The sequence below is a fragment of the Capronia epimyces genome (assembly GCF_000585565.1).
Source record: "Capronia epimyces CBS 606.96 chromosome Unknown aczIQ-supercont1.5, whole genome shotgun sequence".
Lineage (NCBI taxonomy): Eukaryota > Fungi > Ascomycota > Eurotiomycetes > Chaetothyriales > Herpotrichiellaceae > Capronia > Capronia epimyces.
In genome coordinates, this window is record NW_006912908.1 from 503,560 (window position 1) to 569,772 (window position 66,213).

The 66,213-nt window shown below is 51.9% G+C and overlaps 26 protein-coding genes across 26 annotated transcripts; 16 read left to right on the forward strand and 10 right to left on the reverse strand.

The window, feature by feature from the left end:
* Positions 1–4,546: 4,546 nt before the first annotated feature.
* On the forward strand, positions 4,547–5,380 carry A1O3_06121 (serine/threonine protein kinase; the record flags this gene model as incomplete). The annotated part of the gene is made up of 1 exon (XM_007736241.1): positions 4,547–5,380. The coding sequence occupies one exon, from the start codon at positions 4,547–4,549 to the stop codon at positions 5,378–5,380; it is 834 nt and encodes a 277-aa protein (XP_007734431.1).
* Positions 5,381–6,686: 1,306 nt separating this feature from the next.
* On the forward strand, positions 6,687–8,387 carry A1O3_06122 (uncharacterized protein; the record flags this gene model as incomplete). Its single annotated transcript, XM_007736242.1, has 2 exons — positions 6,687–7,127; positions 7,266–8,387. The coding sequence occupies 2 exons, from the start codon at positions 6,687–6,689 to the stop codon at positions 8,385–8,387; spliced, it is 1,563 nt and encodes a 520-aa protein (XP_007734432.1).
* Positions 8,388–10,845: 2,458 nt separating this feature from the next.
* A1O3_06123 (uncharacterized protein) lies at positions 10,846–11,541 on the reverse strand (the record flags this gene model as incomplete). The annotated part of the gene is made up of 2 exons (XM_007736243.1): positions 10,846–11,235; positions 11,395–11,541. 2 exons carry the CDS (start codon positions 11,539–11,541, stop codon positions 10,846–10,848), a joined length of 537 nt encoding a protein of 178 aa, XP_007734433.1.
* Positions 11,542–12,684: 1,143 nt separating this feature from the next.
* On the reverse strand, positions 12,685–13,314 carry A1O3_06124 (uncharacterized protein; the record flags this gene model as incomplete). The annotated part of the gene is made up of 1 exon (XM_007736244.1): positions 12,685–13,314. The coding sequence occupies one exon, from the start codon at positions 13,312–13,314 to the stop codon at positions 12,685–12,687; it is 630 nt and encodes a 209-aa protein (XP_007734434.1).
* A 1,106-nt stretch (positions 13,315–14,420) lies between these two features.
* On the forward strand, positions 14,421–15,695 carry A1O3_06125 (uncharacterized protein; the record flags this gene model as incomplete). Its single annotated transcript, XM_007736245.1, has 1 exon — positions 14,421–15,695. The coding sequence occupies one exon, from the start codon at positions 14,421–14,423 to the stop codon at positions 15,693–15,695; it is 1,275 nt and encodes a 424-aa protein (XP_007734435.1).
* A 2,705-nt stretch (positions 15,696–18,400) lies between these two features.
* On the forward strand, positions 18,401–18,691 carry A1O3_06126 (uncharacterized protein; the record flags this gene model as incomplete). Its single annotated transcript, XM_007736246.1, has 1 exon — positions 18,401–18,691. One exon carries the CDS (start codon positions 18,401–18,403, stop codon positions 18,689–18,691), a length of 291 nt encoding a protein of 96 aa, XP_007734436.1.
* A 2,733-nt stretch (positions 18,692–21,424) lies between these two features.
* Positions 21,425–21,862, forward strand: A1O3_06127 (uncharacterized protein; the record flags this gene model as incomplete). The annotated part of the gene is made up of 1 exon (XM_007736247.1): positions 21,425–21,862. One exon carries the CDS (start codon positions 21,425–21,427, stop codon positions 21,860–21,862), a length of 438 nt encoding a protein of 145 aa, XP_007734437.1.
* A 398-nt stretch (positions 21,863–22,260) lies between these two features.
* A1O3_06128 (uncharacterized protein) lies at positions 22,261–23,346 on the forward strand (the record flags this gene model as incomplete). The annotated part of the gene is made up of 1 exon (XM_007736248.1): positions 22,261–23,346. One exon carries the CDS (start codon positions 22,261–22,263, stop codon positions 23,344–23,346), a length of 1,086 nt encoding a protein of 361 aa, XP_007734438.1.
* A 366-nt stretch (positions 23,347–23,712) lies between these two features.
* Positions 23,713–24,458, forward strand: A1O3_06129 (serine/threonine protein kinase; the record flags this gene model as incomplete). The annotated part of the gene is made up of 2 exons (XM_007736249.1): positions 23,713–24,179; positions 24,221–24,458. 2 exons carry the CDS (start codon positions 23,713–23,715, stop codon positions 24,456–24,458), a joined length of 705 nt encoding a protein of 234 aa, XP_007734439.1.
* Positions 24,459–26,272: 1,814 nt separating this feature from the next.
* Positions 26,273–27,145, forward strand: A1O3_06130 (serine/threonine protein kinase; the record flags this gene model as incomplete). Its single annotated transcript, XM_007736250.1, has 1 exon — positions 26,273–27,145. One exon carries the CDS (start codon positions 26,273–26,275, stop codon positions 27,143–27,145), a length of 873 nt encoding a protein of 290 aa, XP_007734440.1.
* Positions 27,146–27,872: 727 nt separating this feature from the next.
* Positions 27,873–28,863, forward strand: A1O3_06131 (serine/threonine protein kinase; the record flags this gene model as incomplete). The annotated part of the gene is made up of 2 exons (XM_007736251.1): positions 27,873–28,045; positions 28,182–28,863. The coding sequence occupies 2 exons, from the start codon at positions 27,873–27,875 to the stop codon at positions 28,861–28,863; spliced, it is 855 nt and encodes a 284-aa protein (XP_007734441.1).
* An 828-nt stretch (positions 28,864–29,691) lies between these two features.
* On the reverse strand, positions 29,692–30,498 carry A1O3_06132 (uncharacterized protein; the record flags this gene model as incomplete). The annotated part of the gene is made up of 1 exon (XM_007736252.1): positions 29,692–30,498. The coding sequence occupies one exon, from the start codon at positions 30,496–30,498 to the stop codon at positions 29,692–29,694; it is 807 nt and encodes a 268-aa protein (XP_007734442.1).
* A 3,034-nt stretch (positions 30,499–33,532) lies between these two features.
* Positions 33,533–34,282, forward strand: A1O3_06133 (uncharacterized protein; the record flags this gene model as incomplete). Its single annotated transcript, XM_007736253.1, has 1 exon — positions 33,533–34,282. The coding sequence occupies one exon, from the start codon at positions 33,533–33,535 to the stop codon at positions 34,280–34,282; it is 750 nt and encodes a 249-aa protein (XP_007734443.1).
* A 509-nt stretch (positions 34,283–34,791) lies between these two features.
* A1O3_06134 (uncharacterized protein) lies at positions 34,792–35,640 on the reverse strand (the record flags this gene model as incomplete). Its single annotated transcript, XM_007736254.1, has 1 exon — positions 34,792–35,640. The coding sequence occupies one exon, from the start codon at positions 35,638–35,640 to the stop codon at positions 34,792–34,794; it is 849 nt and encodes a 282-aa protein (XP_007734444.1).
* Positions 35,641–37,504: 1,864 nt separating this feature from the next.
* On the reverse strand, positions 37,505–38,233 carry A1O3_06135 (serine/threonine protein kinase; the record flags this gene model as incomplete). Its single annotated transcript, XM_007736255.1, has 1 exon — positions 37,505–38,233. The coding sequence occupies one exon, from the start codon at positions 38,231–38,233 to the stop codon at positions 37,505–37,507; it is 729 nt and encodes a 242-aa protein (XP_007734445.1).
* Positions 38,234–38,833: 600 nt separating this feature from the next.
* On the reverse strand, positions 38,834–40,317 carry A1O3_06136 (uncharacterized protein; the record flags this gene model as incomplete). The annotated part of the gene is made up of 2 exons (XM_007736256.1): positions 38,834–39,919; positions 39,982–40,317. 2 exons carry the CDS (start codon positions 40,315–40,317, stop codon positions 38,834–38,836), a joined length of 1,422 nt encoding a protein of 473 aa, XP_007734446.1.
* Positions 40,318–41,037: 720 nt separating this feature from the next.
* A1O3_06137 (uncharacterized protein) lies at positions 41,038–41,651 on the forward strand (the record flags this gene model as incomplete). The annotated part of the gene is made up of 2 exons (XM_007736257.1): positions 41,038–41,082; positions 41,133–41,651. The coding sequence occupies 2 exons, from the start codon at positions 41,038–41,040 to the stop codon at positions 41,649–41,651; spliced, it is 564 nt and encodes a 187-aa protein (XP_007734447.1).
* Positions 41,652–43,243: 1,592 nt separating this feature from the next.
* Positions 43,244–43,856, reverse strand: A1O3_06138 (uncharacterized protein; the record flags this gene model as incomplete). The annotated part of the gene is made up of 2 exons (XM_007736258.1): positions 43,244–43,560; positions 43,625–43,856. The coding sequence occupies 2 exons, from the start codon at positions 43,854–43,856 to the stop codon at positions 43,244–43,246; spliced, it is 549 nt and encodes a 182-aa protein (XP_007734448.1).
* Positions 43,857–44,608: 752 nt separating this feature from the next.
* On the forward strand, positions 44,609–45,133 carry A1O3_06139 (uncharacterized protein; the record flags this gene model as incomplete). The annotated part of the gene is made up of 1 exon (XM_007736259.1): positions 44,609–45,133. The coding sequence occupies one exon, from the start codon at positions 44,609–44,611 to the stop codon at positions 45,131–45,133; it is 525 nt and encodes a 174-aa protein (XP_007734449.1).
* A 493-nt stretch (positions 45,134–45,626) lies between these two features.
* On the reverse strand, positions 45,627–47,347 carry A1O3_06140 (ATP-dependent RNA helicase DBP5; the record flags this gene model as incomplete). The annotated part of the gene is made up of 4 exons (XM_007736260.1): positions 45,627–46,121; positions 46,173–46,410; positions 46,461–46,958; positions 47,007–47,347. 4 exons carry the CDS (start codon positions 47,345–47,347, stop codon positions 45,627–45,629), a joined length of 1,572 nt encoding a protein of 523 aa, XP_007734450.1.
* A 762-nt stretch (positions 47,348–48,109) lies between these two features.
* On the forward strand, positions 48,110–50,467 carry A1O3_06141 (uncharacterized protein; the record flags this gene model as incomplete). The annotated part of the gene is made up of 4 exons (XM_007736261.1): positions 48,110–48,151; positions 48,210–48,236; positions 48,297–50,025; positions 50,076–50,467. 4 exons carry the CDS (start codon positions 48,110–48,112, stop codon positions 50,465–50,467), a joined length of 2,190 nt encoding a protein of 729 aa, XP_007734451.1.
* A 2,082-nt stretch (positions 50,468–52,549) lies between these two features.
* On the forward strand, positions 52,550–53,044 carry A1O3_06142 (uncharacterized protein; the record flags this gene model as incomplete). The annotated part of the gene is made up of 2 exons (XM_007736262.1): positions 52,550–52,969; positions 53,024–53,044. The coding sequence occupies 2 exons, from the start codon at positions 52,550–52,552 to the stop codon at positions 53,042–53,044; spliced, it is 441 nt and encodes a 146-aa protein (XP_007734452.1).
* Positions 53,045–53,455: 411 nt separating this feature from the next.
* A1O3_06143 (uncharacterized protein) lies at positions 53,456–54,778 on the reverse strand (the record flags this gene model as incomplete). Its single annotated transcript, XM_007736263.1, has 1 exon — positions 53,456–54,778. One exon carries the CDS (start codon positions 54,776–54,778, stop codon positions 53,456–53,458), a length of 1,323 nt encoding a protein of 440 aa, XP_007734453.1.
* A 1,540-nt stretch (positions 54,779–56,318) lies between these two features.
* A1O3_06144 (uncharacterized protein) lies at positions 56,319–57,083 on the reverse strand (the record flags this gene model as incomplete). Its single annotated transcript, XM_007736264.1, has 2 exons — positions 56,319–56,546; positions 56,661–57,083. The coding sequence occupies 2 exons, from the start codon at positions 57,081–57,083 to the stop codon at positions 56,319–56,321; spliced, it is 651 nt and encodes a 216-aa protein (XP_007734454.1).
* Positions 57,084–62,010: 4,927 nt separating this feature from the next.
* On the forward strand, positions 62,011–63,328 carry A1O3_06145 (uncharacterized protein; the record flags this gene model as incomplete). The annotated part of the gene is made up of 5 exons (XM_007736265.1): positions 62,011–62,054; positions 62,107–62,219; positions 62,342–62,711; positions 62,789–63,044; positions 63,146–63,328. 5 exons carry the CDS (start codon positions 62,011–62,013, stop codon positions 63,326–63,328), a joined length of 966 nt encoding a protein of 321 aa, XP_007734455.1.
* A 915-nt stretch (positions 63,329–64,243) lies between these two features.
* On the forward strand, positions 64,244–66,070 carry A1O3_06146 (CMGC/SRPK protein kinase; the record flags this gene model as incomplete). Its single annotated transcript, XM_007736266.1, has 5 exons — positions 64,244–64,419; positions 64,508–64,854; positions 64,944–65,251; positions 65,493–65,655; positions 65,892–66,070. The coding sequence occupies 5 exons, from the start codon at positions 64,244–64,246 to the stop codon at positions 66,068–66,070; spliced, it is 1,173 nt and encodes a 390-aa protein (XP_007734456.1).
* Between the last annotated feature and the right edge of the window lie 143 nt (positions 66,071–66,213).

Below are 66,213 nucleotides of genomic sequence, written 5' to 3' on the forward strand. Positions count from 1 at the left end.
CCTTTGATTCTTTCTCAAGGCAAATGTCGAACTGACGAGGCTTTGATAGGGTTGGTCATGGATGAAGATGGACGTCCAGATACAGGTCGACGATGTATTGTCACTGGTTGAACAGCACGGGTCCAGGATGCGGCAAAGGCGGGAAGCACAAGCACGCCTGGATACCGTGTGCAAGGCTCACGCAAAATGTTGGATAGAGAGATGCCAGATTCCCACCATGGCTGAGCCGAGTTGAAGACAGTAGTCTGCCAATTCCAATTCCTCAATTGAAGCGAGCGCCCGCCTACCGGGTTTGACAGCTCAGACCCCGACGGAATGTCTCACGCCGCCATGTCGTCATGTCGACGCGAAGTTTGGGCACCTGGAGAAGCCACTCTGGGAACACGTTTCTCATGGAAGCACCGTCCTTTGATCCCGTACATGTCAATGGATGATGCTAGGTCATTCAGCCATCTACCCCGGGTCTCAGTCATGCATGGACTTGGAGTAATGTGCCCCGAGAGTCAATTGAGTCTAGAGTCTGAAGAATGTATCCGAACTGAAAGGGGGCTCGCTCTCCTGTGACAGATACTGTGGTCCGAAAAGCGTTTTTGAGGGTAGAGTCCCTCTGCGTGCGGAATAGCTTAATCAGCGTCCGGCACTGTCGGTCGAGCCAGAGATGTTAGATGATCCCTGGGAATTCGATGACTTGATCTTGGAGGATAGTGATATCAAGGACCGAGTAATAGGGTAGCAGTCCACATGTTCCCAGTTGAGAGTTCCAAGTGCGTGATATACTGTAACCAAGATGGAATTCGTAGCGAGTCTCCACGGAAAGATGGACAATCGTCTTGTTCGTCTCAATGGAACATGGGGAGACGGCCGACGAGCTACCTCGGCGCAAAGCTGTTCGACGTGAAGCAAGCCGAGATTGACCAAGGCTGTTTCATCACGAAGTCGTGGCGTGAAGTGGCGGGTCAAGTTGGCCAGTGGTTCCGGAAGCAAAGACTCCGTCGTTGGAAACAAATTCTTTCGTTTCTTGCGATCCCCTTATCCAAATTCCCAGGGCCAGGCAATACCTCTGAAATGCTCGGGTATCCGGCAACGTGGTCGCAAGAAAAGGCAGACTCTGGCGAGCCTGGATGGGATGCCACTGTGACAGTTGATTGAGATGCCGAGAGCCGGCGAATCTGGGCGCAGTGGAACAGCATCGAAGGGTCTTACGCACCCAACCCGAGCAGCCGACAGAATTGATTGACTCAATCGAGGTTCTCTTGGAAGGTATGGTTTTTGCTTGCCGTTCCATGGCATGACCATTCCTCGGTGCGGAGATCAAGGATGATCTTGAGCGGCGTGGTGATTGTGTCACTCATAACATTCAAGTGTGAGATCTCTCGGGCGGCATCTGACCGGAGAAGGTGGTGGATATCGCAAAGCTCAACGCATCTCCGGGACACTCAAGACCATTGGGACGTTGATGACCCGGAGGTAGTGCGCCATAGAGTAAGCGCCAGTCCAGCAGGTCCATAGATCAGCCATATAGGTCAAGAAACAACCATATCTACCTGTCCGTGCCCCCTAGCTTTCTCGATATCATCCTTCTTTATCAGGGGCACAGTGACCATACACTAGATGGGCCGTTTCGTGCAGGATTCGACTCCAGGAATGGGTGACAACGGCCAGCATGAGGTCGTCTAAAGCGGGACAGAGGCAGGTCTGTTTCCATGTCATCGATGTGCTCGCCTCCAAGCATCAGAATTAGGACCAGCACACTGCGGGAAGAAATCGTAGGTTCCCCAATCACCGTTTTGAAACGTCGCTTCGGTTTCCCTTGTCATTCGGAGCGAACACCGTTTACCTCGGACTGCCTTTCCGCGAGGGGAGTTCCTTAGGATATATATCTAATCAACGCGTCCAGAGGATTTGATCACTTCACGGGGCCGCAGATTAGTATGGTAAATAAACTCAATAAGAATGAGGACGAAAAGACATGGGTCATTTCAAGAATCAAAATCGGTATATATGGGGGTCCTGGCGAGTCGGCAAACTGTAGTTCTTTTTGGGCAATCGATGAAATCATCGTCGCTTTCGAACAGTGTCGAAGAGGATGAGAGCTGATTCTGCATGCACAAGCTGCAGACTCTGAGCCTGTAGGCCGACTGTGGCACTGATGGTCGTCGGTGGGTTGCCGGTAGAGGCACTTGACAACTTAACTTCTTTGCTCATATGCTAAACGACATGAAGGTGTGTTCAACCTGGGCGTCTGATGGGACTGGGAGACCAGAAGCTCCCAATCTGGGCTTCCTCCTCCTCTTGCAGCGTTATGGTACCATCAATGAACCGTGGCCATGAAGCCTCAATCCAAACTCGCCGCAATTGGCCTGTTGAAGACAAGCTCCGGGGATTCTGGAGGTCTTCTTGTTGGAGGCTGAACGAACCGTAGCGTAGATGCGTGCGTAGGCCGGACTTGATGGGAAGTGGTCCCACAACGGAGTTCGGTCTGAGTGGCATAGACTGCTAGGAGGTAGGCTGCGGCGGGGGCCCGAAGATATTGGATGAACTGTAACTCGGGGACGATGCCATCTAGAATTGCCTCGGCAACGCAAAGACGCCGATTGATAGCAATCTTCGAGAGTAATGCGAACCCAGTGGGACTTATAGGCCTTGTATCTCATTTTGCTAGATCCTCGTCAGCTCTTCTGAAGAGAATCTGATGTGGTGAAGTATGATGGATGCGCTCAAATCGATCAGGTGAACTTTCGATTTGGATCTTGAGCCTGAACGAGCACGCTGGATGCCGCGAGGTCTCGGAGAGCAATTCGGGCACGATGCAAGACAAGGCCATGAGCTTTGCGCGGGCTTGGTCTGCAATATTGAAGCTCACTGAGACCTGCCACAACACAACGGCCGGCCATAAATACACTCAAACAAGACGCCTCGGAGGTTCGGGTCGGGGGCCGCAGCAGGTCTGTCCCATACCTTCTTCAATTTCAACAGGGTGTATGTGCGACTTCTTATCCAGATATATCTCTACGGCAGCGGACAGATTGAAATTGGGTTCACCGCAGTCGGCGGGAGTAACGGAGCGGTTGAGGCCTTGTTGGAGGAGGGAGTGATTTGTAGGGCAGTCGATGAGAACAGGGTCGTGGAAGTAATCCGTATTTCCGGTCCATTCCCTTCAATCGGGACATGGTCAAGCCGGGATGATCGAACATGGACTTGCTCGAGTCAACGGTTGACAATGCTCTTGTCTGGCTAGAAGGCATGGATGGAACTCACCATCGTCAAGGCACGCCGTATTCGTTCTCGCCAATGCGGCCCTTTGAATTCATGGGCGGCCCTTCTTCCCGTTCCAGTGTAGCCTTAGAAGAAGGGTTCAGAGCGGGATTTGAAGCTGAAGATAGTCATGTTCATGTTACTCCAGGAGGAGGAAAGGAGGAACAAAGAGAAGATCGGACAGTCGCATGTGCAGGTTGCCTGCGGCTTTCGAGTTTGGCACCCAAGTTCGTCCTGCTATGACGTAATGGAACTGTGGCTCACGTGTGGCTTGGCGGCTTGAGGACCTTAGGCGTAAGGCTTAGGAGGCCTTAGGGGCTAAGGCGGCCTGGGGGCCTCCTAAACCTAAGCCCCTAAGCCTCCTCGTCAGTGCCCGTGGCAATAGCTTATAGGCCGAGGGAAGCGGGATGACAAGTGGCATGCAATGTGTTCAACAGCGATATGACGCCCAAGGATTGGAGCCATCGATGTTGGGCTCGAGGAATGTCCACGAGCAGGGTCCTCGAGCAGGGTCCTCGAGCAGGGTCCTCGAGCAGGGGATTGCAAAATGTCTAGCCAACCTTCCCGAATTCAAAACATGGTACTCCGTACTACTCCCCTAAGGCAGGTTGGGAATGCGATCCTCCGAGAGATCATAGCAACACCCTTTTCGTTTCGGCATCTGTACTTACTCTCTACTACCCGCGCTCGAAATCATGTGTACCTTCGGCATCTCAGATAAGGAATATGACGAGTGCCTCCAACGGCCAGACAAGCATAAGGAGCGCAAGCTGCTATGTTAAAGATGCCCCGCCTCAAGCGCCAAAGGAAAACGCTGCGAAGGAAGCGGGTTCGTTCATGACGCATCACGGGATGTGATTCTTTCACACCGACTGAGACGTCGATGCCCGTATTGCCGCGATACAGCAGTGGCAGTGGTAATTGCGAAGCAAGACATCGTGGGTTGGTCGACGCCTCGTCAAAAATACCATCAGCTCACGCCCTCAAAGGTTGATGTTACTAGATAGCCAATCACTACTTCGAGACATCGACTCCAGAGAAGGACCGCCAACAGTTGAACGGCTGGTAAACACGTTTTGGACGGAAATGGTGGAGGAGTTGAGCTAATTATTACTGTATCGTTCGAAGGAGATATCGCCAGAAGCCTGAACAGGTGCCTGAGGTTCATAAGTGCAATCGGTTCATTCGAGTCATGTGATAGTCACGTGATAATCGTCGATGGGCACCTAATAGGAGTCAATCAACGACCCTTCCCGAATCTCTCTCGTTCTCCCTTCTTTCCCATCCCATCATGTGCTACACATTCATGCTGAAGAAGATACACGTGAATCACCGCAGCCTTCCGCCAACTTCTGCCATTGAGGCACTGGATTGTCTCGACGTTGGAAAATCAGGCATTGTATACGCCCTCGATGCACGACGAGTGGTGAAAAGATACGAGGGCGACAACGATGATGAGATTGATGCCGAGCGAGAAGTTTATGACCGCCTAGGCCCCCATCCCAATATTGCGGGATTTCTAGGGGCTCTGGATGATGGTTCTATTGTGCTCGAGCGCGGACAAGTATTGCGCGATCGACTCTCTGAGCAGACGAGGACTCGCCCTATTCCCTTGCGCACTAAATATCGCTGGATTAAACAGGCGGCTACGGGGTTACAATACCTCCATGACTGCAACATTATTCAGGCGGATGTGGGATGTCGGAATATGATCATCGCTCACGGCAATTTAAAACTCATTGATTTCGAAGGCTGCAGCATTGATGGGAACCCGCCGACTTCCTCGTACGAGTGGTTTAGCTACAAGCCATCCACGCCCCGCGCCACCGTGCAGACTGATATATTTGCTCTCGGTTGTGCAATCTACGAGATTATCACTGGCAAGCCCCCATATCACGACTTAAAGGGCCTGAAAGACGCACGAGAGCGCGTCGAGCGTCTGTACGATAGCAATCAATTTCCGGACGTGGCCGATCTGCCTATGGGATCCTTGATGCTGGATTGCTGGCACGGGAAATTCAGCTCTATGCGTGAGGTTGTCGAGAGGATTGAACTGCCCAGGCAGTCCACCACCAGGTCACGACATGTCATGAACTGGTGCAGAATGATGACTGTGCGATGCTAGCTCAAGTGGCGGTTGCAACTCTATGAAGATGGCCCCTGAGCGATGGTCAAAGACACGGTCTGTTGAAGATGTGGAAGGAATCGTGGGCTAGGGTACATGGTCACAATGATCCAGGGGTTAGGCGTCACACCGGAGGCCTTAGGTCAAAAGCGATATCTCTATCACAAAGAGGTTCAGCTGGCGCTACTACTACAGAGTTAAATGGGAGGATCATACGCCTCCATCAACAGCACGATTGAGAAAATGCACACCAAAACGTCTTCCGGCGGATCTACTCCATTTCACAGTCTGGACAGCAGCGTGACAGGCGATCTTAGTTTCTCGGTTTTGAGATACTGCTGTTATCGGTGGGCGCGAAGAGTTGATCGATGCCGCCATCCTCACCGGGGCAAGAGGACCAGGTCTGGATGACATTGTTGAGGTCGTAGACCTCACCGACATCGATGAAGTGTGTTCAGCAAAGATTTACGCCGCGGGACCAAGTACTAGGGCGTCCTGAGTTCCGGCGTTCACATCTACACGCCTTTAACCAAGATACAGATGAGCCAGCAGGTCCGGTGATACCAATGACAGTATAACCGGACGTTGCCCAATCGGAGAGATACTATCCCAGGTACCATGTATGTGCGAGGAAGGCGAAAGGCGAAAGGCGGTAACTGACGGTCGCTGGTGAAGAAGACCCACCCTTTCAAGACTTCGTATGGCTGAGCAGCATCTGTGTCAAGAGTGTGAGAGGGCCTCCAGCTATCTCGCCCCCAAGCGAAGTACTTGATCGAACAGTGCGCGGTACATGTGCGCCTGGGGAGGCGATGGTGTCGAATTCTGGAGAATTGAATGCAAGCAACAATACACCGCCACGGAGACAAACGTTACAGTAGCTGTGTTGCAGACTGGTCTTACTTCCGATGGCTCCTCGGCCTATAAGACTCATGGTATTAGATCAAGACCTGGTTGCTGAGATGATCTGTAAGTCTGGGGAAATAGATGGTGATGGTGCGACGCCAGTAGGGCGCTTAATCACTGGACAAGTAAGCGCGGCCGAATTGCCCTCACCGGGGTGGGAAGCTCCCAAAGTTGTTACCTTATAATAGTTGTCCTCGCCGTGTCTGGCTTTGAGAGTCTGGCCGACGAGTTGGACACGTACGACCGTTCCTGACGGAGGGAATTATCGGAACTGGTGAGGGGCGACAGGGGCTTACTGTGGCGTACATCTATATATAGGCTGGCCCCTGAGCCTTCGCTTTATTCTACAGAGGTACGGGCCTTTTCATCGCCTTACTTACGCATCAGAGCTTCATCACATACAATGGCGCTTCTGTACCATGGTCGACAAATCTCGATCAAGTCGGCGGGACAGGATGAAAGTAACCTGGTTGTTTTCATCCGACATGAACATGCCACTGAGAGCTTCCGGCATCTCCTTTGGACCCAAAAAGAGTCAATTGCGGCCTTGGTTCGACACAATCTTCACTTGCGCGAGCATGACGGTTGTATAGTTCTCCCACCCGAGTCCTGGATCCAAGGCGCCTTCAATATTTGTGTTCTTGTCCACATCACCGTTGCTGGACGCTCGACCAACCTCGTCTTCCGTTGCCCGATGCCTCACAAGCTCGCTGAAATCCAGTATGCTGGCACCATTGACGAAAAGGTCCGGTGCGAAGTCGCCGCCTATGTATGGATACAAGAGCACTGTCCCGATATTCGAATCCCGCGTCTCTATGCCTTTGATTTCGTCGATGGTAGTCAGGTTTGTTATCCAAGTCATCCCTCCCTTGCCAGCCTTCCCTTCATCCCTCCTTTACCGCCCATTCCTTCCCTATCTTCCTTCCTTGTTCTCACTCCGTATTGTGACAGTCTACCCAGATTCTCACCCGTAATGTAACAGTTTACCCACCTTGACCAAGCACCCTTTTATGCGCGGATTTATCGAAATTTCCGGCGATGGATACACCGCATCATAGGCCTTCCTCTTCTCTCCAACTACGCCCGTGACAGATCGGCCCCGGCCGTCGATACAGCGTATATGCTCCTTGAATATATCGGTCCCGAGACCGGGGAGATGCTTTCCATCACGTGGGCCCAGTACACGAAAGATGATCAGCGCAGGGTCCGCCTCTTCCAAGGCATGTCGCGCATTATGCTTTCTCTGGCACGCCTCCCACAACCATGCATTGGTTCCTTCCGATTCAATCCGAGCGATTCGACCATCACACTGACCAACCGGCCTCTCATGTGTACCCCGATGATTTTCGAGCACAGCGGCACTCGGCGAACAATCCAACCTCACGAGACATATCGGACCACGGACAGCTTTGTTTCGGATATGCTCACGCTCCATGACCACTACTTGCTTTCTAACCCTCATGCTGTTCGGAACAAGGACGATGCCCATGAACGGATTGCAATCCGGACGATGCTCCGAGCTGTCTCGCACCATTTCATAACGTCCCGTCGACGAAACGGTCCTTTCCTCCTCCAGCTGACCGACTTCCATCAAAGTAATATCTTCGTCGACGACGACTGGAATGTCACTTGCTTGATCGATCTAGAGTGGATCTGCGCCCTCCCAGCAGAAATGCTGTCCGTCCCGTACTGGATTACGAACTGCAGTATTGATAATATCATCGACGAACGCTACGATCCATTCGACGAGGTGCGACAGCTTTTCTTGCGAGCCATGGACGAGGAGTTACGAGTCATGGACGAAGAGGCTAGCCATTTCCGGCTTCAACATGATATTCCGGTCACGAAGACAATGAGAGACTCTTGGTTGTTGAAAGGAGTGTGGTTTTGGGCCTGTCTACGATCGTTGAATGCCTGGCCCTTCATCCTCGAGGATCACCTTCTTCCCAAATTCGCTGCCGGCAAAGATTTCGTGGCTGATCTGAAGCCGTTAGCGACCTTGTGGCGAGAGGATGTCGAGCGAATTGTGGAAACCAAACTGGTAGATGAGGGAAGGTACCAACAAGAGCTCCGTAGCCTTCTTGAAGATTCCATCGCACAGTAGGGGTTCCTACAATCGCTGTCGCCTTCTTGAAGATTCCATCGCACAGTAGGGCCCTTCTCCACCTCCACGTCGAGACTTGGGTGCATGTCTCGCATACGGATAGAGAAGCCAGGCTCGTGCGCCATCATGATGTGAATTATGTCCTCGAATTGGACGGGAACAACAGAATCCAAGTTGGGTGCAGCCACGCTTTCTCTTTGGCGGGAAGTCGACAGATATGAGTACAATGGCTCGCACAGGAGGGTTCTACAATTGCAATCGTACGCTAGGGGTCCTACAATTGCCGTCTAGTCCCTCCCTATTAGCCGAGAACTAGCTCCAGCACGCACTTGACCGCCGGTACTTGCCCAGGTGAGTCAAGAGTGCTACCGGGGAGGGCTCACCCGGATTGGGACGAGGGTGATGGCGGCCTCACTCCTCGTACGTGGTGTTTAGGTACCTAATGAGAGTGCCGGGGAACTCAAAGCAGCGGACCTCAAAGCAGCGGACCTCAAAATTATCGACCCAGAGAAGTCATCTTAACCGAACCTAGTACCTGACCGCCTTCTACTTACGACGGTACCAGGTCGAAACTAGAACCAGGGGCGAATTTATAGTTGAACCAGCGGCCGGGGGGCTCAGGCCTTGGAAGACATTCGTGACGACCAGGACTGTCCCAAAATATCAGAGCAACTTGGAACCCAAAGTTCAGCCTCAGGGATTCGGTTCCAAAGTGCAGCGTCAAATCTTTTCCCATGGCCCATCCGACGTAGATGATGGATGGCCTCACGAAAAGCATGTTGCCAAGACTGGACTGATGGTGGCCTGAATACTCCAGTCTATTTCCCGCCGACATGCGACAGGCGGGCAAGATGGCGACAATGCTTTCGACAATGCTTTCGACCGTCGTTGTCGTTGTCGTTGTCGCCGTCGGGAGTATGACCACATGTCCCAAAGCTGTAAGTGACCTTAAACCTCAAGCCGGTCAAGAACCGCCTCAGTGGTGCGTGATCAGGAAAAGGGGCAGACAGCCTACCGTTATCCGTCATCGTGTGCATGGAACGTAGGACTACTGTGGTCAGCCATATGGTCAGAGCCGCCGAAAACAGCCCGATCGTCAAAGCGAGAGATGGATCAAGCTTGGGTGATTGTTGTCTCCCTCGGATGCGATATTTCTCTGCAAGCAAGCGGGACATATTCAAGTGCACTTGCTTGGGTACTGCCATTGCAGATGCCACACCGACGGAGGATGACACGAGAGGAAATGAGATGTTGGAGGCATCTCCCGAATGTATGCTAGAAGTACCACCGGTAGCATAGGTACAAATCAGCAGCGTCACCGCCGCCACCCGGGTAAATTAAGGAGATTGACATTGCTGTCTGCAACTCCGGCGTGAGATTCACGAGGATTGAAGAGAAATTCACCTACCGCAATTGTACGCGACCAGCGATGCCACGGTCACCAGACTCCCAAGAGCGATCAGCACAAGGCGAGAGTTGGTCAACAATAGTTCTCGGGGCAGCCCTTCGAAAGTCCTCCATATCGCCCTGCCAAATTGCCGCAAGGTAACACAGACTTAGGACGAGAAGGATGTTAGACAGAATGGAGCCGATCATGGCTGTATGCGCCACCGACATCTTTCTGGTTGCCAAAGCTGCGATGGAAAAAATCAACTCTGTGTTCGTCCTTATTTGTGAGCTGACAACATCATGAGCGGGATGACCGACCTACACGAGGAGACAGAGCTCGACCGTCGGCATCTGCTAGTCTGCCTTCAAATTCCCCCATTGCCTTATTCTCATATCTTTGTCGCCAGTGCCACGAGGATTTTGCGCATAGTAATCGTTGAAGAATGTTTCAACCTCTCCAGACCCAGGCCAAGAGAGTTGCGTGGTGCCGTTCGGTCTCGGCTTAGAGGTTACTTTTAATACCGTCCGATCTCGTTAGGAGTTACTTCATTGAACTCTTCTGGCAGGACGGGATTCAATGGAAGATACCGTGCACCGTGGCGCAGTGGTTCTTATTCTTCATCCATTTCGCTCACCCTGCCACATGACACGGAAAAGGCTGCGCAAACAACCTGCCTTGTCGTAGCTTTCGAGGTCTTGCTTCAGTGCAGACTTCGAGCCATGGAGTGAGCACGGCACCCCAACTCTTTCACCCCTTCCCGCGCAGGAGGCAGCATTGGTCCTGAAAGATCTGGGGTGCCGTGCTCACTCCGTGGTTCGCAGACGCTTCTTGCGGTCGGTCAGAAATGCTGCTCAGAGGTTGCAGGTCTGCCGATCCCGCTGTCTCTGCGCGGTCCAGAAGTGTCACTGCCTCCCGGTCCACGGGGACTACCTGGCAGTCATACTTGTCGGGACACCGCTGATGCTCCTTCTGGCGGCAGAGTCCACGAAGGTCTCAATGAAAGCGATTTTGCCACCCAGAGGCTGACTGTCCTCGAGGCACCGAGCGACAAGGAGATCAATTGGGCCACTAACGCTTGCTCGGGCGACTCGAACTGCATCGCATGGGACGTGTGCTTGAGCAAGGGGCCGCACGTCCAACGGTCGTCGATGGTGTCGTGAAAGCGGCGAATCTCTTCTCGAGACGTTGCTTCTTGAGTGTGGTCGTGAGTGTGGTCGTGACGCTGTTGAGCTTGCGGTCCAAATCTTCATACCGGGAATAGCATGCATTGCCAGCGGCGGTATGCAGAGGGTGGAAGCCGAGGCTGCAAAGATATCGTTGATGCCGGTCACGCCGTTGGCGAAGTCGGGCTATCTTTGGGTGATTGGGCACCTCTTGCTTCTGCTCAGGCGTCAACTCCGTCGGTGCCCGCGTGTCCCAGGTCAGGGCCATGTGCGCGATGGCGCGGACAAGGTGGTCCTGGGACGGTGTGCCAAAGTAAATCGACTTGAAGCGCGATCGATCGTGGATACTTGTCGCCGTGGTGGCCCATCACCTTCTCTGCCTCCTCGGGGATGAGTTCTCCTACATGGTCAGAAGGAGATCGTCCTCGAGAGCCAAGAGTCGCCGGGCACTCACTGTGGATGTTCCGCCCTGAACCACGACGCAAGTCGTACAGTTCGCTTGCTGTTCCATTTCCACCAAGCGACAGAGGTGCACGTGTTCGTCGCGGTCACGGTACTTGTGGTAGGCGAAGGCCTTGCAGTCAGACATATGGTAGCCCATATCGGGTCATTCAACGTCTCTGAAAAAGGGCGTGCATAGGAGCGCGGCTTGAACCGCAAGCAAAGCACTTTTCGATGGGGAGGCGCCGTCAAGCTGAACACATCCGTCCCGACTCGAACCGCCGCCTGAACGCGTCGTGGGCTAAGGCCACGGCGAGCAGACCGTAGACGAGACAGAAAACCCGTGTCGGCTCCTCGTAGAAAATGAAACTCTTCCTATTTCCGCCGTTGTGTCAATACTGGAAGGTCGACCGAGGGAATGCCTTGAACGAAAGTGAAGCCTCTATCCAGGAGGTACGTACCGTCGGCCTTGTCCACCTTCGCGGCCAGCACCGTGCGACCCGGCGACCCGGGTCGTCGGGGAGCCTGACCTTCAAGATCTCGACATGCTTAAACCAGAGACCCGTGTTCGTGCCCTTCGCGCTGCCACTCTCCACCACCGCGCCAGGCCGACAGGACGTGATCGCACCGAGGAGGTGCAGTGTCCAGTCTTGCACCCGCACCAGACCGGGGAGAGGCTGGGGTCCTTCGACACAGTGTGCATACTCGAGCACGTAGAAGTCCTGCACGAACATCGCCCGCTTCCCCCTCTCTGACGTTTCCAGGTTGCACAACGGGGTCAAGGACGTCGGAGTCCACCAGCCAGTCCCGTCAGCAGAGAAACCATCCCGGCGGGTGGCCCCCGGACATCTCGAATGTCCAATTCCGTGCCGCTGTCCAGTCAGTGGCCCGTGTCATCGATATACCCGCAGCTCAGCCATTTCCAGTCCTCTTCATGGTGCTCTCTTTCTTCACCCGAGACCTTTGGGCGCGCCGTTCGAGGTAGGCCTTGACAATCTTGGGCTCGCAGGCCCGCAGCCATTCGATAAGAAATTGTCCCCATCTAGAATTCACCCCACCATTTCTGACGGATAGCTTCCATCCTTAGCTCAATAGGAAACGGTTCAAGGAACTCATCAAGATCATCCCTCCATCCTGTCCTCGCCGCACTACCATGCCATGCTGAGGTATACTCCCAATAATATGGATACCATCCAGATGTCTCCCAGTCAATTAGGCCCACAACTCGATCTCCTTTAATTACAATATTGAAAGGATTCAAATCGCCATGAGTAAAGACTGGTGGTGGCCATGACTTGTCTTGTCAAGCTTCCATCTCTCGAACATCCTGCCACTCGGGGTCGTTCTCTCGACCTTCGATTTGAGAAGGGTGGAAATTCGCTCGGAGCCAAAGGTGGAACTCTTGGGTAGTTTTAAACGGACCAAAACGGGGATTGGAGCGGGGGTTTCGAGGATCTCGTAATGATCCGCCAACGCAGTTCTCAACTCCCGTTCCTGGAGGCGGCTTTAGTGAGCGCATCTCTTGGATCATGCTCATCAATTGATCAAAGATTTTCTGGCGAGACTGTTCGGATAACTTCCGCCACGCCGTCGGTATGTCATTACCTCGAATCCTTCTCATGACAATAAAAGCGCGGTTCTTGTGGACGAAAGAGCAGTATACCCTGGGTACTGGGATAGATGTATTCTGGCCGATAAATTCGATAGTTGCTCCTTCAGTGAGGTGCACGTATGGACCCGTCTTGACTATCTTATTTCTTGTGATTGGGATACAGGAGCCCATCGGTGTGTAGAGTCTTGCCGTGGTTTTCAAAGCAAGTAGAGCTAGCCAGCGGCGGAAAACGGTGTTGCGGATGGCCAGGTTTTCAGTACCTTTATGCTGAATCTCCCTGTTTTTACTTTCAATCGAGAATTGATCGCACTCGGGTTCCATGATGCAACAATACGACAAGGTTGCTTGCTGTATAGGAATGTTATTTCGTGCTGGATCGGTTTCGCGATAGGACTTGGTCGACAGTAGGATTTCACGGGAACGCAGGGTAGGAGACCCCCCAGGGTAGCGGGTGCCGCGAAAGGAGTGAGATGATTCTGTCAGTCGGAAGAAGGCCGCCCGCGTTGTCAAGTTTAGGCGAGCGAGTGAAGGAGCCTGGTAGCGAACGACGACGGCGACGGCGACGGAAGCTGAAGTTGTCGAAGCTAGAAAGCAGCGAGGATGAAAGTCCCCCCCAGATCAATGGCGAAGGGAGCACGGCAGAACCGTCGTAAGTAGACGGCGGTCAGAAAGATGAGTCTAGGGACGCTTCTTTTGAGGTCCGTCGCAGTCTCATTAGACACCGCGCGATGAGGGGCGAGGGCGGCATCACCCTCGTCCCGATCCGGGGTGGGCCTTAGGCCTTAGGCCCAAGTCTCTCGTCATACCTTCCCACCAAGACTACAGCAAAGTTGCAGTTTGCGGTCGGTCTGAATGACGACCTCACAGTTCAGCGCTTATGAACTTGTTGGATTTGTGGTCAAGGCTGCTACACCTAACTTCTTTCCGATAATTTTCACCGTACACCCGCCCTCTGGCCAGTATCTGTCTCTGACCATCTCGACATGCCACCGCAGCTAGACGAACAAACAAAGGAGGGACACGAATAGGAGAAGCCAACACAAGAGCTTGGGGAAGAAGACAATAGCATACACAGGAATAGGATCGGTGAGAGAGGAAGGTTTCGACCGTCTTGAGACTGAAATGCCTGCCACCGAAACAGTCGATTGCTCAACATCAGTGGCTGTTCGGGACCTTCAACGTCTGTATACCTGTCTTCAGCAGCAACTGGAGTATGCGACGGGCACTGATTAGGTGCCCTTTTCCTCACCGGCAGGCGGCCGTCAACAGGGGCAGATTTGAGCGCGACACCGAGGATGCCTACCCACTACCCGCAAAATCCTCGAGAATAGTTCCGTCGGCTCATCGCCTTACCAGACGCCGCTCTCTCACGATACAGCGTCGCCCACCTTACTAACCGTCACACCACACTCGATGCTCGGGAAAGCATGTCGATGGAACACTTGAAAGCCTCTCAGCCGAATGGAAGCCTATCACAGAACGAAATCTCTTCACGACTGAACCACGACTCTACTGGTTTGGGTGGTGCAGATTCATCAAACGGTCTCGGCTCTCAGACACCTGTGAGATCAGAGGCAGCGACATTCAATCTCCGGGTTCTAAAAAAGCTGCAAAAGGCTTATGAAAGCGACCCTGAGGTAAATTTGCAGCTACTATTTCCCGAAAACTACTCCGATCGACTTGAAGCGAGAATCAAAGACAACGAGCAGAATGGTGATCCACCAGCACAGTCTTGGCCTGATCTAGAGCAGAGAGGACCTAATCAAACGCAAGATGCAACTGATCATGACATCCGCTCAAGGTTGGATCCCGACTATTCAGTTGAAGTCATGTATCCGTTGTCGCCTTCTACGAGAGATATTATTGCCTCCTATCAGCATATTGATGAAAAAGAGGACCTGCGCGAAGGTGTTATCAAGATGTTAGCCACAAGCGAAGTCATTCACAGAGGCCCAACACCTGCTTCGAGCGTGGTGTTCAGATGCAGCCCGAATGCAGTGGTAAAGGTGATCTGGAATGCCGAGGATTATACCGAGTACACGATGCTTCAGTTCCTCAGCGAGCAGGCTCCTGACGTTCCGGCACCAAAGCCTCTGGGAGTCTTGAAGATTGGTCGACTGTCCTTGATTTTTGAATCTTACATTCCCGGACAGCAGCTGAGTGAGGTTTGGTCGAATCTGACGCCGCAGCAAAAAAATTCACTGATGGCTGAGCTCGAGCTGATCCTCCGCAATTTGCGATCGATCAGTTGCCCACAGAACCAGCCCCTAGGTGGGGTTGCCGGCGAAGGCTGCAAAGATCTCCGACGACACGTCCGGCGGAACTCATCGCCTATTTACACCGTCGCTGAGCATGACAATTTCCTATTTTCGAAGGCCCTGTTCGGCAGCGAAACCTACCTCAACCTCTTACGCTCTCTTGCCACAGATGAGCCGGCGAAAATTTGTCTCTCTCACGGCGATATCCGACCAGACAATATAATAGTTCAACAGAAGGAGAACAGCTTCTTTACGATATCTGGGCTTGTTGATTGGGAATTTGGCGGCTATTATCCAAGCCATTATGAGTCTACGAAAGCCACAAACTGTCTTGGTACGGATGAGATGTCTGATTGGTATAGCTATTTGCCGCCTTGTATATCTCCCAGTCGACAAGCACAGAGATGGCTCCTCGATTATGTGATGGGTTGGCTGTTGGAATGATTGACGTGCGACCAAAGGCCAACTAAAAAACAATTACACAGTATGCACGGCGCCTCTTTTTCGGTTCTTTCCTTGCTTTCTTATATTCATTATCTTCGTCAAGCATGAAATCATCCTTTAGTTGTTCAATGATGTCTGATATACTCCTGACAATCCCAGCCTTGCCCTTTAACCAGAAGGCTGGTATAGGTACAGGCACACCTATATATACCCCCATGATATCCAGGTACAGCGTCTAAATCGTCCATAAGCTGATACTGCACGCTCTTCCTCTCGTTCTCTACGATGCGCAATGCCGTTTCGAGCTCGTCTCGCTGTGTTTCGTGTTTCGCATGATTGCAGCGTCTCCAACATCGTTGCCAACGCCATCTCCTTCTGCCTCATTTCGATCCTCGTTTCGTGAAGAGCATTCTGGTTGAAGGCTTCTGTCTCCCCGGCACGGTTGAGGTCTGATTGAAGTCGTCCGAGAGCAGCCTCTTGTGCCTTCGTTTGCTGGCGTAGGCCGATGAAGTCGGTGTTCGTCTTTTCCTAAACGGTGGCAATCTGATCTGACTGTACCATTGGATGTCCACAATTGTTGCTCGTACTTTTCTCTCTCCTGCCCACAATTGTTGCTCTTACTTCTCTCTCTCCTGCTCGCTGTTCTGGAGCTCGGTTCTCAAGGCTTCGATTTCGGATCCATTTTTGACGGCGCCATCTTGGGCATCTTGGAGATTGTGTCTGAAAGCGTCGTCGTCGAGGGGTTCCGCGCTTCGTTCTGCTGGAAGACTGAAGGGCTTCCTGGATTCTGCGCTCTCTGGCTCGCAACTAATCCTCACTCGTGGTCATCCGCTGGATCATTGTTTCTTGCGCATCCTGCGCGTCTTGCGCGTCGATTGCATGGTAGTGGATTCATGAGCGGACTCGAGAGCGATTCCGAGCGCTGGGCGGGTCAATTAGCTCGTCATTTCTAACATTCTCCAGGAGATGTTGAAGGTCGGAAAGATCATCGAGGGCCGGAGCGGCCAGGAGCTCCGAAAAGATAAATATCGATCCCCACGACACACCGAGATGTGGTGTCGAGGTAATGGAATGAATCTCACTGAAGAGCTCGTCCCACGTGACGCCTTCCACGCGACATCTTGAAACCGTCGTTGTCGGTGTACGAGGCATGGTGAGAAGTGAAGAAGGATGAGGGGGATATGGCAGTTAAGTACTCCATCCACCACTTGCGCTTGGCCGGTCCATCCCTGACATCGCTGCCTGCTCTGCCGGGGTGAGACACGTTAACGCGGGCGGGGATGATTCGCATATCTCGACTGGATAGGACATCCTGAGGCTGCGTCGTGGAGAATGGGTATGGTTATGGGTATGAACCATCATCGTGGCCTCTTGTGGCGGGCTTGTACTTGTTGTGGTTGACACTTCCAATGGAGTCGGATCTCTTGTCGTTCCTTGCGCTTCGTTGTAATATCGCTCCAAAGTCTTCTCCGAGGCTGGCTCCGAGAGGTTGTCCGACCCTCCTTCCCAGTTCTCTTCATCTTCCTCTTCGGCTTCGGCTTCGGCTTCGGATGAGATGTCCAGCGTGACAAGCGAATTTGACTGAGAAGTCGCGGTAGACTGCGCATTTACGACTAAAATTGGCGTAGGTTGGTCATCATTACCGCTGTCACCGTCATTGTCCTCGGTAGTTAGTTGTTCATGCTGCCCCATATGCTCCATCTCACCGTCGCCATGATAGAACCACTGTCATGAACACTCTTTTCTCCACCGTCCTCGAGCTATTGTAGGTGGCTGATCTGCGTGCTAAACCACTGCTCGAAGTATGTCGCCCTTCTAGACGGGTGGGCGTGTCGCCGAATCCTCGTCCTCTTCAGTAATTCTTTGTAGACATCGTCAACTCCTTCGTCGTCCTGAGCGTAAGGCACCTCTACGGCTTTGATCTGTCTGTGTGGTCTGCTTGAAGTACCGCCGGCGAGGTGGGGATCTGTAGAGCCAGACCCCGTCGAAGCGGCATCTCGCAGGTTCTGGAGGCGGCTGCTTCGTCGAACTTGCTGTGATGTGTCTTTGAGCTTGCTTGAAGGTGGCTTTTCTGTAGAGTATTAGCGAACACCAAAGACAGATGGACAAATGGAACACACTGCTGACTCGAGCCGCGGAAGAACGTGGTCTTCCTCGAGCACCCGTGGGAGTTCTGTGGCTAGCCATGTTGAACACAAGATGGATTGGGAGCTGGCTCGTTTCTGTAGCTGCCTGGGATGAAATGAACATCGATGCTCGTCATGCGTCACCGATGCAACGACACCCTTAGGACCACCACCCCCACCCCCGCCCTCCCCACCTCCCCACCTCCCCACGTTGAGCCAAGCAATTAAGAAGTTACCAAGACTCGGTTTGACACGAAGGCGCATATGCACTTGTTGCTGGAAAAATGAGGATTGACTGGAACCGCATCCCTTCGGCGAAATGAGAGTACGTCTGCCAAAATAGGTTGGTCTTGGACATCCAGTTCTGGTAATATAGGAACGTCCTCGTTTTGCAGCCCTATATCAAACATATATCATCACGTGGGTGGCTTTTGAGATGAAGCATGCGAAGCAGTGACTTGGCAACCGCCCCTCGAAAGCCAACATACATGTACCTGGTAAGTTCTACAAACATAAACACACATCTCCTTCAGAACAACAATCACCCGGCTGGAATACTATCCTACACCCGATGACATTATGCAGCACTCCAACCCGATGCGAATTGTCTTTCGATTTCCCGTGACATATGAGCTGGAAGAAGAAGCCATCGTGATGAGGTTTTTCACTCTATTTGGCCGAGACCCTCATGATGATTGCTTTTCCCATCTCATGGCTCCCAGCGAATCATCCACCAAGATGCATATCATCCTTGATATGTATTGTAAGACATTCCCTGAGGTCAACCTCGATACTATGGAGTATGAGGTTTTCAAGGTGAAGAAAAATAACGAGTTGTATGAAACCATTTCCTTAAGTAGCGTCAGCTAATTGTTGATCAGTCACTTTGAACGATTGAAAGATGAGGCGTGCGAATACGCTCGCCAGCGCTGCCGCCGTGTCATGTGGGGTACTGACCGGCACTAATCCGAAGATTTGCCTGGCGTTTCGCCTTTACAGGCAGGGCACCGTCCCGCAATGTTGGTGTCTTGAGGTTGAATAGTCAAGGGCAAATCTCTGAGCTGGCCGCTTGCAGGGACACAGGGTGCTTGGTAACGACGTGCCCGGGCTTCATCACATCGCAGATAATCTCCGCGTATGTTATGTCGAGATCTCCTTGAACAAGCACGATATCTTGTGCACGCAATTTCGCACATCTTGGTCTGGATCGAAAACACTTCCAAAGAATTGGTGAACAGATCATGTGTCTTGCAGGAGCGAGGCAGAAGCCAGTATATCAACCTTTTCATGGCGTTTGAGAACATCGTAATCGGGCCTCAGCACTGCTAGACCTCGAATCACACCTGGTTTGCCTGATCTGTTCGTGGAAAACGCCGCGGCTATACCCTCGGCTGAGATGGACTAGAGCGCATCAGCTAATGAGCGACAAGGGGAGAGCGGGGTTATAATACCTCAGCCATAGGATGGTTGGGCTTCAGGCATCGTAGGACTTGGTCTAAGATATACCGAATACCGCAGGCCCTATTTTCAGGAGTGCAAGATCTTTCGTATTCGCTCGGTCGACCTATGAGGTGAGCTCTTCCGACCGTGTCAACAATTTCGATGCCAACAATGCTAGTGCTGGGTTCATCATCTCCATATATATAGACAGTGCACAAGTTTATGGGCAGGATGCTCCATTCCCAGTAACAGTTGTCGACTGGGTCGGAGATGATTTCGGAGTCCACATTAAGCGGAGGTAGCCCGCGCCAGAATAGACGTTTGGACGGCCTGATCACGGGTAGAATTGCCGCCAATTTCACAGACGGTTGAGATGTTAGTGACATTTTGAGGTAGATAAGGCTCACTTACGTCAAAGTAGGCTTGTAATTCCTCCTCCGAATGATCGATCAGGTGGTAACAGAAGCAATCCGTACGAGAGCCCACAACTTCCTGTAAGCGAGTTCCAGGGCAGATCTCGAAGATACCGTTCCAGTCGTACACAATCCAGTAATCAGAGATCGAGAAATCCGTGAATTCCGCCGACCAGGTTTCAACATTACCAACAGAAATACCGCCAATGCTCAAACCATTCAGATATTTGTTTCCCGCAAAGTGTCGAAAGCTGATTTTCAGTAGCCTTGAAGAGCTGTCGAGCAGTCCTAGATCAAACACGTCATAAAGACGCGGGCGAAGGCTTCTTGAAAGAAATTCCAGGCGCGATGCCCCAAGGGTCTGGCCTCGTGGTGAGGCGAGAGCCATCCTTAGAACAGTGTGAAGCGATTTGAATATTGTCTCACGATTTATTATGACCTTCCAGATATCTGTAGATGATAAAGTTGACGCGACAGACCGTTCAATGGAGGGGCTCATATGCAGGCGTCGTGAGATTTGGAGGTCAACAAGCCCCCAAACGTCTTCTTTCTTGAATTGCATTCCAGACAATAGAGTGATGACATCCATGATGGATTCCATGCGATCTAGAAAGATCAAAAGGACATCATCTGGCCAGGTTCCAAATTGACTTAGAACGTTGGTACTAAATGGTGTCGGTCTGCAGGTTGCGTCGTAGTATCTGTTCAGGACAATCGAAAGATCGCTATATGAGATTTCTGGATCGAGATCTGATTCGATTTCAGGTCTTCCCATCGCAGAGTCGCACAAACAGCGCGCGAGGCGTTCGTCCGGAATTGCGACGTACTTAGTATTTTCTTGTGCCTTGCGAAGCAAGTTAAAGCACCTCTCGTGCATATCGAAGCCAACCCCCTGCGAGAGGGTTCGTTGAGCGTGTGAAGTAAAATGGTTCGGAGCGGGCACATTCGTCCAATTCTGAGGGTGAGCCTCGAAACGATCCACGGCCAGGCGACATACAGTACAAGCTATGACAGCATGCATGCTTTTAATTATATCATGAGGGTGTTTGGGTACGGTGCTACTAGCGAAGAGGCAACTTACAAGTGGTGTGTAGTCAACTTGAAGGGGTGTGTAGTAGCCTGGCTTGGCACCAGTTTGACTCGACTCGTTTGTGGTTGACCGTAGAAAGGGCGTAATATGCTGGATGCTTCGCAGCACAACAGATAAGCGCAAGTACTCCTCCGTACTTGCTGGCGTTGTTTTGGAGTACCGCAGGGAGACTCGGAGGCAAGTTCGCGGCTGATAAGGGACTGTAGCTAGACTTACCCCAGCCATACTGGACCGCCAACTCCCAGAGACAAAGGATTGAATGTTTCAGAGGAGTGAGACTGAAGACAGTCGTGGACTGTGTAAAGCCACAGTGGGGATGGATCCATCCTATATCCATATTACAAGCGCCAGGAAGTAGTCCAGTACTACGGACCGTACCGAGTCGCCAGTATACCCACTGCCCTAACGGAGTCTCCACGACATGACTAAAAGCTACCTCGCTCCTTAGGGAGATATCACCTCGCTCGACGCCTGCGAGACTTCTCCATCTCGTCAGCGTCAGGATCAAGTCCTATTATATCTATGTACGGATACTCCGCACTACTCAAGGATGCCGAGTTCACGTGATGGACTTAAGCTTGGCGGGATCAACATAGCGTCGAGTCTAAGCAAACTTCATTCTCCTTACTCCAGATATCTCTTATGGTGCTGTTGGAGAGAATGGCTGACAGTGTTGATGATGCTGATGCTGTACGAGCCAAGGCCCAGGTGACGGGAAATCTGTTTGCAAACAGTGTTTTCACCTGGTCCTCTTACGCGGCCCTCGCCAATGGAGAAGGTCTCTCGCCCGCTGCTTGCCTAGATCTTCCGGGGATGCTAGGTCATGGTCCAGCCTTTCTTGATTTTCGTCAAGGTTCGACTCTCTCTCAATCCAAGCCGATGCAGGTGAAATATGACGATGTCGGAAAAGCATGGGTGACGAAGAATGCTACTTGGAGAACAACCAACGGCGAATGCGATCTCCCCAACAAGGTTATACCACAAGATTTACTCCTTGGGATTCCTACCCCGTCATCTCTCTTTTCAGGGCAGATGATCGATTTCGGAACTGGCCTGGTGCGGAAACCATCGACCGGCCCACCCCTGGAAACTGCATAGCAATCTTGGTCCTTGCCTGGTGCTACGTCTTGTCAGCGAAACGGCTTGAAATGCAGCCGCCTAGTTCCCCAAGCCAAAAATTAGACTCGGTGAGGCTGAAGTGACCCGTGTTTCTTGACAGCCGAGCTCAATTCGGCACCAGTGACACGGCTACTGTCGCTGACGCTATCCACGTCAACCTGGAGGCGGTTAGCGATGATGCCGCACGTTGGTGGGCTGCCATTCTTGCGCCCCAGTCTGGCTGGAAAGCTGCAATTATCTCCTGGGAAACAGAATTTCTCTCCCCGTGGTCCGTTTATACTGAAGCTCAAGAACACTTCCTATTATGGAGGAACGACACACGATCGCCACGACTAAATTCTGATACCAATACCTATTTCCTTCCACCATCCTCTACCATGGCGCTACAATACCTGTCAGAGTTTTGCGCTCATCATGAAATATCCGGCCAATGCTCGGCTGCTTTGGCCACCGCTTTACTCATCCCGTACCAAGGACGCTTCGGCCGGCTTTCTCTCCCTATGCCATGTCTCGAGCATCATCCCAAACAGGCATCCTCGGCCTCTAAGTTCAGCATTCAGGAGCAGGCTCAGCTTCTCCCATTCTACATGTCCCTCAGCCTCAATCCCCTCGGCATGAGAGCCCTCATGGTTGGCCCCTTTTACGAAGCAAGCGTGACTTGCAACCTTGTTGATCCATGGATAGCAGGGGCTTTAGAGACGATTGATTCTATCATTCAAAGCGGCGACTATCCTAAACTTGTCACTGTGATGATCATACGGCAACCTAAGATCGCACCAATATGGCTTGGTGCTGTCATTCTAGGGATCGAAACTCGAATCCTTTCGCCGGTCCGCGCCGGCATGTTTGCGGTTGATATGTTATCTGCTGCATGGTCCCTAACCTCTCATTCGTTTATTGGCCCGAAACAACAAATTCCTTCCCACTCCGACTGTCAGAGAATCAGTCGCGCTTATGAGTGCCGATTGCTCTACATTGCACAACCTGGACGCGATAGAGCGCCTCTATGCCCATGGAAGCCATTTGGAAGCATAGATCCACAAGAGACGGATCTGGAGGTTCGGCGACATCTCTCTTGTCATGGCAAGCACTGTCTACAATATGAGAGCTGGGTCTGGGACTTGCAGAATGATGGAAAAAGCGCGGCTGATTATGGCTACATGTCCAACCATGGACTGATGGACTCCAATGAGACAACGTGTGCTCTACTAGTCGACCCTCAATGTCGGCAAGAGAGCTTCGAACTGGAAGTCATGTCCCAAGTGGCCAGCCGCAGTGTATTTGGCTGGCTGCGAAGAGAAGATGGATGTCCAAAGGAAGAAGTAGCCATCTGGAAGCATGACTGGTTTGACATCAGCGAGTCAGACGACGAAGAAATTGATGGACCTGATCAAAGTGACACACGAACATTCAACCTGGAAGCTATCTTGACTTGGCTCAAGGGTTTATCGGGAACCCTCTAGCTCTGCTCTTGGATTGAATCATTCCTCAGAAAACGTGCCCTGCCCTCCCTCACGCTGCAAAATTAACGAACCCCTGAAATCCATCAGTCACATGATCTGGTAACGTGACTGCCAGACCGCGCCACGGCTGCCTATATCACAAAGGCCACCGTAGCTCCTCACCTCCTCACCTTGGTCCCTCCCGTCAGGCACTACAGCTGCCGGAGCAATGCTCACGTCTGTCTTCGCGTCCATGTTTCTACCGACATAACTACACAGCTGGGATATATTTTTGCCCTTGCCCAATAAGCCAAATCTGGCAACTCCTGAAGCAGAAAATCAGGACCCAAGCTACGACGTACTGCCACCGACGGCCACGATCGTGTCATGGATTCAACTGTAATTGACGTTGACCCCACGTCTCAAAATTTGATCGCATGTGGAATCTTTACCTTGGTACATCGCCTGAACGAAAACTGCGTTCGGAAGGTTCCACGAGACAATGATGCCGACAATATCCAGGCCGTGCAGAATGAAGCAAACATCTATGCTATGCTAGGCGATGATGACCACTTTGCTATTTGTCTTTCTGCCAACCAGTCTGTGGAACACGTCGATCTCAAATGGGCTGCGAATGGAACGCTAGAAGATTACATCCAAAAGGAAGGATCGCGTCTCACAACCACTCGCCGATACGAAATGGGTTGTATAATAATTGAAGCTGTCCAGAAACTCCATCATCTAGGTGTGATTCACAGCGATTTGGCCCTGCGCCAGTACCTCCTCTCTGAGGACTACCGGCTGATTTTACAGCTCCGGGATATCCAGGGCATCCTCCGCTGGGAATGGAAAATGTAACTCACTACATGCCGAGAGATCCGGACGAGCCTAACAGTGTTCAATCTGACTTATTTGCTCTTGGGAGTACCCTCTACGAATTGATGGTGGGACAGACTCCATACCAGGGAAAGTCTGAAGACGAAATTCAGTTGCTGTACGAACAAGGAAAATTCCCTGGCACGAATTACATCCTTTGCGGCGACGTTATTTTGGGCTGTTGGACCAAACAATTCAATTCTGCCGACCAAGTTCTTGATTCCTACCGAAGATCCCCCACTCAAATACTAAACTGAGGCTGTGTTCAGACCACGAAACTCGAGTCATGGGTGCCATCTCACACGGCTCGCGCGAGCGGGTGTGAGCCCAGGGCGGTATCACCCTTATCCCATCCCAGCTGGTGGGGAGATCGGAGCAGGTTTTACTCATCTTGGCGGATATGCTCGGTTTGTCCATCGCCTTGTCCTGGCGAAGCCTGAGAGCACCGCATAGGCGAGCGTATTCTGGAGGGGAAGGGGAATGAGCTGGCGACATTTCCTTCGGCAACGAAGACTGGCGAACAAGGTCGAAGCGTGACCAGGAATCTTGTGACCAGCAAAGTCGAGACCCCTGCAGATTACTAGGCATTTGTCGACCTCTTGAGACAGGGCATCGACCTCAACAAAGCGCGACGCCTTGACAACAATACCTCACGGCAACTCGGTGTTGGTGACCAATTCCAGGACATCTGTCGAGATCTGAGTCGAGAACGGATCGACTGATGACGACCCAATTCGATGGTCAACATACTCCCAGCCTCAGCAGACCCGATGATTTCTTCCTGGGGGCCTCAACCCGTGGAGTTGTCTAATGGACTCATCGAGCTGCCGAGTCAGGTGGTCTTTTTGCTATACCGACAAAGTTCCATCTCACCGCCTGAGGCTCTTGAAGGTCATGGCTACGAATGAACTCCCTTCCAATAAACAACTGGCCCTTGACTCGAATTCAGAGGACATTTGAGGATCAGAATAGACGTGGCCACGAATGAAGTCCACTTCGATGAACAACTGGCCCCTGACATGAGTTCAGCTGACCTTTGGGACGTGTGCTTGGAACCGTATTGTAACGCTTCGAGTTCTGATAATTCCAAATGCATGGCCCAGGCCCTTGATGAGCTGGTGACGGCTGATTCAAACCACGAACAACCCCTAAGCAAAAGATCTTCTTGCCCAGGCAGAGCCACAGCCGAGCCTCCAAATAATGACTGGTACCACCCAACATTGTGGCTCCAGGCAGACATGTGGAGGTGAAAGGTTGAAAGGTTCCATGATATCTGTCAAGGGGTATGGGGAGAGCCCGGGCGTGCCTATGCATGCATGCCTGCCAGCTACAGTAGCCTTCTGGTTAAGGGGCAAGTCCCAAAGGCAGGACTGGGAATGCCTACTGTGCTCCGTACTCAGGACATCCATACCTAGTAGGCGCCCGTGGTCGTCGTAAGACTCGTCTGGCGCTGATCATCAATCCTGAAAGGCAGCCCTGGTAAAGGAAACCTTGGTTAAGGCAACGCTGGCAAAGGTAACTTTGGTACAGGCAACCTTGGTAAGGAGTGATCCAAACCCATCCCCATTCAATCTCTGAACCTACACCCTCTCTTTCTCAGTGAAAGAGGGCGGGTGTAGGCAACCCTGGCAAAGGCAACCTTGGTCAAGGCAACTCTGTTAAAGGCAACCAGTTGCCCGACGACGGTGAATGCGTAAAGATGCCTGAGCATCAGGCTTTAGCCACCTCACGTTTCATAAAGCCAGTGCCGCATAGGCCTGGGCCCTAAGGTTTGACAGGAGGGTGTCGCCTCCTATTGCTTCAGGATGTCAGACTAATCCTGTCCTATTGCTCGAGGATGCCGTTGCTTTTGAAAGAACAACCTTCGGGTCCTTCTTTTCTCGGTGTATAAAGCTACTGTACTATCCACTTCTCAGTTGTCTATAGCTAGTTTACCTTCCAGGCAATGGCATTTCTATACCTTCCACTTCTCTGATGGTCTATAGCTATTGCACTTTCCACTTCTCAGGCTGTCTATAGCTATTGCATTTTCCACTTCTCAGTTGTCTATAGCTACTCCACCTTCCACGCAATGGCATTTCTGTACCTGGACGGATCTCCCGTCTGTGACGAGATACTTAATATGGCAGGCTTCGGGATGGTGATTCGGAGGGGGGAATTTGCAATCAAGATACCACGGCTGCGGGAAGGCGTCGACGACTCTGAAGATGAGATTGCGAGACTTCGAATTCGACTTCGTGGAGTATTATCGGACCTGAAGGAAATCGACATGCGGGAATTCATAATCGAGCAGATCTACCGGGAGAAGTGGATCTTCCAAACATTGAGTGACTGCGAAGGCGTGGTTCCGTGTTTCGACCTCGACTCGCCTGACGTGTCGATTTGCATGCGTTACATGGGGAAAGGTAGTCTTCGCAGCTACTTGGAAAGCGAGAAGGAGAACGAGAACGACAACCACAACCACAACCCCAACCACAGCCACAACCACAGGCTGGATCAACACACGCGTGTCCGATGGCTCAAAAGCATGGCACATACTCTCTCCAACCTTCACCGTCGCCGTGTCATTGTCACCAACCTACGGTCGGACAACTTCCTCATCGACGACACCATGTCCATCTACTTGGCCAACTTTGGAGAATGCAGCGTGATGCCTCTAACCTGGGACATGAGTACTCCTAACCTGGATGGCGAGGGCGTCGCTACCGACATTGGACAATTTGGCGCCGTCATGTTCGAAGTCATCACCGGCCACCATTGTACATTCGACATGATGCAAGAGTCGAAGGAATCGTGGGATCTGTTTTCATGGCCACCGAGAGACAGTCTCCCTTCAACTGAGGGGGTGTGGCTAGGTCACATCATCGAGAAGTGTTGGACGCAAGGCGAGGGATTTTTTGCGTCTGCCGATGATCTCGTCGCGGCACTGGAGCAGGCTTGTTGAGTTGAAGTCAGCTTAGGCTGACTGAGGAAGACGGATAAGGTACGAGATGAGGAAGGACGGGTATATGAGATGAGGAAGGAAGGGTAGGGTAGGTACATGTCAGGACGAACTGGACCGACGCGGCCTGGTAAAGGTACAGTATCCTTGACCCGCGCCTTGGTCAGCTGGCCGATATTGTAGGGAGAAGACAAGCGTTTGGAGCTATATCGCCTCGAGTCCTTGATGTTACAGTAGCTTTAGCCCTGTATACAATCACAACCAGTGGTTTTGTGCAAGTGACCTACCTGTTTCTAGCTCTTGTTCCTGCTCCTATTGGATACTGGTCTTCAAGGCAGAAAGGAGAGTTAAACGTAGGCACCAACTTAGGCATTCCAGGCGCCGGGAAGTCTTGGGAATGAGTAAATCCCTGTAGAAGTCTAGGGGGGTTCTTGAGCCGACGGATGTGCATGCTGGCATGTTGTGCTGGCTCGCAGCTCTAATGCGGCAATATTCCCCATGCACCACGGTGGAAATTGGGGGAAATTGCTTTTAATAGGCTTAGGCCTAGGCCCTTGCCCGCTGCAAGACCGACGGATTGGGATTGTTGTGCTGCTGCCGCCGCATGGTTAAAGGGTACAATACAATACTCATATTCCGTACATTGGACCAAATTGATTGCCATCTAATACAATCAGCCGCACTCGAGCGCCAAATTCTCGCTGTTCAATTAAACGATCACTTCGCCGTGATGAGAGTGATCGCAGTGAAGGAGTACATTGGCTCGATCTCGGCTTTCTTTGCCGTCGAGGGAGGAATGATCCTCAAGTCAATCCATCCAGTCTTGGCCGAAACAGAGGGATATAAGTTGATGGTTGAGCAGAAGATTCTTCAGAGCTTAGGAGAGCATCCGCGGATTGTCAAGTAAGTATTATAATTCAGATTGACATGACACAAGTGTCCTTTTTGATGATTCGGAGGTTAACATGACCGGTGTCCTTTGACATGACTGAAGTCCTCTTTGACATAAAAGTGTCCTTGTTGATCATTTGATTCCTAGGTACCGAGGCTATCATGACGATTCCGAACTCAAGGGATTACTGTTTCTTGAGGCCAGCCACGGGAATCTCCAAAACTACCTGGACCAAAACAACAAGAACAACCAGATAGATGATTCAACACGCCAGAAGTGGTGTCAACAAGCCACAGAGGCGGTTCAGTTCATTCACAGCAAAGGCGTCATCCATTCGGATCTTCGACCAGAGAACTACCTCGTTCACGGATCTGCAGGCTCGCTCGATCTCCAACTGTGCGATTTTGGCGGTTCCATGTGTCGAGATTTAGGTGTGGATGGGAGAGGTCTCCCGGATCCGCCTTTTTGGGATTTGAGTTGGGAGTCAACAGTCGGCACTGATATCTTCAGTCTGGGTTCTATCTTCTATACGATCATGACTGGTGTGTGGCCTTATAAAACGAGCCACCGGACCAAAGAGAAAGAAGAAGAAGAAGCTAAAGAACAGGAGGAAGAAGAAGCTAAAGAACAGGAGGAAGAAGAAAGAGAAGAAGAAGATAAATGGCAATTCGAGGACCGGGTCATTGCGCTGCTGGGAAAGGGTATCTATCCTGATGTGAAAGGGATCATCGGCGGTACAATTATGATGCAATGCTGGAAGAAACAGTATCTCAAGGCAGACGAGGTTCTAGAGGCACAAATGAAGCTTTCTCAAGGGTGCACAGATTGAGCTCGGTGATGAAGAGAGCGTTGACATCTCGTCTGAATAGTTCGACAATAAAGATAGCCTCGACAACTCGTCTGAAGAGTTCGTCGTACCCATGACAGGCTTGGGACTCATAGTCCATAAGTCCTTTGCAAATGTGTTTGAGACTGGCAGTGCTCGCTATACGGAGTACAAGCGAGCAAAGCTAGGCGGCATGTCTTCGAACAGGGGCCAATTCTAACCAGGAAGTTAAGCTGCTCCATAGACATCGAGACATAGGTGATCTCTATGGGCTGTTTCCTCTTGAATAGACATCTGTGAAGCTACCAACCACCGCTCTCCAAGGGTGGAAGACATATTGAAGCAAAGCATTTGGTGTTCACCATCATCAGCAGCTGTCCTTCAGTCCAAAGGATCAGTCAGCTTCACAAGTGTAGGAGATCAACCCAATTGTGAGAATGGAAAGACACCACCGGAGTTGACTGAGAAGTACCGCTGGAGAAGCACAGACAGGGCTGGCGATCGATCCCATCATTTCCGCGTAGCCGCGTGCTGTATGTATCGTATGACCAAATACTGGCTGTCCGAGTAGGACCCACCGGGTAAACAAAGGATTGGGTCTCATACTAGCAGGTCAGGAACTGGCAAGACTGGGTTTGCGATGCGCTTAACGTTCTCCGTGAAAAGGGTTGGATCGCCGCGAGTGCTTGATCCTCGGTAATCACCGGAGTGAGGAATATCGTCCAGGGACGACAGAGAGGATCCAAGTAAGAAGGATAAGTTGGCATTGTTTCTCTCTCTGTTCATAGTGACCCCGACGCCACCAGAGAACCAGGTGACCAAATCCATGATTTAGTGACGGAGATAGCGGCCGAGAAAGCTATCGGTCAGATATTGACGAGGGTAGGTTTCAGGGAAGATTTTTTCGACATAGTCAAACCAGTCCAGCGAGGGATCCAAGGCATTGAAGAACTTGACAAAGTCCCAGTACTCCGGGTACCATCCGGAGCATTCCCAGTCCAGGATGGCCACGATCTTCCGACGACCATGATCAACGACAATATTCTGTGGACGGATATCACCGTGAGCCAGAAAGATGTCGTGTTTCTCATCCATGGCGTCTTCCAGCATCGAACGGTATATTTTCGGAGCGGCTGAAATCATATCAGATCGTAGAAACTCGTTGAATTGTCTCTCGGTTGGAAACGGGCCTCCTGTAAGCACAAGCTTGCGCGTGTCCACGGCCGGATTGCCGTGAATGCCTCCAATGACATGACTTCGATGACGGCGTAGGTCCTCGAGAATGTCTCGAAGCTGTCCGCAAAGGTTCGTCTTGACATCGGGGCACAAACTAGGCCACACATCCGACAAGATTCTGCCCTCGACGTATTCCATCGCAATGACTGCGGTTCCGTCGGCATGGACGTGATCGCGGTATAGTCGCGGAAGCGGAATTTTGGTGGCTTGAGCTAGATAGCGAAGAGTTTCCGCCTCAACGGGCTTCACGTCGAGTCCGAACTTCAGAACCACATTTTCCAGCCGAAACACTTTTCGTCGTGGCGTATCGAGGAACACAGAGTCCAACTGACTGAGACTGAAAGTCTGTTGAAGCTGGAGAAGATCTTCGGCGATTTGCGAAATCTCAACAGCTTTTGCCATGTCTTCTGGGACGCATCTTGGGATGCATCTTGCTTGTGTGGTCGTCTTGGAGGACATGATTAGTGCGATGTTGCTATCTGGATTTTTCAGACGAAGCCACAGCACGTTAACAGTGGTCGACGTCTCGATCGGCGCCTAGAACTCGCCGGTCGTGGAGGGATGGAAGTCACTTCCAGTTGAGCGAGTAGGTGGGCGGGGTGCTGTACATCGGATCAAGTGGTATACAGTAGTAGGCACCTAGGAGGTATGTGCATGTGACGTCAAGCCCCTGGCCGCTAGTACTGTCCAGTCCACGAAACAGCTCGCTTCCTTGGCACTAACCTAGACTTCTAGCCACCTACAAGGTCCTTGTTGCGCGTAAAAGGTCCTGAGCCTACTGTAGGTACAAACCAGACATCCTCAATAGGACCCTAAGACCAAGCCAAGGTTGTTCTAGGGAGTCGGGTTCAGTCGAACCTGCAGTACGGAGTACTGTACACTTGGTTGCAAGGGAGATCCCCCCTCCCCCGGCCCATCATCATCATCGCCATCCTTGAGTGTACTGTACTGTGATAGAGAACACGGAACATCTCAACCTTTGACAGGCTTGCTTGTTGTCTTCTATACATATCTTCCGTAACTTGAAGGTGGCATTCTCACCTCGGAAATGCAAAAGCAGCCGAGATGCCCATCCACCAATATCTGTCGACTTGGTTCAACTCGAATTACAATATCTCCAGGAGCATAAGCCAAACTTTCCCGCCCCCATACCACTTGGACAACTTCCTATGGGAGACATATCAATATCATTCATGTCTTACATGTCAGGACCGACCTTGGCAGAACTCTGGCCAGACCTGTCGGCAGGTCCGAAGGCTTGCGTACAAGATCAATTGAACAGCCTTCTCATTGACCTCAGGTCAAACTGCTTGGCAGCAAATGAAGATTGCGATTGGTATCAAATTCTACCAGCGTACGTCTCTCCCCATCTGGACCCGGTACGGTGGTTATTTGATTATAACTGGGGCAGACACTGTGAATGATTGATTGTTTGAATAGAAATTATGGAGAATCCAATTGCTTCACGCCTTGCTTTCACCTCTACCAGCCTTTTCGGCCGCATGTACTGCTCTCTCTGTCGTGCACGTCGAGAACGCATTGGGCCTCAGGTACTCTCTGTCATGCACGTCGAGAACGCATTCATCCTCAAGTCGTTCAATGATATCAAGCACGTATTCCTGACAATCCCACTCGTCTCATTGTCCACTGCTGTATTCTAGACCCCCTGTCGAATAGTAGGAATGCGGACCTCAATGACTGACTGTGTCTAACAGTCAAGCATCAAGCGCAAGAAAGAACCCGACCTTCTTCGGTCTGCCGTGATATCATTAGGTATCATTGCGTCGAAAAGTTGGATGGCTTCCTATGACCTTGGAAAGTCTCGTCTCCAGCGTCTGACTCCAATTGCAATACCCAGTGTAGGTAGATTCCAGCTCCAGGTCGGTGAAAGGCAATGTAGAGAGTTGGCTTCCCTATGGACTGTGGTAGGGTAACAATAGCATTAGCTTCGGCAGCGGCATGCCGCCATGCTTCAATACTACCACGTATGGTTGTTGGATGTGGCGGTCTTTCATTCACAGTACCATATACCATGCGATCTATTCGCCCCGCAAATTGAGGGGAATGGCCAGGCGTACTCGGCAGGATGAGCAAAATTTGGTTCCTGCGTGTGACCTACCTGTTTTGTCTTCGTGAATGGATCAGAAGAGGGATATTTGAGGTATTGCCCTCGAGCAGAGTAATGGATAGAGCTATATACGTCTACGTTACTTGATATCATCACCAACCCCTCAAGTTTTCACACACCGAATCGTTCTGGTCCTTCAGTGTAGGTAGAGCTTCATTAGGTAGAACCTGGTAGGTGCCTGGCTAATGCTAAGCAATACTACCTAAGGTAAGCGAAGCCGCCAGTAGGTTCCGTGTGCATGGTTCAGCAACTTCGGGCCCCAAGTCCCCTCTTAGCTGAGAAGGACTTGTTTGCATTTCATGGGCACTGAGTACTGTCACTAACCCCTTAGTGTGGCAGCCTTAGTGCGGCACCGTTAGTGCGGCACCCTACCACTGTCGCCTTGAAGGATACCATAGATTGTTTCATAGCGCGTGTGATGACTTATTTTTATGAAAGCGAGAAAACACATATATGTCGACCATGCGCTCTACATAAGCTGGGCACTGAACACCAAAATCGGGCATGGGACGCCAAAGCCGGACAGCAACACCCACCAAACTCCATCTGCCATAGCTTGTCATCCAACGAGATGCCTTCCGAGCCAAAGAGCATTCAAGGTGCACGTCCGAAGGACAAAGATAAGGACAGAAAACCGCCACAACCTCCTCCTCGAAAGATACCCAAGGAAGGTTTCCATTCAAGTCCCACGCCGAAATGCCGACATTGCGGGAAGGTAGTTGGCAGATCCCAAGCGACTTGCTTTGAGTGTGGTAACGCACCGTACGAAGCAAAGAAGAAGTGAAACTCTTTTCAACAGGTAAGGATAGAAGCCCTGTGGAGGTCAGCGCCTAACAAGAGGAAAGACAGATGGCTGACTTCGATGGTGTCATGGCAGCAGCAAAGAGTTGCAGTGGGGGTTGGATAAGGTATCTCATGCTTCTATGTAAGAAGGAGGAGACCGCCCGCCATGCTGTCTTGGTAGACGTAGTGTGACCTTGCTACGCCCTGGGACTAGAACGTTGCCAGGCAGAGGTTAAAAGCGTCATTCCAGTCATTGTCTGTCTGTCAGGTGTACGTACGAGAGAGAGAAGGCTATATAATGACAAGGAGCAAGTAAGGGACGGTGCTTGGCCCACCTTCCGCCGTGGCTCCACAACGTACTCGCCCCACTCGGGTGCGCCGCGATAAGTCGTGCCTGATAAGTCGTGCCTAATAAGACTAGACCGAGAGAACTGTCCTAAGCACGCATTCCTTTCCCATAATCTAAAAGCATAAAGCATCACACCGCCCCTCTATGTTTTGAGGTCTCCCATCTTCCCTCCCAACATGGCCGTCGAAGAAGAATCCCAAGAACGACGGTACCGATGGGACACTCACGCCAATACCTTTACCAAGATGGAAATCCCTCCCTGGGCAAACAGCCGCGGTGTTCTAATTCGACCGTGGCGATCACAGCAACGATTGATCAACGAATTCCTGACGTTAGACTTTATTTCTTCGAATACAACCATTCCTGTTCCCAAGCCACTTCGACTGGAATTCCTTGATGGCCATCTCTCCTTGACTACCGAACTGATCGACGGCGTCATCTTCGACGACCTTCCGCCTCACCTCCAATCGACTTCGTATCTTGACGAGTATGTTCGAACTGAAGTGCTTCCTCAACTACGAGCACTCAGGTCGAATTCTCTGGGCACGACGAATGGCCTTGTCATTCCGCCACGTCGAGTCTTTGACCCAAACCCTAAGGACTGGCAGTCCCGAACCTCTGCGGTGGACGAATACACCTTGATTCACGGTGACTTGGCGCAGCATAATTTCATGTGCGACCGCGATACAGGCGAAGTGAAGGCAATCATTGATTGGGAGTATGCTGGGTTTTACCCCGACTACTTCGAAGCCTGCTATTGGCATCACCCCTACTACGAGAAAGAGGACGACCCTGCTGAAGTCGAAAAACTGCGTAACTTCCTGGACCAGTGCCTCTGTACCGACTCGGAACAGAAATGCTTGCTCCCCACGGATTCTCAGGTCGCTTCTCTCCCCACCGATCCATCGGCACCGGCTCTCTTGTGAGCCAATCATTTTCCATCCCTTGACTCAGAATTTCGACCAGCCCATGAGTATCGGGGTATTGCAGAGACCAGATATGCGGACCAAGCAAACACACCACAAAACACAAAAGTACGCAGCTTTTCTCCCGTCGTGCTCGCCGAACCGGGCCAAATGCTGCAGAGCCACGAGCGATCCAACATTGTTAGTCATCAACATGCAGCCACATGCACTCGGGATGGATCTGCTATTCTTGGATTACTGGTGTGGCGATCTTCTGGCGGATCCCAATCAGTTGCGGCGGGGATGGCTGCTTCATAAAGTAGCGTCGCTCGGTCTGCTTTAGTGGCATTCTTGGCCTCGGCTTCGAACAAGCTATAGAATTATTAGCGCAGGCCTTGATCAGGCAGTCTATATGCTGTTCTTCTGAGATTGAGAAAGGCGGTCGTATCTACCAACAGTATCTGGTCAAAGGGAAAAGCGATCAATATTTGAGGTTCAGAAGAAAATATGATGATAAATTGGCATCATTATCATAGTCTCGATAGGGAAAGGGTCAAGGAATCTTTCGACGCTCTCCGGCCAGTCGTCCTCCCAGAGGGGCTGGTGTAGGAGATGAAATATTCGAAGTAATTAGGGTACCAGCCTGCATTTTCCCAATCAATGATGGTCACGCTGAACTCTTCCTTGCCGGTATCGGTCGAGGATATCCTTCCAACCATGATGTTTTTCCTCTGTATATCTCCATGTGTAAAGGTAGGGCGATGACCTGTGAGAGACCTCGGAAAGTACTTTCGCAGCCATTCGGTTCGAGACATATGCATATTGTTTTCAGCAAATATCTGTCGGACCCTCTCCACCAAGCCAAGACAAAATTCCTCTTCATTGGTAAAAGGGCCATTGACTCGTTTTTGAGGTTCTGGGGTCCAGAAAAGAAAATATGGGAGTGGACCAAAGTCAACACTGCCGAAGAACGGTGGTGAGGGCGGAGACAGAGATCTCATATCATCAAAAATCCCCCTGAGCTTGCTGAGAATCACCCACCGCTCATCGGATGAAAGGCTCGGCCAGAGAGCCTCGAGTGTTTGTCCACCAATATACTGCATGATCAGGTACCCTCTTCCATTTTCTTCGTACAGGGCATATACTCGTGGTATCGGTATTTTGAGGTACTGCTCGACGAAGATCATGTTGAGTCCTTCTTGGACACGAAGTCTCGTTTGAGGGCCATATTTGGCAACAAAATGGTCTCCAATCCGAACGACATTGGACGATCCAGTCGCAAGGGTATTTGGTGTGTTCTCGACGTCTGCAACAGTTGGGAGGGGAGCCGGCAGCAGAGAAGCGTCACAATAGTAGGGGAGGGTTGGAGCTTGCCACATTCTCGCGCGGGAGCGGATTGCGCAGCTCTCAAGGGACTGTAGAACAGAGTACCGCGAGGACTCTAAGACAGGGTCATTCCATCGCCATCGTGCGCTCGGCTACTTCGTTCACAAACAGGAAATCTGGTTGTAGTCGCTCTGCGGTTCAGTAGAGGTTCAAGTTGCGGTCAACAAACGTGATTATCCCCGTGCCAAGGCTATTCGGTTAAATCCTCGGCTCATATCAGCCTGCAACCATGGCATTTTGTTCTCCTTACCTATGGGGTCAGAGTCACATCATATCCGTGAACTCCGAGCACTAATACTGTTGTCTCACCCCGTTCGGGAAAATGCCATGGTTGCAGGCTAATATGAGCCGAGAACTTATTGATTGGGAAACTGCTAGCTGGTGGCTACCCTACTAGGAGTATATAACTGCACACCAAGTCAATCCAAGGAGCTTTTTTTTTGGCGTGAACATATTGACAAGTTTCTTGGAACCTTGGTCTAAAGCTCTTAAAATAGAGAAGATTAGATAGAGATGGAGGGGAGAATTCTGAACGCCATGTTATTCTCAACTTGCTATCTTAAGAAGTTGCCTTCTCACGCTCTAGAAGGCTAAACGTTGGGACCTTGTCCGGATTCTATTTCGTAGATGAAAACAGGCCGTCCGCTTTCTTTTGGGTACAGTAATCCATATTAGTTTTGCAAATAATATCCCAACAAGGACATTTGTTCCAAGAGGCTTTTGTCGTCAACAACTCCACTGCGCCCCATAGACGCCTAAGCATTAGCCTAAGGCTGGGTACCAAAATACATGGCGGATTATACGGCGGTTCTTCTATCAAGCAGACAGCTACTATCTTATAGATATAGAATTTCAATACTCGAAATAAGGATATTTACTCTAGGGAGGCCGTAGAGTATATCTAGTATCTTAGAAAGATAATCATTCGGTAGAGCTGGAGGTTTCCCTAATCTTATCGAAGTAGTAGTTGGATAAACCGCCTTTAATTCTGGCACCCACCCTAAGCCCTAAGCCCCCTTAGCCCTAAGCCCCCTTAGCCCTAAGGCCTTAGGAGCCCCTTAGGCCCCGGTCCCGAAGGGATTTGGACTAAGGAGACCCCACTACGGGTGACTCACCGGGAGGTATCACCCGGAGTCCCGACTCGGGGCGAGCCGCGAGCAGTGGGCAAGCAGTACGGATACTCCGTAAACCTGCAGTGGAACCAGTAAATAGGTGGAAGAGTCAGGTGCGATTAGAGATCTTGTCTTTGATCGAGTTCGAATCTTGGCCTTCAGCTGCTTTCTCCTTGGCATTGAGGGTTTCTTGGCTCTCCTATTAGTACAGAATCTAGAGCTCGCTCTCCTGTTGATCCGAATGTGAGCGGGGCCTTGGGGTCACCCACCACCTTCTTCGAGCTCGGAGCCACGTCCTGCGCGAAAGGAGCCCGAGCAGATACTCGGAGCCACGTCCTGCGTAAGGAGCCCCAGCAGACACTCAGAGTCATGTCCTATGCAAACAAGTCTGAGCAAGAAGACGTCAGATCCAAAGGGAAAAGGAAGGGCCGTTCATGTTCCTGGAGCATTCGAAGGGCCCTCTAGCCACCCACAGGTTGAACACCCACCTGACCGCCTAGGAAGATTGTCCCGTTCGATATGTTGAGATCTCGTGCCAGGGGTGGGAACATATGCTGTGCTTGATTCGAACCCTGCCCAAGTCTCGAGATGACACACTCCTCAGCTTCTTCAAAGACACACATTCAGACACGTCAATTTACCGCCTCCCGACCTCTGCACACACCCGAATGCGACTCGAATCTGCATTGCCGTGCAAGTCGATTCCATATGTCCACGATACTGTCCCGCACCGACTTGCACGCGGCTAGAAGTCCACAACATGCTGCTCTTCGTGCCCAAAATTGAGTTCCAAATCCTCTCTCAACTCCTGCATTGAATTATACCGGCCCAGCCAGCAGCCAGTGATGATTGAGTGGAAGCGTAGATGTTCTGTTTGGGGATATTGCCGTGCAGTGTATCTTTCTTCCACATAAGAGATTGTTGCATCCACTGACATGCCTTGGGTCTCCTTGTAAAATGGAGGCACCCCTGTCTCGATCTCAAACATGGTACAACCGAAAGCGAAAATATCCGTTCGTTGGTTCGGAGGCTGTGGAGGTTGATAGCTGTACTCATCGTAGTTTGCCAACGCTTGGTGGTGATCAATACCAGAACCGCCGAAATCAATCCATTTGGCGCAATTTTTGTTCGGGATGACTTTGCAAATAATGACGTTGGCCGCGTTGAGGTCGGCATGTACGACGTTTTTAGAATGGATATATTCCAGTCCTAGGGCAAGTCCAATGATCCAATTGGTTTTCTGTTGATCGGTGATATCGCACTTCCGTAGCATGTCTCTTAGACATTGTCCTCTTTCTAGATAAAGAGTCTGATCTTGGAAGTGAAGCAGCTCTGCGACGTAGGGGTGTTTGCCTAGTCGTTTATAGACGGTAAGTTCTCGTGTTAAATTCTCGACGTTCGAGCTATATGTTTTCGCGGCGTGACTGGTCTCAATAGTGATCTGAGCGGTTGATCCATGAATCAGATTGGACATGGTAAATCTGCGAGAAAACGTAGGCGCTGCTAGGGCCTGGTGAACTCGTCTGCAAGACGTGTATCCGCAAGCGGTGTCATCGAAGAAGAGGAAGGAGGAGGCTTGACATTAGTGTGGCTGTCTCTGATAAGAAGGAAACCAAGTCGCGTGCAGTGGGAAGAGAGGATCAAAGACAGGCCGGTCAGGTGACTCCTCTTGATATTTCAGCCATGCATTACATACCACCAATGCTATATTATTACTACACCCAACAGTGAATCATTGGGACGCCAATGTCGGTCTCGAGGCACCCAAACGCCATGTTGAAACGTCAAAAACATGTCGAAGAGCATTCCAAGGTGTCTGGAGAGCGTTTCCCCATTAGCAGGGTGGACCCCTATACTTTAGGGCCTAAACCGTTGACCTTACTGTATGGGTGCTGTATCGAAGGGCTAAGACTACAAACGGGAGTAGCATCACCACATCGGGCGATTCGTACCACAAACTTGCGATCCTCGCTTCGGAGCACTTTGACGATGATGACTGAGCTGCATGAGCACTGGCGACCCCTATGCTTGACCGGTCCTAACCTTAGGCTCTCTAACAATGCGGTGAGAGGCACTATCGCGATGTACCTGGTCTAAGACGCTTGGCGGGGGCCGCCTCATAACGAGCCAGCTCGTCTTCAGAAGTGTCCGACCCACCAAGTAGAGGGGTTGACTGGGATGCATGGCTGTCCGTGAAGGTAGTGCTCGTGCTGGTGCGCATCTGGCTGGTTTTCTGATTCGCTTTTTCAATGAAGCTATCACGTTGTTCCTTTGCCAGGTCTCGGATGTTGCGGTAGGCGGTAACCCCTTCTCGAAATCGGTCGTGGGTGTCTGTCAGTGAGAACGAACGAACTTGAGTCATATGATAGTCAGACTGCCTTTCAGGGACTGTGGATTGGGTAGGATGTGTCGCGTATACCCTCAACTGGCCATCGTGGTAAGTGCTGCTGAAGCTGTACGCGTTGTTGTCGTAGACCGGTGTGTTCGTACCGTAGTTCTGTAGGCTGTGCATGGCTCGAGCTCCTAAGGCTCCATTATACAAAGCTTGCCGCTGGAGCACATCCGTTTGTCCTTTTGGGCCCTTGCCTTCCAGAAAGAAATTCGGCGCCACAGGACGGCTGGTGGTAGTGGAAGGAATGATGTGCTTGCCCAGGTCACTCCGGACACGCGGGTTGATGACAGACGGTTGCGCCCCATAGTAGACGTCGGGTTTAGCGTAGCTGACGCCTGCGGCCAAAGGTTCAAGGTTGTTGAACGGGTGATCCACCTGTACTCGGTGGTGTGTGGCTTCATTTCCAGCGAGGAAGGGCATGACCCTACTCATCGTTGTACCCTCAGTAGACGCCCTCGCATTTTCTCGCTGGAACGCATCGAATTCTGTATCACTAAATCGCGACGGTGATAGTGATGGCCGTGCAGTCCTGAGTCTGGCTTGGATGTCGCCAAAATTGGCCGGCTTTTCATTACGGCCATCCGGGTGTTCGTAGAGGTGAGGGTAGACACCATTATCAATCATTTTTTGTTCGAAATTCCCACTTTTGGTTGTAGTGTTGGAGGGTCTGGTCAAGCCAGCCTGTGACGAGGTAGAAGACCGTTTCCGGCTTCGGGAATGGGAATAATCGCTCATCGCCTCGGTGACTCGAAGAGGTAAGCTGGCGAACTGGCAGGGTCTTCAGTTAGTCTCTTCATCTCCATAGTGCACCTGGCACAGGACAAGCGTACCCCTCGTAGGTGTGATATATCAGGACCACCAAGGCGAGAAAATCTTTTGAGATCAGATGCTCGCCCCGTCGGACACTCGGCAGTTGGTGTTGTTGCGAGATATGACTGCTTGGTCTTCTGCTCGTTCCTGCGGTCGAACTCTCTCAGGGCGCCGTTGCTCAATCGGATCTTGGACAACGTGTCCCAGAAGCTCGCAGGGCGATGACGACGGTGAGGTTGCGGGAAACTCTCGGGCTGCAATCGCGGTTTTTTCACAACTGGTGGGTGCTCGCGATCTGAAGGCTCAGTGGAGGTGCGGCGTCGTTTCCTCGACGCAGGTTTTTCCAGTGCAAACATGAAGGCGGACGAGGAGAGTAAAAGAGCGAATTCGCAGACGAGGTCAGGAGGTGGTCGGGGTTCGAAGGGGTGCTGCTGCCTAGCTGGCTGCGGTGTGATAGGAAGGAGGCGCCGGTGCTGAGCATGGCGTGGTTGGTCGTCGAACGTCTGTTGCCTGTTGTGAGGCCTGGAGGTGGGCCTGGGACTATAATAAGGACAGACACGTCACACCAACAACGTTCCAGGTTGTCATACTCGTATGCGCTCGTAAAGTAAGGGCCTGTTCTGCACCGGCTTTATAAAACGTCAGTAGCAAGAGAAGACAAGTAGGAGACGCTCGGCGCACCTTCCGTCCGGGCTCCATAACGTGACCGTTGACTCGCACTATCCAATGTCCAGCCAATACCCCGCAGTCTACGGAGTACGGTTGATAGACCGGGAGCATCCGAGCATGGGACGTGTAGAGGCTAACTTTGACGGTACGAGTACGAGTATCCGTAGCATGTGCAGAACAGACAAATATGATCTGTCCATTATTTAGTGGACATCTTCGACAGAGGTGGTGAATTGCGTTGGTGCTGCGAACGTGAGCGGGCATGTGTCACATTAAACTAACTACGTATGCCAAGCCATGCTTTATCGACCTCAGCCTTACTATCGACCTCACTTGTTTAACCCTTCGCCCTTCAACTTTATCAGGATGTTTCTACGGAGTACAGAGAGGGATTTCACTCAGTACCCATGGCTGAAGATCACATCGAAGATCAATTCGAGGCGACTAGCGACGTACGTTTCGGAATCCACGTTTCAAACACCGAAAGTGACCATACATCTAGCCTGCAGCCACCGATCCGAACACAGACTTCCCATTAGAGGGCTGTGACATATTTAAAGTGTCAGAATCAGAGCTAGCTGCTATCGCTGACACCGCTCCATCGCTTCACACTCTTTGTGGTGCACGAGTAGCTCGAATCTCTCGAAACCTTGTGATCAAGAAATCCCCTCTGACCCTTCCTTCTGAGGCCGAAGCTATGAAACTAGTGGCTCAGAAGACATCTATCTATCTTCCGCGAGTGTATCGATCGTTCCTTGTCTACGGCACTGGTGGTATCTACGACTCTACTGGATACATTGTTATGAGTTACGTCGACGGTGTTTGCCTTTCACAATGCTGGGAGAAGCTCCTTCCGGACGAGCGAGAAAATATCATTGGCCAAGTCGCGGAGATAATTTGGCAATTACAATACCTCCACATCCCTCTGCCGGGGCCAATTGGTGGCGGACCGAGCAATAGGAGATGGTTCTCAGCCTACGGCTCAGGACCATTTACAAGTGTTTCGGATTTCGAGGACTAGTGTAATGGAAGACTCGAAGTAGCTAAAACGACTAGAAATGCGCCGACTACGACCCCTCCTTTCAAGTTCCCGACTTTTGTTATGACTCATCTAGATATCATGCCTCGGAATCTAATCCTGGATTCGTCTGGGCGCCTATATCTTATCGACTGGGGATTTGCGGGTGCTTATCCTTCAATTTTCGAAGCGGCAACAATCGCGCGCGAGTCAAACTGCGATGAGTTCAGCAATTTATTACTTCAAAGGCTCACATATGATCAACAAGCGCTTCAGCAGCTTATGAGTATTCATTCAGTGTTGCATTTCTTTTTGCCAGCTGAAGTAAGTTTATACAATCCTACCTGGTAACTTTTTGTGTCATTTTTTGACCAATGGACAGTTTGAAAAGCTAGAAGCATGGATGAACAGTCGACAGGAGGCCTCTAACCACAACATAACTGATCCGGTCCCGAATAAAGGTATGTAATGACGCTCGAGCGTCAAAGTCTACTCGGCGCGCCTTCAACTCATAGCCTCAAACCCACCTCTGGTATGGATATTTTCCCTCACAATAACGACGATGTTGTGTATCTCTATCAACAACACAAAGTTATCCAGCTGCCATCGCTGAGCCACGAGTCGACTGGTCGCAAAGACATACGTGTATTGTATAGGGTTGTTGTGAAGTTCGGATTTGATGTGACACTACAAGAGGCAAGTGCGCAGCAGACTGCATTCAATCACGTCGATCGGGATGATTTTGGCTCGAATGGCCCCCAGGGACGACAGCGCCCATTGTATGGGCAACCATCCTCCCCTTGATAACGGTAAGTTGTGGGGTAGGCGTGTCGAAGGTCGCGGCGCCAGGCACAGCGAGAGGAGAAAATGCTGAATGAACGCAGAGTTGAAAACAATCGCCGACAGACAGCTATTTACCTACACGCGTGGAACTGATCAAAATGCTCATATCAAACTGTGATGGATTTCAATGCTTCTTCCAGAAATTTGAAGCGACATGGGACGCCGCCCGTGCAAAGGAGGAGGGGTCGCCGGTTGAGGTCGCGGTGGGAGGGATCGAAGGAGCTGGGGATGGCGAGAAGTGTATTATAGCCCCGAGTTGCAAGAAGGGCACCCTCCCTTCGAATGGTGGTGGAGTGATTGGGCTCCCAATATGGGACAGGGCGACTTCATGGCATTGTTGGCGAGTAGCAGATGTTTGAGTCTCGAAGAACTCGCGGATCCTGTCGTCTAAGGAGTAGATGTTGGACATTGCATCGCAGGTGGGAGGTCAAGGTCAGTTCTAGGAGTATAGGAGTAGAACACGTTGAGATGAGGAATAGCGGTGGGTATAGGTAGGCTTGTCGCCAGGACACTTTCGAACAAACCACGCATGTCACCTCACATAACAGTTGGTCGGAGCAGGGAAGCAAAAGGCGCCAGCGCGCGATTGTTGCAGCTGACTCTAGGGAGGCCGCCTGCCTATTCCGCCGCATTAGTACAGGACGGAGAAATAAGGGCCCGCGCTTCCTATGCTCCTGGGGGCCGCCTGGGGCCTAGCCGCAATTTCATACTCGATACGTAGAAGGAAAGCGTCGCGCGATTCACATCCGGTATCAGGCCTTACCCTTCTTCTGCTTGGGAGGTTTCGTGTCCGTTTGCGTTGACCCATCTGGAGTGATTTGTTGCAGATCTATGGGACTCAATTGATTGTCATGCACCTCCGCCCAATTCTGCTCTTTAAGCCGCTGCGGGAGGCCTGATCTCTCTGAAACCTGCGGCTCTGAGCTGTGGAGCAGTTCCAAATCCTGCTCAGAAAGCAAAGGCAACTCGTCAATGGCCGAACAGATCCCTTTGAAGTGAGTCGGCATCCATATGTCATAGACGTTCTTCATAAACCTGTATGCTGTCCACTTCTCCAGGCCGTTTCGGTCTGTGAAATCATATTTTCGAATCGCGTGTCGCCAGTGTAACGAGGCTTGCCTCTGACCTTTTACGGCGAAGAGAAGCCGCTGAAGGTTTCTTCTTTGAAAACATGTGCTGCATCTTGTCCGATTCGAAGAATTCCTTTGGCCACTCGTTGTTCTTCGCCCATCCACTGATATAACTTCTCTGGGATGTAGTGGTGCCGCTGGCAATGTCGCGGCCGCATGTCTGCTCAATAAGAGGTTGCGCATACAAAGATCGAAACCGTTTTCGAGGTCGGTGGGTGGGTAGATCATTGCACATGGTCTTGGTGGCTAACAGGATGTGCGGCGTCTCGGGGTCGCTTTTGGCTCTTTGATGGTAGAGGAGGCGAGTGGTTCTGTGACTCGACAGGTCAGCTTCATATAGTGTACCTACTAGAGGGAAGAGAGATACGGAGTACATGTATCTGTAATGATGCGGCCGCGAATGCGCAGGGCTCGCAAGTACGAAGCACGGAGGAAGTAGCGCCTTAGCTCCGATGAAACGCCCAAGACCCGCCGGAGATATGGCCAAGTTATCCCCGTACACTAACCTCAATTGGGCAGGGATGCTATATATATCATGCCACCAGATGCCCATTGTCCTCAAGATAAGGCTGAAGAAGACTTCCAACATATTACTCTATACTCCGAATATACTTACTTTAGTGCCCTTGAACGCCACTGCTGCCAACATAGCCGCCACGCGATACGCACGGACATATCATAGATTGAAACTCAAGAGGTATAGATGACCCCCGGGCACCCAGGGTAATGAAACGTTGCATGTCGCCCTCCCTCGAAGCATGTGATCACCTCATCCCGAAGCTATTACAAGTAACCTATGCAGACCTACACATTTCAGGCATGATCGCGAGGCACACAGAATCATGATGTTTCCATCTCTGCCAAATAAAGATTAACAGTTGATTCAGTTCGAGTTCGAGTCCGAAGAAACGAAGAAACGAAAAAAACCAAAGAAACAAAACAACCAAGTGAACGACTAGAGGTCGATACGGAGGGACGACAATAACAATGACATTGACATCCACATCTGCATCTGCATCTCCCCGGCTCGAAACGGCCAGGACGTTCATAGCGGGATTCGCCAACCTCTCCGCCGACGCGCTCGTCTCTACCCGCACCGCCGACTGCACGCATCTCTTCGCGCCGGCATCGTTGGGCGCGCTGACGACGCCCAAGGACAATGCGACCTTTGCCGCCCATCTGGCCGGCCTGCGCGACGTCCTGGCCGGCTTCCCCGTCACGGCCAAGGAGATGATCGAGTCGGACATCCAGAACACCGTGACCGTCTGGGCCACCAGCAACGCGCTGTTCCGCGACGAGTTGAAGGACGACGGCTTGCCCGCCGACGAGTGGGCCTATCGCGGGGAGTACATCTTCCTCCTCACCATGGACGACACCGGCCGCCGCATCCGACGCATCGTCGAGTTCCTCGACAGCAAAGCCACCGACCGCCTGTTGCTGCTGATGGCCAGAGCTCGGGAGAACCGCCGCAAGCTGCTGGCCGCAAACTCGGCGTCACTGCATTCTTCCTAGTCCGCGCAGCCACTGGCCGACCTGACTGGCCACCCAATCCCCGAATCTTGGACAATGGACCATGTCTGAGGCTTTTGCTCTTACGTGGGTGGGGATTCCATCTTTTGGTTTCGACGAGCCCGGCATGGCTGAGGAGAGGTCAGGCATGGAAGCGAGGCGGAGGAAGACGCTCGGTTGCTTGGTGCGGCAAGAGCCCTATGTTGTAGTACAATCGTTTCTCCCATCATTCTTCTCGGGTGGCGCACCTGTTATGGGTATCGAGAAAAAGTCGTTCAGGTGCTATCTATTCCCCGTTTTGTTTCTCCACAGCCACGTTTCAACCCACAGACGCTCTCATTCTCTGCCTCAAGCCCGTTTCTTGTGTTTTGCTGTGCGTTGGGAGGCAACGCTCCGCGTCATGACGTCGTACTAAGTAATCAACGCGCATCGTTTCGTTCAACTAGTGCCGTCCACTGGGCCGTTTCGAGCAAGGCCGCTTTTCGGTCCTCCCGCCTTAGTCTTGCATCTCCATCCTCGCTCCATCCTTGAAATTGGCGCCTGCCCTCGAGCTCTTGATGATCTTGGAGACAGTCTCCTCGAGCTCGTCCCAGTCGTTGGTCGCGACCTTGGTCATCTCCGTGCCAAAGTATCTCTGGATCTCCATCAATTTCTCCCAATCGGCCCGGTTGCTGATGAAAGTCACTGCCACACCCACACGACCGAACCGTCCAGTCCGACCGATACGATGGAGATATGTTTGCGGATCCGCAACGAATTTGCCGCCGCCAACAAACTTGTCCGGAACATCGTAGTTGACCACCATGGATACGGACTGCACATCGATACCGCGGGCGAGGACGTTGGTGGTGATGAGAACTTTGGCGTGGCCCATGCGGAAAGAGTCGATAATGACATCTCGCTGCGCTCCTTCATAACCTCCAGTCAAAGAAACGACCTTGTGACCTTCGGCGGTCATGCGTTGTTCAATGGCGAGTGCGGTTTCTCGGGTCTAAATGTCCGTTAGAAAGGCCAAAGATGACCGACAGGGACGTCTACATACCTTGACGAAGATGATGGAGGAGCCGATCGTCATCAACCCGTAGAACTTGACCAAAATCTCGTACTTTGCCTTGTCACTGTCACAATCAAGATAGATCTGCTTGATGCCCTCGACGGTCAAATCTTGGTGTTGCAGGGTCATCTGATTGGCATTAGGCGCAAAGTTTTCTGCATACTTGACCACGTTGTCAGGGAAAGTGGCGGAAAACAACACGATCTGGATATTCTTGGGGAGCATGCTAGCGGATAGGTCAGCTTCTGGTAGGGGATAGGAGTTGCGAAGACGTACGCCTTCACACGAATGCACTGGTCTCCAAGACCTTGTTGGTCGAGCATGTTGTCTGCCTCATCCAGTACGAGTACTTTGAGACCTTTCATATCCATGGATCTCTTGCGGATCATGTCCATCACAGTGCCGGGAGTTCCGACCACCACGGACGCCTCAATCTTTCGTCCCCGTGAAGCAGCGTCTTGAGGAACGGCAGCTTCGACGATGAGGCCAGGCATGTACGATCCCATCACCTTGACCACGCCCACGATCTGTCGTGCAAGCTCTCTGCTTGGAGCCAACACCAACGCCTGCGGCGCCTTCTGCAGTTGTTCGGTACTGAGGTCTAGACGGTGGAGGATGTTGAGTACGAAAGCGGCGGTCTTTCCAGTACCAGACTGAGATTGGCCGATGAGATTGTGCGGAGGGTTCAACAGGAGAAGCGGCAGTGTCTTTTCTTGCACCTTGGACGGTTTCCGGAAGTTCATGGCCATGACACCTTTGAGAATGTTGTCGTGCCTAAACCGTCAGTGCCGACCCAGGTCTTGACAGCGTACCATCACTTACAGGCCCAACTGCTCGAACGAGGCGGCCGAGTACAGTGGATTGTTTGGATCTGCTTGCATGTCCGCCAACTTGACCTCAACATCAAATTCTGGCTCATGCAGCTCTGATCCACCAAAAGGTGCGGTAGCTCCATCCACCTGCGAGACTGGCGCCTCCGACGACTCTGGCTTTTTCTCCTCTACGGCCACCGGGGCCGAGGGCTTCTCGGTCACAGGAGAGGCAACCTCATCCGCCCAGGATGTACCAGATTGCGGCTGGAAGGACTCGGCTTGAGCGTTCATTGTTTCGGGTTTGGAGATGCGGCCTGCCAGAGACCCGCCGTCAGCGGTAGGTGCGGACATGGTGGTCTTTAAGATTGGGGAGGGATCGTCGAGGCTGAGCGGTGCAAAGAGGTAGAGAGAAAGACGTCTAGGGGCGTCGCTTGAGGTTGGGAAGGGATGTTTCAAAACGAACGATGGTTCAGGTGGTGGGTGCAAAGAGGAAGGGAGGAATGATTGGAGGCCGATTGAGATTCAAGTGAAGAGTCAATTAGAGTCAATTAGAGATGCCCCGACAATAGCACACTCAAGTGCCTTGCTCGCCCTGTGTTTGCAATCAATGATCAATCGGGTGAGGCAAATTGTTGGATGCGGATGCGATTTAATTGCAAAACTTGGCTCCCGCGGGTCTGTTGCAAGTGGTAAGTGCGGCGCCTTAGTCGTAGTAGGCTCCTAAGGCTTCTCTAAGCCCAAGGTGTGGCGTGTGGCGCAGGCGGTGAGGGCGGGGTGAACCCCCCATTGCCAGTGCTATGTACCTAGGTACGGATATCTGTACAGTAAGTACCAGCTAGAGTGCCTGAGCCACAGCAGCCCTTTCAGCCTCTGCAGCCCCGAGCCGTCAACGCCAACCCCAGAAGGCTGCAGCAAGGAGGCCAAATCCCAGCAACATTTCGACAACCCCCAACAACCCCCGCCAAACGCCGGCCGTGCAATGTCCCAAACTGCACCCTGCACCCTACGTTGACGCGACCTCACCCTCGACCTCGATTCTGATCGGCGTGGTGGAGTTGTGATAAGGAGCGGAAGGAATGATGCTGTTGCGTTAGCTTGCTCCTCCCATGCACAATGTCTCAAGTCGCCGCCGTCAGCTTCGGCGCAGAACTCAAGGTGAGATGAGTTTGTCTGCGTGCTTCTGCTTCCGGCACCCCCGCTGATCTTGTTGCAGGACGGCTATAAGCCGGTCGATAACTGGGTAAGTGACCCTGACACCTCCGCTCGTCCCGAACCGACCTAAATCCTGCGTGCGACACAGGTCAGTCTCGGAATCACCTGGCTCACCGAGATCCAAGAATTCTATGAGGAACGCTCCGCCATCGAGAAGGAATACAGTCAGAAGTTGACGGCGTTGGCGAAAAAATACTATGACAAGAAAGCGAAGAGATCGAGCAACCTGAGCGTCGGGGACAGCCCTGCTCTCACGCCGGGATCCTTGGAGTCAGCCTCTCTCACAACATGGACGACCCAACTGTCCACTTTGGAGGCGCGCGCCAATGAACATGGCAAGTTTGCACAAGACCTGATCAGTCAGGTAGCCACACCATTGGAGTACAACACCCGGAAGTTGGAAGAGCTACGGAAGAGCCATGCAGAATACCAGCTCAAATTGGTCAAGGAGCGGGACTCGTCCTACGGCGACTTGAAGAAATTGAAGGCCAGATATGACACTGTCTGTCAAGAAGTCGAGAACCGCCGGAAGAAGGCCGAATCCTCCTTTGACAAGGCCAAAGCTCAAAGTGCGTACAGCCAGCAACTGGCAGAAATGAACAACGCCAAAAATACGTACCTGATCGGTATCAACGTGACAAACAAGCTGAAAGAATGCTACTATCACGACTACGTTCCGGACCTCCTTGACTCCCTGCAGGACTTGAACGAGACCCGTGTGGCTAAATTGAACAGCCTCTGGCTACTTGCTTCGGCGCTCGAGGCCAACACGTTAAAGCGGAGTACCGATCACATGTCCCACCTGTCGGCCGAGATCCCCAGAAACGATCCGAGGCTCGACAGCAATATGTTTGTCCGGCACAATGCTGTGCAATGGCAGGAGCCTCCTCATCTGGTGTTTGAACCGTCTCCGGTCTGGCTGGATGCCGACAACATGATGACCGACGAAACCTCCAAAATATTCCTTCGCAATATCCTCCAGAAGAGTAAGCCCTTGATCAATCAACTCAAAGCCGCATCTGAACAGAAGAGACGCGAATTGGAAAATGTGAAGAAGGCCCGTGAGAACATCCGAGCAGGGAAGGATCGGCGCGACGAAGTTGATTGCGTCCGATCGCAGTTCACCGTACAAGAGGAACTCCATGCCATCGATCGCCAGCGCTTGACGGCCGAAGTTGAAACCTCGACAATCACCTCGGTCGTCGGAGATCTCAGCATGTATGGAAAAAGCCACACGTTCAAATCCGAGACGTTCAAAATCCCCACCAACTGCGATCTATGCGGCGATCGGATTTGGGGTCTGAGTGCCAAAGGATTCATTTGCACAGACTGCGGCTTTACATGCCACAGTAAGTGCCATATGAAGGTGCCGGCGGACTGCCCAGGGGAGCAGACGAAGGAGGAGAAAAAGAAGTTGAAGGCTGAACGACAAGCCGCTGCAATAGCGGCGGCAGAAACGCCAGCATCGAATGGTGCAAACATTCCTCCGTCCCTGACAAGACAAGATACCATGAGCAGTCTCTCGTCTGGCTATGCTGCCAGTGGGACACGATCGCTGTCAGGTAACATACCCAGATCCACAACGCAAGACGACGCGCCCGCTCTGGGCGCGGGCGCAGGCACGACGACGTCCGGTGGCATGAGGCGGAACCGCATAGTCGCGCCTCCCCCAGCCACATTTGTGAGTGCTCTTGTCGGCTCGGGTACCAATGGAAGCAGCCAACCACGGGCAAAGATGCTCTATCCCTACGACGCCAGGGACGAAGGTGAGATAACACTCTCGGAAGGGACCGAAGTGAAGATCTTAGAACCTGACGGTAGGCGAATCGAACCCGTCGTAGATGCTCTGATGTTAATGGGCTTCCAGATGGCGGATGGACCAAAGTACAAGCCGGCTTTGGCAAAGAAGGCCTCGTGCCTACAGCCTACCTCGAAGAGCTTCCCACGACGGCAACCACTCCGGCGTATGAGCGGCCACCATCATTGGCGTCCACTTCTAGTACTTCACTGGCGTCTTCGACTGTCGCGGGTGCGACCAAGAAGAAACAGGGTCCGGCTGTGGCGCCTAAGCGTGGGGCGAAGAAATTGAAGTATGTCGAGGCATTGTACCCGTACAATGCCCAAAGCGATGCCGAGTTCGACATGTCCGAGGGCGAAAGGTTTGTCCTGGTCAGCATGGGAACAGGAGATGGCTGGGCCGAAGTGGAGAAGAACGGTGAGACGCGTTGTGTACCTGCGAATTATATCCAGGAGGTTTGATGTTGACCTTCTTTGGCATGCCGGCAGCGGCGGTTGGCTTGCATGTCTGGTTGCATTCATGTACCAGCGGGGGCGGTGGCGGTCTGTTTCTCGACAGGAAGTCCGCCACTCCGGTTGATTCATGGAGTTTTGCAAGACGGTGTGTGCACAGTGGCGCAGCAGTCACTGACTGCAAAATGGCACAGTGGTTTGGTTAAACTAAAACTCGGGGAAGTCAGGAATAGCTTGGTTCGGTCGGTAGTGGTGGGCTTAGTTAGTCTCACGGACCGAGCAAGAGATGCGTTGTGACAAGAGAATCTCTCTCTCTACGGAGTAGTCTCTACAAGTTGGAGTTGGGGGGCGACGAGGCTACGAGGCTGCAAGTAATCCGGAGTACAGAGTGCAGAGTGCAGAGCGCACATACCGAGTACTGTACTTCGCAGTACCGTTCGAGTGGTCACGTGGACAGAGTCAGCAAGCTGTGACTAAGCGGGTCACGTGGGGGGTCAGACCCGTGCCAAGCAGGTGCCAAGTGTTGTCAAGACGCGACGCGACGCACTTCGAACCCTCTCGTAGTACGCGTACGTGCATCGTATACCTGCCTGGTAGTCTTCCCACCTAGGAGGTACGATGTATATAGTCTAATGTTCTCAAGACCTCGTTGATGAAGGAATAAAATAACGACATTGGCACTGGTGGCAGACGTGACTTCACGGTCCAAGAACTGAGAAGTCGAGTCCTCCGCATGGCTATGGTTATTGTGATCTGCGATCTGTGATCTGCTATCTGTGATCCTAGATCCTTCCTAGGTGTGTGTCGAGGCTGCATCATGGCTGCCATCCCCTGGCGCTCTCCTCTCCGTGATCATCAACTTCCTCTTTCATCCTCACATTCCATCTCTGACATTCCATTTGCAGGCCAACCAAGAAGAAGGTCAGACCAGCCTCACATCATCTCCATGCTTTCCGTTTTCATTCATCTCCCAGAGACAATGCACGGGCTCATGTGTGGCGCCGAGATCTCGGCCTGTGCTGCCAGTGGGAGAAGGCAAAGGAAACCTGTTTGTTTGGGTTGAGACCAGCCACGCGTCCATGCAGCCACGCAGCCACTTGTTTTCCTTTGCTTTCCTTTGCTTCAACCATGCAGTCATCACTCTTGTCTGTTTCCTCCAAGAGACAAATGCAGCTCGGCTGCACAAAGAGCAAAGCCAAAGCCAAAATCAGAGGCAAGAGGCAGAGGCAGATGCTGGTTGCGATTCAGACTGGTTGGTTGTCCTTTGTCCCTTGGCGCTGCGTCCCCGCCCCCAGCCCCCCGCCCCCGTTCTGTTGTCCCGATGTCCCCTTCCCTTGTCAGCCTTGCATGCCTACTATTCCAGACCAGAGGCATCCTATTGCAGGGGGGCAAATTCAGCCACTGCGCTCTGAGGCCCAGGCTCTATCTCTCTGCCAGCGAGCTAGTCTCAGGAATCATAAGTGAGACCAGAAGAGGCATGATGATGCAGCAAACGTTCCCATGCCCCGCTTGAGCAACTTGAGCCATTCATTCATGCATTGATTATGTCCAGTGCAGCGGGAAGCAATTGCAGTCACACTACACTTCGAATTTGTTACATGACAGGAGGAGCCAGTCGTTGTTGAGCGTTGTTGAGCTTGATGCCCCACGTGTTTGCTGATTGACCATGTTTTCCTTTGACACTATCTACATCTACATGCGCAAGCGATGCCGGCATGATGCATAATGTGAGTGTCTCCCTGGAAATGTTTGTCTGGCCAGCGTGCCCGGTCGTTGTCAAGCACCAAAGAGTGGGTTGCTTGTTTCCTTTGATTCCAACCTCCTGCGCTTTGCTTGTTCTGCAGCGATGTCTGAGACAAGCAAGGACCTGGTCCAGGGCAATTTGGGACATGTGAGACTATGAGGTGCAAACCCACGCCACCATAGTTTGCGTGCTCAAGAGGGCTCATAGAAGTTGTATAAAGGCTTAAGAAGCATTCTTGTTTCTTCATCTACCACCAAGCACATCCACAAGACTCTGTCCACTCCTTTCACACTACAAGTTGCCCTCCAGTTTACTCCATACACTCCATACACTTTTTCAGTCTCAAAATGTCTTCCACCCAGGTCCCAGCCCATACCTGCTGGTTTTGCGTCCACGACAACCCTTCCTATGCGACTGTTTGCGAAGGCTGTGGCAATATCGCAATTCCAACAAAATTCGATACGAACCCAGTTCAAACGCTCATCACAACATTTCGTCCTGGTGGCGGCGAAGGTTACCTCCCAGCTAGAGATGTTGTGGAGATGTTCAACGACTTGTCCAAACATGACAGAGCCGCTCTGCGGTTTGTTGATGGAACCGGTAACTCAGCTCTCATCATCAGCAAGATAGGGTCCAAAACACGATTCAGCTTCAGTGGCAGACCTAGAGGAGACAATAACAGAGTGTACAAATGGAACAACGGGGTCACGAAACAAGTGTTCTGTGACGTGGTGGATCAAATCATGAACATGGACACGCTTTATCCGGTAAGCAAAGTCTGTTTTATGGGATACATTGATCATCATACTGACTGAAATCAGGGCTGGCGACACGAGATCTGAGTGAAGCTTGACATCCATTCGAAGACATGGCTTCTCTTGTCACAGCCGTTGATGGGTGCTGGTGGTGCAGCTATCAGCCATCTCGGTGTTGCTACTGGCCTGGGAGGGATGCTGGGGTACTCGCTTGAAAAGATGTTGCCTTATTGTGGCTGGAGATTTCTTTATTCTTGTTGGTGGTGGTGGTGGTGGTGGTGCAGGAGGGTGAGGATGAGGATAAGGTGTCTGTTTCTGGACCATGTTTGCAACTCGGTTGTGTTTTTGAGCATTCCTATCTCCTGGTCCTGGCAATTCGAGATCTGCCGTTCATTGTACCCAGAACTGGGAATAGCTCGAAGATGATTTTATCTCATCCTTTCCTTTCCTTTCCTTTCCTTTCCTTTCCTTTCCTTTCCTTTCCTTTTCCTTCCTCTGTTACTTCGACTCGTCTTGGCCACTGCCACTCGGCGGTGTTTCCAAATCTTTCCCAAGCGTCGAAGCCAGAGCACGTGGGTCCTTTCTCTTATATCGCTCCTCAAGCATCCTAGTATCTACTTCTGGATTCCACCTTGCGTCGATTTCACAAGATTGCTCCACTCCCCAAAATTGCGGCTTGAAGTGTCCTTGGATGGGCTGACATTCGCAAAAGGAGTCCTTTAGCCACATTGGGCAGTCCTCGATTAGTCCCTCTGGGACGTTGCGGTATGGATGGTCTTTAGTACAACTGGAGAAGGCCTGGGTTGCCTCTTCAATCGGACGATGAACCAGCTCCACGAATTTTTCCCGGGACAAGTCTGGCTCAAGCTCCTTCCAAATTGGATCGAATAGTTCATCTGTGTCCAGTTCAGAACCCGGCCCTCCCGGCAAATTGCCTTGAACCCACCGGTCCATCCACCAAGGATAGTATCCAGCCATTTCCCAGTCGATGATACCCTGGATTTTGCCGTCTTTGACGATGATGTTCGTGAGGTTGAGGTCACCATGGGCGAGGACATACGGCTCACAGGGGGGAAAGTTGTCTCTGAGTTCGCGGAATTTCTCTTCGATGACGATGGGATCGGTAGTCTCGAGGCTGCAGGCCAGTCCTATGCGTAGATCGGGTCCAAGGTCCTCAAACCATTGATCGACGTCGTATCCGATCTTGAAACAGCTCCCGACCTGCTTGCCGCTGCATACACTCACGATGCGGTCGTCGAGTCGGCTACCGTCCACCTTTTGCATTCGAGGCGACGTCATCTGTCGCATCTGTTTGAGAATATCGGCCATCTGGCGGCTATAGCTGGCCTTCTCGTCCGGGGAGAGGCCAAGCCAAACCTGGTTGAGCGGCAGCCCTGGCACCCGCGACTCCAAGGTAAAGAGGATCGGATCGGTCGGTTGGCTCAGGCTGTGGATCTCCTTGGGGAGAGGAATCGTCAAGCCGGGCTGCCGAAGGAGGAATTTCACCGTCATGTAGTGGTTCCCCAGGTACCGATCGTTGGGCTGGTCGTGAAGCACCCAACGGGACCCGATGGTCCAGATGCCATTGTTGTTTTTCGTATGCATCACCCTCACTCGAGGCCCGTACGACGAGAGCGTCTGGTTTTTCCACGTCCACCCACACGCCCAGCAGAGCTCAATGTTCTTGGGCGCCTTCCTCGCATACGGATCGGGCCGCTGTCCTGGCGCTGCCGTGTACGCCCGAACTTGCCGGAACTTTTTCGACGGATCAGTATAGTCCATGTCGTCTGGCACCACATTTTGCATGCTAAAGGTTTTCATCGTGCCGAATCCGTCGGGCTTGCCGGCCCCAGACTGTCGCTTCGCGCTTCCGCTGATTGATCTTGATCTTGGTCTTGGTCTTGGGTTCTCAATCTCGATCTCGAGATGTGAAATTCGAGTCCTTTTCCACTAATACTAAGACCTGGACCTCGAGTTTTGAGAAGTATAGTCAGACTCTGACTTGGGTCCTGCTGTCACTGTTAGATCGGCCGCGTGCGAGAGCTATATGTAGTATTCACTGGTAGCCTGGAGCCAACAAAGCCGGAAACAGACACGCACACCTCCATGTGTGGGAATGAGAATTCGCTGCAACCGGCACGAGCTGGCCCTTTGTCCTCGAGGTCTCGAGGCCCAGGCTCGCACAAGCCCGCAAACGGTGTGTCAGAGATGGAATGTGACAGCGGCAGAGATGGAATGTGAGTTGCTAGGTGCACTAGGCCTAGGTCTGACCTTGAATGATGGCATCTCTGCTCTAGCGAGGCACTGAACAATACACTGGATTGATTTGGTAGAGATGGAGCTCCGTCTCCCTAGTACCATCCAATTACATACAGGTATATACGTATGAATTATCGAATAAACCGCCATTGTTGATTCGGATTCTGGCACTCACCCACCACCCTTCCTTACCTTGGCTAAGTCCTTATTCCCATTCTAGGCCTCATAAGCCCTTCCTATCCCTTCTCTACTCTCCCATTCCCACTCTGTACCCATCTCTGCTCCTCCCACCTGGCACTTCTGCTGGGCCTGCTTGGTCTTGGGCATATCTAGCCAGCCTTGCTGTCTGCATCCGGAACGTGGACGTACGACGAAGCCGCCTCCGGGTATATGTATTAAGGGAGATACATACCGAGGATTGCCCGCTTTAATACGGTAGATACAATTACATATATATATCTGGGCCTAAACTGTAGCCACTACCGTTGATGACATTGACTTACTTAATGGTGCCAAGGGGCTCTAGCTAGGTCGAGTCTCCGGGATATTGGGATTGGGATTGAGATTTGCCTTTAACGTCAGAAACAAAGCAGAAATGCAGGGGCGGGTGATGAAATGACAATGCCTCCAGCCACACCACATCACATCCATCCATCCATCACAGACCAGACCAGACCAGACCAGACCAGACCAGACCAGACGACTAGACCAAGGCTGAATGTGACTGAACTGTCAGTCGTACTCTGATGCAGATGATCTAACCTTCCCATGGCGCGACCGCTAGTGGAGCAGAAGATGCGGATGTCAGTTAGGATCCAGGACGTGTGGCTGGCACTTCCCTGTATGCAAGATAGGAACGTGTCTAAGTAAAAATGTGTCATGACATTCAAGAGACCCAAGGCTCTAGCCTGGTAAAAGGGTGTCATCCCTACCTACGCAGTACAAAGGCTTTGAGTCATGAATGTGATCTCGGGCCACTATCATACTCATACAATCAACAAGTGGTCTCGGTCATGATCACCCCGGAAGCCTCAAGTACCTTATGTTAACGGAACCGGCTATTTTGTTTGATCTTGAGCTTCTCCCGGCCCCAGAGATTCCGTCAGAGTCGGTGTAGCATCCTCCAGAGGTCCAGCGAAATCATGATTCCTCTCGGATTCAGCTCAGCTTCCTTAAGGATTCCACAAAGGAGTTGGGCAGGAAATGGAATATCTCTGACACTGTTTCCAAGGCGCGGGTAACGATCAACAAGGGCCTGAGGCGCGAAGTCGCGTAGCAAGAAGGTAATCTTAGCATCCATGTTGGGGCTGCCGTCCTTGTTTCGGAATATCTAATGTGTGTATGAGAGAGTCAGCAAATATGATATGCAATACAGCCACGGGAACCAAGGCGCCTTTGGGCTTGGGGTTGGGTCAGGCCTAGGTCTGAACTCAGACTCACTCACCTCGTGTTCAGTGCGAACCGCACAGATCGTTTCCTTTCCATCTTGAAGAAGCCTCTCTCGTTTCCAGATAGTGAATGTCGCCGTCTTGTCCTCCTTTGCAGCCTCCCACTTATCACCCCCGGTCACGGTCATGAATACAATCACAATGTTGGCTTCTCTGTCCGAGGTGCAGATGTAGTCGTTTGCCCGCTGTGCCATTTCTTCCGCCTTGGTCGAGTTCGAGATTAGAATAATCACCGAAGGATAGTCGGCATCGGGATATGCAAACGACATTTCTTGGATCCCGGACTTCTCCACCATGGTTGCTGTTATGAATTCGTGACCCGGGAGTTCAATGATTATGCCCTTCAGTATTGGCTGGCCGGAGGTACCGGTACGGCGAAGGCTGTGAGTCGACGTGGACTCTTGGTTGGTGGTGCCCATCATGGCGAAATTCCGTCCGATGTTGAAGCGGTCTTGTTCTTGTCGTAGGAATGAGTGGTTTGAAGGAACAGCTCGTATATGTGATGAGCGTGGGCTGAGTGGTGAGAAGGTTCGTTGTATGTGTGAGTGGAGAGTAGGTATGTTATATGTTGTGTATTGCGCTGCGGTCCTATGTCACGCGCGTGAAGTGTTGTCATGAAGTCACTGCTAGTGCTAGTAACAGTACCACCCTATCCGCAGGTACCCTCGGTGAATATTCTATAGACGGCGACGAGGTATGGCACAAAGCAAACACACGGTGATGGGCAAACACTAGGTACCTTGGTACCTAACTAGCAAGATCTAGATCTTCGCCTAATCTGCCGTGGACTGGTGGCTCCAGGTAAAGATGTCCAACCCAGAACGCAGATGGATCTAGCCAAATCACGTGGCCCATGCTTGACGCAGGCATGCTTGACCAGCTTGACCGGGATCCGAGGTTGACTTGAACGACTCGGATATTCCGGAGATGGAGGTGCGATGGAGCCGATGGAGCTGCAAGGCACGACCTAAGGCACGATCGGATGTCTGACTTAATGCGCTGCCTTCTGCACGGCCTAATGTAGACCTAAGACGCGATCCAATGCACAATCTGATGTATGGCCTAATGCATGACCTAAAGGCAGGACCATTTTAAATCTAAGCAACGACCTATTTCCACATCTACCAGCGGTCCATCCGCGCTAGATCACATACAGAGTAGCCTCGGGTTGGACCGTGACGTAGCTGCTAGATGTGGAAGGCGGTCAAACCTAAATCCCACCTCCACATCTCCACCCAAGAAGGCCCGTGACCCCGTGACTTGACTCGAGTCACGAGTCACTGCGACACGTACCGAGGAAGTAAAGCCGGTTGCGGGGTTTGATTATGGTCAACATCACCTCCTCTTTGTCTTCTTCCTTAGCAGCACAATCAACCACAACCACACGGTGTCACTGCACTGCACCACATCAAGCTGCCGGATTCGGATTCAGCTCACTCTGCCACTCTCCTGTAACAATACACGTGACCGTGACGACTGCAATGGTTCCAAGTTCCAGTTGCTCGAATAGTCAGGCGGCCCTGCTATCTGTTGGATTGGCTTGCCACAGGCCCACCAAAGCTTTCATCTTCGACCTGAACGACAATCGGTGACGCCGAGGGAGATAAAGATGGATGGAGTGCTTCTATCTGCGTTGCGCGACATGGCCAGCACCACTTGATATGTATATCATACATCCTGTGTATCACTGCAGGATCCTTTCGAAAACCTGCCCGGTAAATGAGTCTTCAACATCTTGATCTTCCCATCCCTGGCTGATCTCGGCCGATCTGAACTTGTCAGTACGTCGTGGATGCAAACTGTGCAATAGTGAGTTTCGTTTTGATTCTCAGACTCCAGGGACACATCCCTCTTGCTTGCCAACCACAGAGCGGCGATGACAGTACTCTCCCTGGAGTTGTTGAAGAATTCAACCGCTTGGGTACGGACAGCATAGCCAGCTGCACCCCGGTGTCATACATGACACTGGAAATGGCCAGCGTGTCGACATTATCGATCCTGTGAAGCTCTCCTTTGAGTTCGATTCTTTCTGTATCCATGTTTCAACCTCCTTGATAAGCAAACAAGGTAGTATTCCCGCACGGCCGCTGGCCCAGGTGCGGGGGAAGGGTCTGCAAAAGCCCTGTCCATACAAATAAGCCGCCATGCTAACTTGTCCGTGCATGAGACCGCCTGCTGGTCCCGCTCGTTGTCTTTATTGCGAACCTTGAGCGCCTTTTCACGGGCCTCCTGCGCTGCTGCCTCTTCGCTTGCCTTTTCAAGGTATTCATTGATGCATTCCGGCTGGACAATGCAGTCGATGGAGTCACCATGGCCTCAATTGAAGAGTGGCATACCAGCTTCTCCTCGGTTTAGAATGCCAGGTACATATGTGTGTTGAAAGGTCCAGTTTGCGGCTTCGACAAATTGACTGCGCTCCCCAACCTCCACCACGACTTGAATCCGTCTGACCTATGGGAAGGCTTGGTATGTGACGGGTCGGTTGAGGCTGTTGACATTGAATTTGATCTGGCTTCGCTGGTCGATCGAAAGCGTCCCGGGAGCTGGAACACGCAAGGTCGCGTCAATGGAAATCAGGCCAACCCTGTTCAGAAACGATCAGTTTTGGGAATACGCGTCCTTGACTTCAGTGAGGCTCTCCATGGATCGGGAAATACCGACTTCCTAAATTGAATGGGGCTCCGAGGCTTCGTGTGAACGAGACCACTTTAGAGCCGCGAAGTCGGGTGATTTGACAGCATCATTCAGCAATCGGTGATCTCTTCTATGACGCGCTCTGTGGTGAACTGGATCTCGCCTCATGTCAAGTCGTCAAGATGCTGTTTTCCTGCGTTGGCGACCTCAGACAAGAGGCCAACCAAAGATGCGAACGTGGGCATGCATCGGATAGATGCAGGTGGTGAGGAGAGTCACAACATTGGACACAACAGTATCCAGTGCTCGACAGGATGCAGTACTATCCATTATCGATAAGGGAGCGATGGTTACAGTACCTCAGTACTATCTAGGTAGTACAGGACACGGTAGTTGTCTACCTTGATGCACCTCATAACTCCCTAGGTTCACAAGATTGCAATAACAAACACAGTGCCAGTGCCAGTACCAGTACCCACTGTCTCCTTGGCGAGACAGAGACATATGCATCGTCTTTACATTGTCTGTTGACTATCTTCTACGGCCGGTTTGACAAAGAGAGCAATGCCATTGCCATTCATACTGCCTACGATCTGCTTGACAAGACAGCACACTGCCAATGCCACTGCCACTGCCACCACAATTTCCTATACAATGGAACCCAGCCATTGTCCTCTAGATTGGGCCAGGAGACAGCCTGACCTGCGCTCTTCCGACCTAACTTGGCTGGATCAAGTCGAAAGACCCCTTCCGTTGGAAGAGAAGAGAAACAGAAGAACACCCACGCGAAACTTGATCTTCGTCCTACGGACCACAAAGACAAAGTCAACCCTGAGGCCTCCTGTGAAGCGCTGGTGAACAACCTACCCACGGACATGAGCTGACAAGGGTAGATGGGGCAATATTGTTTGAGAGCTGAGGCGCAGTGCTAGGAGTCAAGCGTGCAACTATCATGCGGGCCTACTTCGTGCCCGTGGACGTCGTCGCCATGGTCAGCAGGCTGACCAGTCGGAGGCATGCACCAGTGCTATATTAAACCAGATGCGGACAGCATGGAGTGGACTTCATCCACAAGGACGGCTCACAGCTCACATCCCCCCAAACGATCCGACGACGACGACGGTTCAGAAGTTCAAGCAGAAATTCATGGCCATTGATCGCATTTCTCATCAGCCCCCCAAATGATCCGTCCTTACTCCCATCGCCTGCAAACCCTCCCTGTTCATCAAGGCTCAGGGATGATAATGAAGACTACGAGCAGCAGCATGCTGTCCACCCTCTACAAATAGTGACCTCGACAGAATGGTCTCAAACGCTGTACTCCTCGAATCACCTTCCACTCATACGACAGAAGCAGGAAACCATGCTTTTTGTTGCCCTAGACATGGGGCGAGATCTACTATTCCCCTTGCTCCACCATTGGGATATCATACCCCGGCACTAAAACTAAGTACCGAATATCTTCTATCTTGTGAATCCTGCTAGTTTTGTTTTTGAAGGAACAAATTGGTCTTGCTTCCATCGCTCCTACTAAATTCCCCCTTCTTCCGAATAACCACCAGTATGCTCCGACAGATGATATTGACAAAGCCAGGATCAAGTGGAGCTGGGATTATATCGAAATAGTCCTTGACAGCCCCCGAGTCGAGTCCTGAGGGATACCACCGGGGCGCCCAAGTCCCAATGGTGAAGTTTCGTCATTGCTCCCATCCCTGCACTTGTCGAGAGAAAGCAGGCATCGAGACATCGACAGTGAGGCCAGAATCAGGGTGGTTGATGCTTCCACTTCCCCCCATACATCACTGCACCCCATCTACGAAAGCTGCAGACCCCGTGATAAGAAAATATGTCTTCATTGGATTGGCTCTCGACACCGAGCAGAAAGAAGCTCGCACTCGACGGGAGGGTGTCTATCACGCTCTAAACGTTAGTATTACTGATGTCAGTCCTTGAATCACTGGTGCGATGTCCCCCTCTAGCTCAACAATGAGGTCAAGAAGAAACTGGTTGCAGAAGATCCAATAGTGCAGTTGGGAGTTTGGGCTACTGCTGAATTTTATGTTGAGCAAACGCCAGGCTGAAGGGTAGGACATGAACATGCCGATATTGTCGGTGGAGGTAGAGGAGGACAGGTGGTACGTCTGACAGGCATTTTTTCTAACAGGCATTTTTTCTAACAGGCATTTCTTCTAAAAGGCATTTATTTACATTCGCGGTGGTGAATGGAGGCTCACCAAAGTCTGCTTGGTTGGCCCCGAGTCCATAGGCTCGGATCGTCCAGCCGATCACGGGCCAAAGCCATCGCCACCACCACGACTCAGACTCTCTACACGATCTACAACGGTTTGCGTCAGGAGGATGGAACAATGCCCAACGCTACTGGGGCTACATACCACACACCTCATCCCACATGCCGCATACCTACCACACACCTTATCCCACATACCGCATTACCACATACATTACCACATACATTACCACATACCAGCAGGCAACCCTCCGCAGGACGTCACCGTATTCGCTTACAGTCACGTGTGCGGCACGCTCTCACGACCATTCCTTGTCCGTCTTAGTCTCAGCCTGACCGTCACACACTGCGGCATATGTGTTCATCCAAGGAATATCGCCTCAAGCTGTGACTTTGAAGGTGACACAGCAGGGTGAGACGGTCGAGTTCGTCTCCAATCGCCGAGCCGCACTTTTCTGCCCACCATGACGACCACTCCTGAGCCCAATGAGGCCGATTCTGCCTATGGGTTCGAGGCCCCAACCTGCACAGTATGACCAGACAACTGACCAGGCTATCAGCGGTGACGGTGACGGTGACAGTGACCGACACAGTACTGTGTCCCTTGGTTCACGAGAAGGTCTCTGCTTCACGGAGGAGTATGGACGTCGGTATGCCGTGTTTGGTGAGAATGGTAAGTGCTGATGATCGGTTCCTCGGCGCTCGTGTCCCACAAGGCTACATACCTTAGGCTAGGCTACATACCCAGGCTACACACCCAGGCTACATACCCTAGGCTGACCCGACCCGGCACAGATTGCCTGTTCCCCAGCGATGAGCAGGAGAAGGTTCGCCTAGATCTCTTCAGTCACATGATCGAACAGGTTCTGGGCAAGCGACTCCACTGTGCGCCGGTCCACTTGTCTGCTGGGAATGAGCGTGTGCTGGACGTCGGCACGGGGACGGGCATTTGGGCCATCAAGATGGCAGATCTTCATCCCACCTGTCTGGTTACCGGGGTTGATATCAGCGAGATCCAGCCTGTCTGGGTCCCGCCCAATCTCGGGTTCGAGCTATTCGACGTGGAATCGCCATGGACCTGGAGTCATCCATACACCTTCATCTTCGCCCGTCAGCTGGGCGGTTCCATTGTGAATTGGTCTGGACTGGTTCGCCAATGTTACGGGTGAGTCTGTCCCCGCCTCGCTTTGGTTGGACACCCACACACGGACATATGGTGGCTGACCACCATTGCTGTCCCAGTAACTTGGAGCCCGGTGGGTGGGTGGAAATTCAACAACTCGACCTGGAGCACTATGCTGAAGGCCCCTTGGCCCCCCAAGCCGGGAGCAGGGTGCGTGAACTGTGCGACTTGCTGTCCCTGGCTCTGTTCAGCTTCCGCCGCCGACTGGGTGTGGCTGGCCATGTCGAAGACCTCCTTCGCAGGCACGGCTTCCAAAACATCGTGCATGGCCGCATCAAGGTTCCTCTGGGGAACTGGCCAAAGGATCCGAAATATGTAAGCGCACGCTCCATCGGATGTGTCTGAGACCGCTTCTGCTCCTGGCTTCGTGGGAGGGAGAGTGAGGCGCTATGTGCTAATACAGTCTCGTCTCACAGAAGGAGATTGGATCCCTGCGGCAGTGGGAGTTAGAACGCGCACTTGAAGCCCTCACCCTCAAACCCTTCTGCAAAGGTCTGGGCTGGACCCCTGAAAAGGTCCGTGCCTTTCTCGACGAGGTCCGCAGCGAGATCCGCAACAAGAATGGGCAGGAAAAGGTCCATCTAACGTCGACTCTGTGAGCTGTCCTTCCTTCGATCCCGTGAATGTGATTGTGATTGTCGGGCTGACCTGATGTTTTAGACACGTCATCTACGGACAGAAACCAGGTGGAGGATCAAATCAGAATCATGCGTGAAGACGGGTGTGCTAGGGAGAGGCTGCTTCTTTCCTGTTTCTACCGGATGTGCTAGGGGGAGGCTGCTCTTTTCCTGTTTCTACGTGGGAGGCTGGGATTGCTAAGAAGGCTCAAAATGGCTATAGGCTTTGTCCTCGTCCTTGTCCGCGGCAGGATTGACTTGGTGTTGGGTTGGAGGATGGGATTGCTTACTGTACGTGGTGGTGGCAGGACTGATATGGGTTTGATTTCAATGCAGGACTCGTGCGAGTTGGATTTCAACTTGCGGCAGGTGGGTGGGAATGGGTGGCTCAGTATGGCATACTGTACCTGGTGGCCTTGGGGGGGTTACTGATGTGTGATGTGAGAGCTCACCATCGATGTTTCTACAGGACGTACGGAGTACATCGTAAGGGACTGCTTTGCTGCCTCAATTGGATCTTGGGTACCAGTATGCATGGCCAGGGCTAACTCTAGCTGCGCACAAAGCAGCCGAGACATGATCTAGTGCTCCTGCATCCAAGATACTCGATATATGGACTCTAGACTCTGACCCCTGTTGATATCTTGGTGCTAGACCTGCCTTGGTTAGATTGCCCTTGTCTTGGCTTTCAGGGATGACAGTATCAGTATCATGATCTGCCCAGGACTCTCCCGCCGATGAGATCTTCGGCTTCTGTGCCTTGCGGCTCACGATCAAGCAGATGGACTTGGAATGATGCTTAGAGCTACGCGTCGGACGCCTCGACTCCGACTCCTACGAGGGGAAGGACGACGAGCGGCAAAGAGGCTATTCTCAAACGGCAGCACCTCATCGACCATGACCATAACCACAACTGGCCTCTCACAGCCCTTGGAAGAGGAGCGACTTCCCTGGTACCACCCAGATCAATTCTACCCGATGCGCATCGGAGAAACAATCAACTCTAGGTACAGAGTGCTCGGAAAGCTCGGCTACGGGGCCTACTCTACCGTGTGGCTTTGCCGAAACATGGAGTGTGATATTGATCCCTGACCTGACACCTAACACCTGACAATCTCAATCCTGCTTCATCCCCCACTGCCGCTGACGTCTGTCTTCAAGCGATGATGACTATGTGGCTGTCAAGGTCTGCACTCGCACTCGAGAAGCCGAAGCCGCCCAATCCGCACGTACGTACCGAGAGCTTCGATTCTACGAGCATGTCAGCTCCCTCGATTCGCAGCACCCCGGTCAATATTACATCCGTGGTCTCTATGAGACATTCCAACTCGACGGTCCTACCGGGCAACACTTGTGCTTGGTCCATCCCCCGATGCATATGACGATTCGAGAACTGCAGTACCAGAACTCATCACAGCGGCTCACTGCATTGCTTTTGAAGTGGACCTTGCGCAACGTCCTGAATGTACTTTCCTTTCTGCACGATGAAGCCAAGGTCATCCACACGGGTAAGATGCTGATGCTGATGACTAAAGTGTTTCGAATTCTTGACTTTTGACTAATTTCTTGGCTTTGGACTGATTTCCACCCCCTGCAGATATCAACCCGTCCAACATCATGCTCACGATCGAGGACGAATCCCTCCTCTCGGATTTCGAGCGAGCGGAGATCGAGGAACCGTCGCCGATGAAGGTGCTCAACGACGGCCGCGCCATCTACGCCTCCCGTAAGTTGGGTCTCCCCAAAGGTTTGCTGTGGGGTCAGCCGGTGCTATGTGATTTTGGAGAGGCTCGAATTGGGGATTCTCACACCGGACTCATCCAGCCGGAACAGTATCGCGCTCCAGAGGTGTTGTTCAATATGGGATGGACCTCGAGTGTCGATATTTGGAACATTGCGGTCTTGGTAAGCAGTACCCGACACCGCAGTACCCGACACCGCAGTACCCGACACCGTGTAGGATTATGTGATGCTTTTCATACTACGGCCATCGGCATCCACACCCGCTTCTGCATTCGCACTCACACCCGCACCCACATCCGCTTCCGCCAGACACAGCCAAGCCTAACTAACAACTAACTATTCTGAACGTCGATGGCATGCATGCTAGACACTAACTAACTGAACGTCGAGGCATACATGCTAGATCTGGGATTTATTCGAAAATCAACAATTATTCCATGCCCACGACGAGAACAACCAGCCGTCAGCCACTCACCATGTCGCTGAAATGGTCGCGTATCTGGGCCTCCCTCTTCTCGAGTACATGCACCGAAGTGAAATCACCAGCAAGGTTTTTGACGAACAAGGTACGTGTGTGTTGGTTGCACCCTCGGGCGTGGGCTTTGATGGCCAAACTGGGAACTTGTCACATGTACCCTGGCATGGATTCATGCACATCTTGTCACATGTATCCCCGGCACGGCTTCATGGCACAACTGGTCGAACCAAACGTCGATGCAGACCCGACCTGGCGCGCCGTCTCCAATTGCTGTTCAGAATCTATGACTTTTCAACTGACGTACATCTCTCCACGACACCACAGGTGGCTGGAAAGCCGCAGACGGAGTGGACGTGCCACCGCTCTCTCTAGAAGAATCCGTCACGGGTCTCCAGGCCGACGACAAAGCGGACTTTCTCGCCTTCGTCCGCTCAATGCTCACATGGCTGCCGGAGGAGAGGAGGGGGGCAACGGAAATATTGAAGGATCCATGGTTGGGCTAATCGGATCAGATCGGAGCGGCTCAGATCGGAGCGGCTCAGATCGGGGCGGCTCTTGAAGTAGTGTGTGTGTGTGTGTGTGTGTGTGTGTGTGTGTGTGTGTGGTATAAGCCACCGCCTATTGTGGAGGTGGAGCTATATCTGTG